The sequence below is a fragment of the Malus domestica genome, chromosome 06, assembly GCF_042453785.1.
Source record: "Malus domestica chromosome 06, GDT2T_hap1".
In the NCBI taxonomy this organism is placed as follows: Eukaryota; Viridiplantae; Streptophyta; class Magnoliopsida; order Rosales; family Rosaceae; genus Malus; species Malus domestica.
The window spans coordinates 26,740,262-26,799,220 of NC_091666.1; the positions used below are offsets into that span (position 1 = coordinate 26,740,262).

At 35.5% G+C, this 58,959-nt stretch overlaps 6 protein-coding genes and 1 long non-coding RNA gene across 7 annotated transcripts; 3 read left to right on the plus strand and 4 right to left on the minus strand.

Annotated features, from left to right (window-relative positions):
• Positions 1-2,996: 2,996 nt before the first annotated feature.
• On the minus strand, positions 2,997-10,005 carry LOC108171655 (uncharacterized). Its single transcript, XM_029103808.2, has 3 exons — positions 9,546-10,005; positions 8,352-8,562; positions 2,997-7,957 (listed from the first exon to the last, which is right to left on the minus strand). Exons 1-3 carry the CDS (start codon positions 9,705-9,707, stop codon positions 3,156-3,158), a joined length of 5,175 nt encoding a protein of 1,724 aa, XP_028959641.2. The 5' UTR covers positions 9,708-10,005; the 3' UTR covers positions 2,997-3,155.
• A 4,451-nt stretch (positions 10,006-14,456) lies between these two features.
• LOC114825353 (uncharacterized) lies at positions 14,457-19,306 on the minus strand. Its single transcript, XR_003774033.2, has 2 exons — positions 18,834-19,306; positions 14,457-15,774 (listed from the first exon to the last, which is right to left on the minus strand). It is a non-coding gene; the product is annotated as an uncharacterized lncRNA (long non-coding RNA).
• A 7,812-nt stretch (positions 19,307-27,118) lies between these two features.
• LOC103437502 (uncharacterized) lies at positions 27,119-35,296 on the plus strand. The gene is made up of 3 exons (XM_008375979.4): positions 27,119-27,515; positions 29,768-29,978; positions 30,363-35,296. Exons 1-3 carry the CDS (start codon positions 27,354-27,356, stop codon positions 35,102-35,104), a joined length of 5,115 nt encoding a protein of 1,704 aa, XP_008374201.1. The 5' UTR covers positions 27,119-27,353; the 3' UTR covers positions 35,105-35,296.
• A 118-nt stretch (positions 35,297-35,414) lies between these two features.
• On the plus strand, positions 35,415-39,828 carry LOC139187599 (uncharacterized). Its single transcript, XM_070823661.1, has 2 exons — positions 35,415-35,821; positions 35,875-39,828. Exon 2 carries the CDS (start codon positions 38,990-38,992, stop codon positions 39,665-39,667), a length of 678 nt encoding a protein of 225 aa, XP_070679762.1. The 5' UTR covers positions 35,415-35,821; positions 35,875-38,989; the 3' UTR covers positions 39,668-39,828.
• LOC103437578 (uncharacterized) lies at positions 35,660-38,782 on the plus strand. The gene is made up of 7 exons (XM_070823257.1): positions 35,660-35,821; positions 35,951-36,032; positions 36,271-36,362; positions 36,472-37,280; positions 37,338-37,487; positions 37,596-37,902; positions 38,378-38,782. The coding sequence occupies exons 1-7, from the start codon at positions 35,660-35,662 to the stop codon at positions 38,780-38,782; spliced, it is 2,007 nt and encodes a 668-aa protein (XP_070679358.1).
• Positions 39,829-40,980: 1,152 nt separating the features above from the next.
• Positions 40,981-42,586, minus strand: LOC103437503 (uncharacterized). Its single transcript, XM_008375980.4, has 3 exons — positions 41,915-42,586; positions 41,705-41,814; positions 40,981-41,619 (listed from the first exon to the last, which is right to left on the minus strand). The coding sequence occupies exons 1-3, from the start codon at positions 42,480-42,482 to the stop codon at positions 41,458-41,460; spliced, it is 840 nt and encodes a 279-aa protein (XP_008374202.1). The 5' UTR covers positions 42,483-42,586; the 3' UTR covers positions 40,981-41,457.
• Positions 42,587-46,822: 4,236 nt separating this feature from the next.
• LOC103437504 (NAC domain-containing protein 83-like) lies at positions 46,823-47,999 on the minus strand. The gene is made up of 3 exons (XM_008375981.4): positions 47,721-47,999; positions 47,338-47,609; positions 46,823-47,128 (listed from the first exon to the last, which is right to left on the minus strand). Exons 1-3 carry the CDS (start codon positions 47,899-47,901, stop codon positions 46,901-46,903), a joined length of 681 nt encoding a protein of 226 aa, XP_008374203.1. The 5' UTR covers positions 47,902-47,999; the 3' UTR covers positions 46,823-46,900.
• Positions 48,000-58,959: the final 10,960 nt, after the last annotated feature.

Genomic DNA, 58,959 nt, shown 5'->3' on the forward strand with positions numbered 1-58,959 from the left:
TCTACAAGAAAATTGGTGTTCGCACTATTTCAGAACCTGTGCGGAAGGAAGAAGTTTCTCTTGCAAATGATGCTGGACTACAAATAATCCCAAGGGAAAGATTGTTTGGAAAAGCGCTGCTGAGGCTGATTTGTGGATTTCTTGCTGGTCCTCCATTGAAATGGAAGTGGAGAAGAGGCGGAAAGCTGTCCAAGGTCTTGTAGACGTTGCTGTTGTGGAGACACCTGAACCAATCACTGTAATTTATGATATGCCACAATCTTTCTGGGGAAGTTTTAAATGTGAGGGGCACATGAAAGATATGGTGGGACAGGGAGAATTCCAAATTCTTCATCCAGAAGACAGACAAATCTAGTCGACAGAAGAGGACCATTGAGTTTGCTACGTAAATAGCTGAAGCAATATCCGAGTGTGTGCTGTGGGAGTTCACTGAACATATATCTGCACTTTCGGAGCTGATCAGGTTGGCATTTGTGCTATAATTCAATGAGGAAGATGTTGATTTCTTGAAGTCAAAGAATTTGCAGGTCTTCGTATGTTTCTATAAAAAATAATGGTCTCTCTCAGCAGATGACTTCAACTCTATGTTATGCTATTCTGGTTGTGTGGTTTTTTACCTTTGGATTCTCATGTTATTCTGAACAAGTGGATTTGCTTCTTTTATCATATGAATTTATGAACCATATTTTGTCATCTGTTTTTTTTAACCTTCTACGGTTAACTGATTGTACAGTTGTATGATCGCTGAATTATTTTCATAACATTGTTTTCTCTTTGTATTCTTCAGAAGTTATAGAAACGCCAAATAAATTACTAGTTAAAAAATGAATGGTTCTACTTAAGAATCTCTGTAATGACCATTTGTGCACTAAAAGAACTTAGATCACATACAAATTGAACCCCACTTTTATTTTCTTCAACCCCACTAAGCCAGACATCTTCAAGTTCTACTGCGAGTTGTTCTCAACCAAACCAACCACAAAGATGTTCGGCAGCAGATAGCCCAACAAGAAGGAATAAAATTGAAAAAAATTAAATTGTTCGGCCCTATACCACCGAACATTTATTGGCTCTCAGTCATCTAACAGTTCGTGACCAACATGGTTTGAGAAAGATTCTGACAAAAAACTTCCACGTTGATGTCGTCGACACAGTCATAAATTCTCATAATAGAAAATGCTAAGCAAACTATATTTTAAAATCATATTTTGTAGATCACATGTTGTGGCGGTTAATGGTTGAATTATTTTTTTAAATCATCAAAGAAAGAGGAAGGGTAAGAGTTGATTTATATTTGAGACAGATAGAAGTAGTTTGTTGATACTGATCATTAGTTTCAATTAATGCAAGGATTAGCTTTTATTTTTTTAATGGACCCATAGTCTTATTTCTAAATACAAATGAGGGGGATATAAAGGCAAACCTCGCTCGTTGATGGAAAAAATATAGCAAGTAATACAAGAGGGGAATAAAAAATTAACCCCACTTACAAAGAAAACATATGATAAGAATCATTTGAAACGATAGTTGGTAGAAGCAGAAAGATCATGAATATAAGCAGAAGTTGTACATGAAGAAATGTTAGACCACCAGTAATATGCATCGTGATTTGCACTAAAGTTAGTTAAGACATCGGCCACACAGTTTACCTCGCGAAAGATATGGGAAACAAAAACACACATATGCTTAATCTGCCATAGACAGTTGCTTCAATCAACACGCAAATACCAAGGAATAATAGAACTAGAGGGTTTAAGTAGTGAATCACAATAGTTGAGTCCGTCTCCAACCAAATGTGATGTCATTCAAGCACCCAAGCTACTTGAATAACCTCAATTACAGCAAGAACCTCAGCTGCAATTGGACTAGAAAAATTCGTGGACAACGCAAAAGCACCCAAAGTAATACTCGAGAATCACAAAATACACCACCATAACCTGCACAGCCTGTAAACTTGAATGAACCATCAGTATTCACCTTGATCCACTTCACCATTGGAGGTTTCCTTTGAATGAACCATCAGTCTTTTCGTCTTGCTTGAGAATCTGTGCCGTTTTGTTTTCTCCTTTTGATTAGTTTCCAATGGACCTGCTCCCTCTTCCTCTTCGCACTTATTATGAATGCGATATTTGTCGATTTTCTTCTCAAACCTGTAAGGCGCGCTATCAATTTGCCTCTAAACTGTAATTTTAACCGATTATTTCGTAAACATTTATAATTAGTCAACTTTCCCCTATCATTAAATTGTAGAATTTTTCATCCATCTTTGATCGCGTAGACATCAGACAAATGTACAAAACAAAAAAAGTAATTTTATCCCTCACCAAAACCTAATCTCTGCCAATAGAAGAGTTCTGAGCTTTGATGGATGGGTTGGTGAAACAACATAGAATTGAATATGTAAAACAAGTAGATGGATAGGGAGTTCTCGGACAGCAAGAAAATGGGAACATATTTGAATCAGTTTATGGAAAGCAGCTCAAGCATTGGTACCAAGAGAATCAGAACGTTGAATCTCATCGGCGTCTTCAACTTCTGAAGGTACTGATCAGAATCAATGAGATTCCAAGAGAGGCAGTAGGCCTACCCACGAGTGCCAAAGCTCCAATCGCACCGACACCGACCAACCAAGAGCATCGGAGACAGAGGAAGGTGAAGACGACGACATTTCCTTGTCCTCCGTCGTAAACCTACTATCGGAAGACTAAAAAATGAAAGCAACAGCGTCTTGGGTGTTGGTGAGGGGTTTCTGCCCTCCCATATTTCTCACTGCTGTCCATGTTACCAAGATGGATAGAATAAAAAAGATCGTACCCAGTGCACAAGGCTCCCGCTTTACGCAGGGTTTGGGAGAGATTAAATAAAAAATTTCAAAGTCCAACAAAGGAGGGAAAGTGACTAATTACAAAAGTTTAGGAATAATCGGTCAAAATTAGAATTCAAGAGGGAAATTGACAACAGTAACAAGTTTGAGGAGGAAACCGAGAAAAACCGGATGATGAGAAAACATGGTGCATAAAATCATATGGTAAAAAGAAGCACTCCCCTTGTTCAGAATAACATGAGAATCCAACGGTAGAAAACCACACAACTAAAACAGCATAAGAGTTCAAGTCATCTGCGGAGAGAGACTATTATTCTTGAAAGAAACATAACTAGATAGAAGGGTAGGCAGAATTCAGAAACTCTGCATCCTCGACGAAGATCTGCAGATTCTTCGACTTCATCAAGAAATCAACAGCTTCCTCATTGAATTCTAGCACAAACGCCCACTTGATCAGCTCCAAAAGTGCAGGTATATGTTCAGTGCACTCCCACAGCACACAATCGGATACTGCTTCGGCGAAATATGTAGCAAACTCAATGGTACTCTTTTGTCCGCCTGATTTGTCCATCTTCTGGATGAAGAATTTGGAATTCTTCCTGTCCCACCGTATCTTACGTGTGCCTCTAACATTCAAAATTCTCCCAGAAGATAAAGGCAGATCATAACTTACAATGATTGGTTCATGCGTCTCCAATACAGCAACATTGAAAAGACCTTGGACAGCTTTTTGTCTCTTCTCCACTTCCATTTCAATGGGAGGACCAGCAAGAAATCCAAGAATCAGCCTCAGAAGTGCTTTTGCGAACACTCTTTCCCTTGGGATTATTTGTAGTTCAGCATCGTTTGCAAGAGAAAGTTCTTCCTTGTGCACAGATTCAGAAATAACACGAACGCCAATTTTCTTGTACATTTCAAGCAGCTTAGTTCGAGGCAAGGAAGCCAAGCTTGGCTGAGGGTACCAAGCAAATATCAAGTGAGAAGACTGTTCGAAAAGACACTGTAACTGAAGGTCATCGGCAATGAAAACATCTTCCTTGTTGGACAACAAGATTTCACCGGAGCCTGAATAAACTGGTACTTTCAAAAGGGCATCAGCAAGACTTTTCTCCGTCTTTAAATTCCAGTGTTTCGAAACATAAAGCCAGAACTTACAGCACTGATCATGTGACAATCCTCTTTTAGAACTTTCCCAAACTTTCCAAAGCTTCAAGTAATCATCAACCAAAGGTTGGGATCGTACTCTAAATGCACAACAGAAGAAATTAAGCAATTTTCGCTCATAGTGTTTCTTCAAAACAGTTAACTGCAAACCAAACAGCTCATCCTTGTCGTCTATAACACATTCATCTGCACCAACCCACTCTCCATTTTTATTTCCTTTCGGAATCCAGATCTTTCGGCCAGCCTCACTATCTGGCTCCCACTTAAACTGGCTCAAGTAATTATATACTCGAACAAAGGTCGAAAATTCATCATGAAGATCAAGATGGTTAGCAATAACAGAACACCCTTGTTCCACTTCAATAGTCACCCCTATTTCAGCAAGCTCGTTCCTGTACATTAAAATTTTAGATCCATAAAATTCTTCATCAATGAAGGGTCCATCAGTCTGCTTTACGTACGAGCCAAACTTGGAATCAAACAACAAGCACATGTTGGGAGGCCTATAGCCAGCATAAGTCTTCAACCATGGTTGAGAAACTTTCTTTAAGAACACTTCAGGAAAGGAATAATCTTTCTCCTGCAATAAAATTTGCAAGCATTCCAGCAATGCTAGCGCATTTTCTGGAGAAATGTGGCTCAGATTCAAGGGAATATAAAAACAAGATTCCACAAACTTGACTCCATCCTTGAATTCCACAACCACCCCAAATCTCTTCAGTTCTTCCTTAAAATCATGAATGTTCTTGCCATAGAAACTGTCAGAATCATCAATGAATGGGAGAAGACACATCGGAGAGATAGATTCCCAACTGGAACCAAAGAGAATGCAATCTTTGGGAGATCTATAATCACCAAGGCGAGTGCGCAACCATTTTTCCTGGCGAATGCAGCTCTCAAGATCTTTAGGAAATTTAAAGGGAGTTCCCTTCAGCTTTCTGTAACACAACAGAAGTGAAGCAACATTTTCATTGGTAATGGAAGTCGATGATGCATACCGCTTGAAATATTGAGCAAATACTTTAGTGGCGTCCTCAAAATCAACCACCACCCCAGTTTTCTTCAACTCATTTCTGTAGGAAAATATCCTGTCTCCATAGAAAACGTGATCAATCAATGGAAGACCACTAAAGACCTGAAGAATGCAGCCCCAGTCGGAATTCTGGTCAAACAGGAGACATTCTTCTGGACGCTTGTAACCAATGTTTGTCTTCAGGCAATTCGATTCTTTCAACGCTCTGACAAGTTTCTCAGATGAACTGGAAATATGCATGCATTCAAGCATGAATAGAACAATCTCGGGTGTCCAAGAAGTCAAGCAAGAAGGTGACTTTAGGTTGTCAATGATTAGCTGGTAACTTTCACCGAACTTGACTACCGCACCAAGCAACTCAAGTTCTTTTTCGAACTGAAAAATTTCTTCACCATAAAATCTTCCATCAATGAAAGGAATGTTACTAATCTGTGATGCAACTATCCACTCTTTGTCCGACAAAACAGAACCCACCGGAGACCTGAAGCCAAGGGACGTTTTAAGCCATTGACCTTCTTTAATACTACAGATAAAATCAGTAGAAGAAAAACAGTTGTCCCTCAAATATTTGATGAAACGGAGTATAGAAAGTACATTGCCACAGGTTAAAGTGGATGAAGCAGCAAGAGACATCAAATGCTTCCCCAGATACTCGCATGCTTCTCCAAACTCAAATCTGACTCCAATTCTTTTTAGCTCCTTCTTGTACTCATTAATCCTCTCACCATAATAATTCTGATCAACCAATGGGATATCAACAAACACGGAGACATTCTGCAAAATGTTTCTTGATGATGACTCAAGTAGGAATGACTGCGAAGGTGGCCTAAAACCAGGAGAGCCATTCAAAGTAACCTTCAGCCAACCACCTTCTTCTATGCACTTCGCAAAATTCTGTGAGACGAAAACATATTTATGCGCCAGACGACGAATCCAGTCCAAAAGCAAGAATGCATTTTCCCTAGTAAGTGGTGCAGATAAAGATGATATACTATCACTGGGAGCAGGTATATAAGGAATGTCCGTAGCTGCAGTACGGACTTTAAGGAACCCTAGGAGGTTCTCCTGTATTGTACAGTTACCAGCAAAACAGTCTGCAGCCATATAATCTTCTCCTAACTCAACGTAGCCTTCTTTCCTCCACAAATTAGAATCAGTCAGTGTTGCCCATTTGCTTCCATTGGCAGGCACAATAACCCCCTTCCTGTTTTCAATGATGTTCCCATACTTATCCACAATCACCTTCTTCCTAGTTCTGATGATTTTCCCATACTTATCCACTAGCGGCATATCTCCACATAATTCATTAACTTTCTTCGTCGAGATATAATGTCTGCACCAGGAAAAATACATGAAGTGGGCAAATGCAATCACAAGCTTCCGCTCATTAAGTGAATTGTCAAGGAGATCCTTTGCATATTCATTTACACTAACGAAACGAACCTTAACTTGATCTAAAAACCATTTCTCCAATGCCCCTTTCCTAGAGCAAGACTGGATAGCTTCCTGTGTGGTTTTTGGCATAAAGAGAAGCCTTCCGGCAGGTAGAAACTCCTTATTCCAATCAATCAGCCATGAGACATGATCAGAATCACTGGATACGCAAACCTTACTTTCACCATTCTGGATTGCACTTATGCGGCACAAAGATTCGGTTCCATAACCTGAACATTTTATTAGTGGAACTTTCTTGATGCTGGTCTGGAAAATTTTATTCAGCCAGTTATCAGAAATAAATAGTAGAAGCTCCAAATAGACGTCTTCGGACACCCTAGTTACAAGACCGAAAGTCCCCTTGATGCATTTAGCATACCATTCGCTGTTTACAGGTTCAACACCAAGGAAACTCAGTATGTGATCATACTCCACCTGGTCAAATGCATAAGACAGAACATATTTTCCATGAGAAGAGAGATTAATCAAGCTTATCCCTTGATCCCTCGCCATCCTCAAAATATTCCAAAAATCCGGCCTTAACCTACCCACTTCACGAGGCTTGTGAAAGAATTTCTGCTCCTTGTGGGGCTCGCTAGGTACAATGTTTTCTTCAACAAGTTTTGCTTTAATTGACACCCTAACAACATTCAGTTCTTCAAAGGCAGAGCTATGGACAGGCAGGAACTGGAACATATAAGGCAAACTAGACACTGGAGCATCGTCTATCGATCTAACAAGCGCGATAAATGCATTGACAAATGTAGTTGATACACAGTCAAGAATCCCCATATTCCATTTGTTGTCGAGGAGTATTGTTTCCCTTGATGATGAAAGAAGAAAATCAGCTTGAATTATGAAGGGAAAGTTTGTCACCATCTCCGTTGGTAGGAAGGCGTAGACACCTGGACATGTGTTCATTCCTCTACGAAGGCGTTTCCCAATTGGAAATGCAAGCGTGATCACCCACTCTTCTACCTCATTTCTCTGTTCAACTCGGTATTCCTGCTTGACAGGAAACTTTTGCTTCCACATATAATAGCTGCACTCTTTTTCAACCTCATCACAATTTTCTTCTGCAGACAAATGGAGGGTGTAGGATTGGGCATCAATGTTCCTCCTCGTCACAAATTCAGTCTCACTTGCAATCTTAATTGCACTTACATTGTTTTTCCTTGGATCCTCATTGTCTTCGCGGATTGAGAGCCGCTTTATCTTTGAAAGAAACAATAGAACCTCAGGGTGAATGCTAGAGAGCTGCTGCTTCACAGCTTGGAACTTGTCTGCCTTCAAAGGTAAGATCAGTGTTGTGGTTGGAAGGGCAGAACCGGAACCATAAATCTTTTTTATGTCTAAAAGAGTAGGATTTGCATCAACCCATTCCGGAACTATGTAGCCAACATTGCAGTGTACACAGGGCTCTTCACTGAACCTTATTTGATAACCATTACTGAAAATGTAGGGGTGTGCAGTGATGAGAAACACACTTTTAAACCCTATACCTGTATGGTGTATAAACATAAATTTGGCCGAATTAGCAAAACGAAAAAATAGCAAGACATTCAAACAGCCAACAAAAACTTAATTCAGAACGCATAAGAAACATGAGATAGGCATGATATCAACGCGGTATTACTATTATATGACTCCAATAAAAGTAAATAATTCTTTGATATAAATTACATGTCAAGATTGAGAAGTCCTTTTTCTTTAGTTTCTTGTTGTTTATAAACAGCAATGGCAAGACTGTACTACTCTGAAGGGCTAATATCACCTAACCCTCTATTTTATTTATATAACAAAATATTGATACTTGGTTAGTAGTCATAAACTCAAAAGGAAAAGGACTGGCATGCAGATATATAGAAGCATCTCGCGTATATACTGCAAGCGTACCTTTCTCCCCAATGTAACCGCGCTTCCTGTTGCCTTTCTTGGTGGAACGTCCAACACTGCAAATGGACTCAATGTTCTTTGGTGAAAACCCCTTCTCATTGTTGAAAACAATTAAAGTAGCAGGAGCCCCCGCGGCTGTTATATCCCAGGAAGTTATGACAAACTCAAGTGATGGATCAACCCCTTCTGGGTACTCATTATCTTCTGCATTCTGCAAAATAAGTAGTATACTATTAACCATTGGTTCATATATTCAAATAGCTACTGTCTAAGGTAATACGCAAACACACAAGCATGTAGGAAATCACAGGATCAATCTCTTATGTCCTTAGACTATTGATTACTATGCGGTAGTGCCAAGAAAGAAATAACACACCAAAGGGAAGAAGAGAAAATATATTTCACGTTGGATTGATTTGACTGGAGGAATAAATACTCATTTTATAGACTTCATCGTACTTTATCCAGAGAGTTATGAGACTTCTCTTATTGGTCCCTTATAGAAAGGTATAATCCTAATGATAAGTCAGACTTCTTATTACCCCCTTTGGTTAAGTGCTATTAGACTGATACGACAATACGAAACAATACAACATGGCACTACGAAAAATCTCTAAATGTAACATACGATATGCTGAGATAGGCAATTAAAATTATACAATAATATATAATTTAGAACATATTTTGATAACACAGCAAATCGATTTCATCATCCAAATCGAATGATTTGTTGGAAAAGAAAAGTTAGAAATCTAATTCACTTGATATATATAGAACAAGTGTGAGAGTCGTATTCATAGTTTTAATTAGAGGCAAACTCTTCGTATTCATCAGATTTTATATAAACCTCCGTCTCCTATTAATTTTTACCTTCTTAATTTCTTATCTGAAAATGTAAACTTATCCTAAAAGTATGATACTTGTATCCCAAACGTGGGATGCGTGTATCTATTAAGTCAAAGTCGTATCCGTTGATCATGATGCGTACCATGAGTATTCGAGAGTATCCGACAATTATTGAATATGGAACACGCTACTGAAGTAAAGTATCCGTACATCATAGGTCAAGTGTATATCAGTACACCATTTCTATGGTGCACCTTCATACATTAAATACACACATAGTAAAGCGGAGATCATCATGATCGTATTCCAACGTACACATATATTTTATTTAAAAAAATGAATTGAAACCTGGATGAGTTCCATGAGGAAGTGAACATCCTTAGCGTAGAGTTCAGCAGAGAGATTCTTAACAGCCTGGTGAAAATCCTCATTCAAAGGGTTGAGTTTTTCTTCTCCGATGGAGAACTTTCCTTTGCGTATTTCTTCTATGTGCTCTCTCGGCGTCGCCATTTTCGGTACGGTCGACCGGCGATCACAAAGGCACAGCCACCTTTTCAGTTACAGAGAGAAAAACAGAATAAAGTCACAGAGAGAGCAAGCAGACAGAGTCTGACAGAGCAAGTAAACGAGAGTAAACAGAAAGAGGTGAGGTTGGAAAGGACATGATGTTTACGTATAAAGGTTGTTATTGTGCTTTGCTTGTAAATTAGGAGAGATTTTTCAATGTGACCGGTACACGAGTTGTACACCATGTGTCACTATATAAATGATGAGATTTGTGTGCTAAAAAGTTAGTAACTTAAAAAAGGAAAAATTAGTATCCGGTCCCTAGTTTTTATTGTTCATTGACTAAGACCTTATTAGTTCTCAAATTTTGATTCAAGTCCCTAGCATTAATGTGATAATGAATTTACTTGTTTATTATATAATTTTTTAATATAAAAATTAGTAATTAATTTAGGGTTTAATACTCACACCTCTATTAAACTTCTAATTAATTTTCAATTCAAACATTTCCAAAATAATAAAAAATTAAATTAAATTAAGTTTGTACCTATTTTTTTTTTTTATATATATAAAAAGATTCTCAATTTTTTAATCTTAAATGTACCCATTCATATAATTTTTCAATTTTTTTAATTTTAAATGTACCCATTCTCAAATATATCAATTTGTTATATGTAAAATGTACCCTTTTTTTAATATAAAATCCATTCAAATTTTTTAATCCATGTTTAAACTTATATGGGTACATTCTTTTTCGTTGATTTGAGAATGTATCCATGTTTTGGTACAATAACTTTTTTTGTTAATTTTGGTTAATGTACCCATACATATATATATATATATATACACACACACAATATAATAGAGAGTATAATTTATATTTTATTATTTTTAGTCCCTTAAATTATGGGTTTTATTTAAAATCTCATTAATATAAACAATTACAATTTTTAATTTTTAATTTTTAATTAAAAAAATATAGTAACTTACATTATTACATTAATATCAGGGACCTCAATCAAAAACTAAAAACTAACAAGGTTTCAATCAAAGAATATTGATAGCTAGGGACCGCATCCAAAGTGTCCCCTTAAAAAATAAAATTTCTCATCATTCCTATTAAAACACATGATACACCACTTATGTTCTCATCACAACTAAAATTTCTCGTAAATTAGATCTAAAAAGTTAGTCAGCCTAGTATTACTATTTTGGTACCAGTTAATGAAATTTTAATAATGCACTCTAAATTTTTTTTTTTTATTTAAAATAGATACTCTTATAAAACCATCTCCAACCCTGGGCTAAAAGCCAAATTACCCCCCCCCCAAACACTCTCCAACCCATGCAAAAATTTTAGGCTAAATGTCAAATGCTATTTCTGGGCCAAATACCCCCAGCTTTTCCCCCGGGCTAAATGCGAAATGTTTATCGGAATTTAAATTTTTTAAGATTAAAATGTTCATAAAATTAATTTACAATAATCTACATATTTGTTTTTTTTAAATTGATTTAAGAAAAAAAATTTAGGCTAATTTCATTCTTTAATAATTCCGAGCTAAAATTTTAGGGTAGAAGGGTTGGAGCAGAAAAGATGTTTCTGGGCTAAAAGCTAAATTTTCCGGGATAAAAAATTTGGCTTTTAGCCCAAGAGTTGGAGATGGTCTAAAGAGTGTACAATTAATTTAACAAAAAAAATGAATGCACAATTAATTTCGGGAACTATTATTAAAACTCTTAAAATCTTATTTTGCACTTAACAAATGTATATTTCTTTCTAAATATAAAAAGTTCATAATACAAATAAGAATTTTGGAATAACAATTCCTTTAATTTTTTTTCAGTTCTAATAATAATTCCTTTATTTTTAAGGATTTTTTTAATTATTTTGAAATAAGGATGCACTTATTTTTTTGTGAGAATTAGAACATAACACTATTTCAAAACATCTCCAAATGAGATGTCCAATCCTAAAGAGAATGTCATATAATCAAATTTGAAAGTAGAAATAAACTCTAACTGATAGGATTGACATATGAGAAAATATGATGTCAAATCATTTTTTAATTATTTTAGGGAACTATTATTAATACTTCAAAAATCTCATTCTACACTCCTCACGAGTTTATTTTTCTTTCTAATTATAGAAAATTTGGAGTGCTAAATGAGATTTTTTTAGTGCTAATAACAATTTCCTTATCTTATTGTATAGGTTCTATTAATACATCAATTATAGATCTTGAAAATTTATTTTAATTTATTTCTTTTTAAAATGGGTCTTACAAATATTATTTATAACAAAAAAAACATATGAGTTAGAGAAAGAAAAAAATATGACATTGCCTCGTCAGCCATCAAATTAACATTTGACATCTCCATTAGAGATGCTCTATTAACAGAGAACTGGTTGAGGAAGATCAATGATTCAATGCAAAGTGCAAACGGATGAAAGGTAAAACTATTCAATGAAGGAAAGAAGAAGTGAACAGTAGTTTAGTTACACTGCAATTTCAATTGTGAATTTCATTTTAAAGAAAATGTAACGTTAAAGAAACTAAATTTTGTAAACTAAGTGACATGGCAATTGATGATTGGATTATTACTTAAGAGTTGATAAACATGCTCATTCTTATTGATGACACATCATTTAGTTTGCAAATTTAGTCTATAAATTTAATCTTTCTAGCATTACCCTTAAAGAAAAAGTGAACATTGAGTCTAAACTCATGACTACTTCTACCAATTTCAAATCTGAGGAATTAAAATGAAGAGTTGTGCAAATCTTACGAATTATTTTGCCTAAAATGCTTAATAATTTTATTTTCATTCGTTATTTTATTTATGTTTTTGTGAGGATGATAATATAACAATATTTTATTTACTAACATACGCAATTGAACCTGCTTTAGGAAGATCAATAATTCAATGCAAACAAAAAAATGATAAAACGAAGACTTTAAAAAGACGCTAAGCAATGCAATTGACTGATCAAATTGTGTTTCTTTTTCTTTCAAACTTTCGTAAAATAAGAAAGTGAAAAGGAAAGGAAACATGTAGGTGTAAATATTTAGTGGTGGGATTTGTACGAAAAGCATGGCTGATTGCATCAGCTTGGAAGCTGATTCGACCACTTAGTCTCCATAGACTTTAGTCTTTGAGGAACCTAGACGCCTTTCCACAACTTTTCTTTATTCAAAGAACTTTTATCATAATGGTTTTTGAAATTGATTTATTTTATCAAGATAATTATTAAAATTAAAAATCAACGTAGTTTTTAAAAATAAATGTTACAAATTAATGTGATCATTCTGTTAAAAATTTGTCAAAAATTCTGTTATGTATTGACATATCACATAACTGGGTCATACAAATTTAATTAAATATTATTATAAGAATTAAAAATATTTAATTAATAAAAAACAAGTTTTTTTGTATAATTAAAAACTAAAAACAAAGGAAAAAAGAATAACGAAGATGAATTGTAGGCATTTGAATGTTCTCCGCCGCCGCGGAGTCTCTGAGCTCAGTGGCGTTTGACAGGTCGATCTCCACCAGATTCTTGCAATTGGCAGCCAAACTCAGTAACCCAGTTCCGAAAAAGCAATTCGACCGCGAAAGATCTATCGAAAGGAGGCTGGACTTGCAGGCATTTGAACGGTGGCGAGGGAGGCGTCCGGGACTCCTGGGCAGAGCGTGAGATCGACGTGGGAGGCAATTGGGTACCAGCGAAGGACTCTCGGGAGGGAGTTGGAGCGCAAAGGCTTGAGCTTCTTGCAGTATTTGGACGGCTAAATGTCATTCATTAGGAACTTTATAGTTTATACAAGGAATGGCATCCCTCCTTCATGTGCGACAGCTGGGGTGGGAAGAAGAAGAAGAAGAGCTGTTCATCTTCTTCCTTTTTTTTTTTCTTTTTTTTTTTTGTAAGTTTTTAATTATATAAAATAAAAATTTTATTATTTAAACATTTTTAATTCAAATAAAAATATTTAATTAGACTTATGGAATCAGGTTATATGCCACATCAGTACATAACAAAATTCTTAATAGATTTTTAACGAAATGACCAAATTGATTTGTGACATGTATTTTTAAGAACTACATTGATTAATTTTTAAATTTAAGAATCATCTTGATGAGATAGTCAATTTCAAATATCATTTATGACAACAAACCTTGACAAAATTGGAAGCTGAAGACTATTCGAAGACTCGCTTTATCCTTTTGGCCTTGTTGACGACTTGCAGTTGTCTTTATTTATTGAAAAAGATTTCAAGTTCGAGAAAATTAAATTAAAGTTGGGGCTGAATTGCAAGTTAACTATAAAACAAATTTGGTTTAAATATGATTTCATATTTAGGCCATATGAGCTTGAATTCGAATAAAGTATCCATTCATATTAGGTTTTGCGTCAAAACGCAACCCAACCACAACCCAACCATGCACAATATCCTTAGTAACCACCCCGCCCGCGGCGCCCCGGGGGGGTTGTTGCTTGAGTATCAAATATGTAATAATATAATTTATATAATGACACGTAGTTTATCATTTCGTGTTCCGGTCACATTGAAAAATCCCTCAAGAAGTTGCTCATGCACATGTAATTCTTAATAAAGTCGTATTTTTTATTCTTAGAAAACTTTGATAGAAGGAGAGAAAATTACACTTATTAGTTAGGGAGGATATAAACTTTAGGAAAAATTACACTTTACCCCCTTAGGTTTGAATGCAATTACAATTTCTTACAACATCTTTAAAACATTTCAATCTTATACATTATTTATTATTTCATTTCAATTTCATACAACCGTTAGTTAATCTGCTAAAGTTTCTGTTAAGTGATAATGTGGCCACATGTTTTGCTGACCTAGCATACAAGTGGGGGCCATTGCTCCGGTAACAACATGGAATATACAAAATTAAAAAAATTAAAAAAAAATTTCTTAAAAACTATTTTAAGAACACCCATTTTTCTCCACTTCCTCATCTTTCTTCTTCCTCCCTTTCAATTTGCGCTGCTACCATCCCAAGTCTCCACCTTGCTAGCATTAAGCCCTAAAACAAAAAATTCATTGCAACCCACCCATCTACAAAACACCCAAAAATGCTTTGAAATCTATGAATTTCAAAGAATTGAAGCAAATATTGAAAAGTGGTTCAAAGTTCAAACCACATAAATCCATCGCAACCCACCAAACTGTACGAACCCAGATCCACACTACCCAAGAAAAACCCACAACTTCTGCAAGAACCCATAAGATGGGAAGGACAGACATCAGAGGCGAAGAGGGAGGCTTCGACGGTGAATTTGATCAAGACTTGTTGTTTCTCTTTGGGGCGGCTCTGAATTTCTTGCAAATCCGCTTCGATTTACTGTATAAGCTGATGAAATCGACAAGGAAGAGCCGATACGAAAAGGTTGGGCGACGGGGGAGTGGCTATTGCTGGAACAGTGAAGGAGCTGCAGAATCGACGTCAGCAGCACCATCGTTGGAAGTCACAGACTATGCAGAGAGAGAAAGAGATAGGGGGTTGAGTTTTAGAGAGAGAAAAAGTAGGATGAGAGAGAAGGAAAAGTGTGTGGCAATTGAGCTAAGAGCGGCAAAATGGAGTGTGTGGCAATTGAAATGGGGGAGGGAAGGGGGGTTCGAGGAAGAAGAGACCCATAACTTTTATTTTTGGGGAAGAAGACTTCCCAAGAAATTTTATTTGAAAATTATTATTTATTTTTTATTCATGTGGCACAAATTTGTGGGATCCACGACGGCCACGTAGGCATATTACAGAAAAATTGATAGAACTTTTAACAAATGTATGAAATTGTAATAAAATAATAAATAATGTATGCTATTGAAAATTTTAAAGATATTGTATGAGATTGTAATTGCACTCAAACCTGATGGGTTAAAGTGTAATTTACCCTAAACTTTATGCCACATAGAAAAGAAAAAAAAAATGCATGAAGGAAAAGAGGACATAAACTTTACCCTCTTGAAACCAAAACAAGAAAGATTCAAAGAAAATAGGGGGGACATGAAACCCTCTAAAGTCAAACCTAAAACATCTAAACCTGTAAAACAAGTCAAACAACACCAAAAGGTTAGAAAAACGCAAGAAAGTGAGACAAACATGTATGTCAAGATGAACATTAATTTGAGAAGCGGTAGCCAGACAAACCAACGTAGTAAAAAAACAATGCAACATGAGCCGCCGATTGAGGGTAGTCATGCCGTATTAAAGTTGGAGAAGGCAAGCCTATGTTAGCAAAAGTGTTCGTAACAAGATTTTCTTCACAAATATATGTGAAATGCGTAGAAAGTCATTTTTCAAATGTGAACAGCCAAACAGACTATTATGTACGAAGAGGCCAAGGAGGATAAAAAAATTCGATTGGGGAGCAGAAATAACACTAAAAAGGTTATTTGCCAACTAAAGACAATGTCAATCCCGCTGATATGCAAACTCTACACAAATAATAACTACTAATAATTATGCAAACTTTACACCAAGATCCATTTCCCTCTCTCACTTCTTCTCCCCCAATTGGCATGCTAGATCCCCATCGAGGCCAAATGTTTGGTATTTTACACACCCCTTAGCCTCGTTTTCTATCCATAAGATGCTTTGTTATATATATATATATATATATATATTGTAAGGGTTCGTGAATGAGACCTGGATCTAGTGTCTACTCTCTTGGTTCGGAGTTTGGCTTTCTTCGAGGATGTGACGGCGGCGGCGGTGGTCTGGTTTATGCTACTTGAGTTTAGGGTTTTTTGTTGTTTGTTTTTGCAGCCTTCAGGCCTAAGCTTATGTGGGCCTCTCATTGTATCCTGGGTTGTAACTCTCATTTTGCTTGTGCCTTTTACTTTATATATTGTTGTTTACCTGGCTCTTTTTGTGCCTTGTACTAGTTTTTATTGTAATGGAAGTTCTCTTGCTTGACCAAAAAAGGGGACGTTGTGGCATAGGGTTACCATAACAAAGGATTGCTTTTCCAGTTCCTTCTACTTGTGTTTTCATCCACTCCATCTCCACCTATATATTGTACGCATGCAAGAAAGTAGTAATTTCTTCAAATTAAGGGGGGTGTATTCAATTCGGATTTTAAGAGAGTTTCAGGGAATTAATAATTCCAGGGGTATTCAATTGAGAATTTGAAAGATTTTATAAAAGTCTTGGTATATTCAATTGAGATTCTTAAAGACTTCTTACAATTCCCTATAAATTTAAGTACCATATTGGAAAATCGAACATAATGATTAAACAAAGTGAAAGTAATTAACTAGATACTAAATTGTGCTTCAATTTGGTATTGAACTTGCTAATCTTGCACGAAATCATGTCTGGTCATTGTCACATCCCGGCCTGGACCCCAACCACATCTCAGGCTCGACTCCGTCGTAGCACGATATTGTCCGCTTTGGGCCCCGACCACGCCATCACGGTTTTGTTTCTGAGAACTCACACGAGAACTTCCCAATAGGTCATCCATCATGGGATTGCTCTCGCTCGAACTCACTTAACTTCGAGTTCCTAAGGAATTCAAAGCCAATGAGCTACCAAAAGACCTCATGCTAGGTAGAGATGAGAATATACATATAAGGCTTATAAGATCCACTCCCTTGGGCGATGTGGGATGTTACAATCCACCCCCCTAGGGGCCTGACGTCTTTGTCGGCACACTTCCGCCCAAGGATTAGCTCTGATACCAAATTGTCACATCCCGGCCGGGGCCCCCACCACTTCTCGGGCTCGACTCCGCCGTAGCACGATATTGTCCGCTTTAGGCCCCGACCACGCCTTCACGGTTTTGTTTCTAGGAACTCACACAAGAACTTCCCAGTGGGTCACTTATCCTGGGAATGCTTTCGCTCGAACTCGCTTAACTTCGAAATTCCTAAGGAATCTGAAGCCAGTGAGCTCCCAAAATGCCTCGTGCTAGGTAGAGATGGGAATATGCATATAAGGCTTACATTACAGGATCCACTCCCCTGGGCAATGTGGGATGTTACAGTCATAATAATTAATAATCTATTCTATTAAGAGAAGAGGGCTTGTCAACTTTTTGCCCCATTTTCTTCCAATTTTGCCCTCACTTTGAATACACAATGCTGACATGAGGAGGGTAAAATAGTAATTTTGTATCTTTTGAACTTTTCCCCTTTTTTTTCCTATTTTGCCTCACTTTTGATACACAATATTTACATAAGGAGGGCAAAATAATAATTTTATATCGAAATATTTACATAAGATAAAAAATATGCATTTATTAAGAGAAATTATTCCATCATCATTTTTTCATACACGTAAGTGAAATCATGATATTTTTTTGGATAGTTTGAATGAACTGAAGCGGTTGCGCTTGAGAAGAACGTGGAAGGAGGTGGACGGTTGTTCACACATACAAGGTGTGTGCTCTCTACTAGTATGCAAGCATCCAATTCAGTACCAATTGGCAACATATAAGAGATCCTCATATATTTTAAACATTGCATTAGGACTTTCATCTCCAACTTGACATACTCTTAATATCAATGAGATAACCTTAATATCCTAAATTCTATTTTGAACTTTGAAGGGTCATCAAAACTTTAGATATTTTTGAAATTTGACAAAAAATATATAAAGTTTTGATGATTCCTTAAATTTCAAAAATAGAACTAGGAGGTCAAGGTTATCTCATAAAAATATATAAAGTTTGGATTATATACTATATAACTTCTCGTCTCCACCATTTTTTTTTGTAAGACTACCAATTTCTTTCAATTGAGAAAATTCATTGCGGACGCATATAAAGACTACAACACCCAAGTTGATCTTGAAGTGCCAAGAGTTGACATGTAGAAAATATTGTAACATAACTGTATAATTTAAATAAAGTCCACACCAATTTTGTTAGGAATTACTCAAATTTGATAAACTTACACAGACCAACACCTCACACAAAACTCAACTCAACTCATTCAACAATCTATATAAAAACTTTCACCAGTTTATCTACACAAATACAAAAAGTCTAAAACACATAGAATGAATCTAAATAAAAACTATATATGATTCACATCAATAATCAAATCTAATTATTCATAAAAGAAATTTAATTTGGACAAGTTATGAAGAACTTACTTTGGAATTTGAAAGATGAAATTTAGGTGGTCGTTAGAATGATCGCCAAAGTGGGGTGGTAGGAGTTTGGACGTTAAGAATTGAGTTTGGTGGGATTGGATTTAAAGTTCTAGCGTATCCTCTCTTTTTTTATATAAAGTAACATGACCCACAACAACATCGTTTTGGCCACGTAATATTTTTAAAAAGAAATAATAAGAAGTGCAACTTTTCTTTGAGGCATTGTATCAAACAATTCGAAAGCATATATGAAGGTCAACTTCAAACTTTAAAAAGACAGCACCCAAGTTATCCATGACGAATCGCCAAAGTTTGGATGGTCATCTAACCTTCTTTCCCCCTTAATGCGTACACCTCTGAATATTTGAGCAACCACGTAAATACTTTACCTATACCCACTCATAGTTACTATGGACATTGGGCATGGGGTTGTGTTTTGATACAAAACCTAATATGAGTGCATACTTTCGAGTCCAAGCTCAAATAGCCTAAACACGAAATCATATTTAAACTAAATTTGTTTTATAGTTACTTGATACGATTCAGACCCAACTTTTGCAATAAATGAAGACAGCCACAAGTCTGCAGCTAGACCATAAGGTAAAGTTAGTCTCTTCCATTGTTGTTCTTTGGGAAAAAGAAAAGTTGTGGAAAGGTGTTTAGATTCCTCAAAGACTAGGACTATGGTGGGTAAGGTCATCTCTAATTGCAAATGACTAAACATAATTATGTTTAGAATTATATTCTTATAAAAAGTCATTTTTAAATGAATAATGTTATACTATGTTCATATATCGTCTTCAATTAAAAATGAACAAAATACCCGCGAGTATGGATAACCATGATAACTGGCCCATTTAAAACTCACGATTACAATTATGGGTAACTGTTTAAACAAATAAATAGTTATGTGTATAACATGTTTACCCGTAAAATTTAAATAGATGATTATGGTTATTACTTGCAGCTATAATGAGTACCCATTTAATAGTTTATTTTAATATATGTAAAATTGAAAACAAGCTATAAAAAACTCTAAAAATTGTTCGACCTCTCCCATACTCCCGCCGCTCATCTCTCCTTGGTGCCCTCTCTCATCTCCGGCGAAACAGTGGATTTGTTGCCCATTTTTAGTCGTCGATGATTGCAGCACCTCATTCCGACTTCCATCAACCACAAAATCCACTTCTCTTCTCTTTTTATTTGTATTCAAAATTAGTTCAAGGATTTATATTTTGGATTAATTGGATTGGAGGTTTGGATTAGTCTGACATGTGGTAAATAATTGGGGAAGGGAAGCAATTGTTTGTGGTGCTGCTGCCTGCTCACTAATCTCCAAGCGAGAGTCCCAGATTGCTTCCTAATTTATTTTCATGAACACACAGAGTTCTATTTTGATGCCCAGTATTTGTTTTATTTTCTCTATTTCTTATGATATTAATTGACTGCCAACCACACAAGTATCGTAACAAGAACGACTTGCATGACATGAGCATGCGGCAATCAAAACATTTTTCATCAATGATACAATAATTTGTATAAATTTTTTGAGGACTTAAAATATTAAATACGAAAATGCATGTTAAATGTACCTACAACGGTGTTTAATTGTAAAAAAAATAGACAAATTTCTACTTTAATTTTCAAGTTTTTTTTTTTAATCGAATCTAAGAACTCTCACTTATGGGTGAGAAAGAATATCAATAGATCGTAGTACTAAGTTGCAATTTTCACGTTGTTTAAAAAACATGACAGGTAAAAAAAGGGGCAAAATGAGTAAAAAACGGGTAAACGGTTACAGTGAAATGGTTACGCCGTTATAAGTATGGTTAACCATTTATAAACGGTTATGTGTAAGAGTATAATCGTTTATGCAATTACCCAACAGTTAAACGATTATGGCCATATAACCGCAATTACCCGTCCGTCATAACCGTTGCCCATTCCTATCTCCAACTAAATGGGCCAAACATAACCCTCAATAATTTATTAGTTTTCTGTTTGTACTTAAAATTTATTAGTAATTTAATTAAATTACTGTTGAATGTTTTCAAATCTAGCCATTGAATTTGAATCAATTATTACAAATGAGGAGCTGGACCAAAAAAACAGGTTAGGACTATATTTGGCCAACCTCATGCCTTTTTAGCCAAATTTTGATACAGTGGGCTTCATAGAATTATAGCATAACCTTTGATTGAAGGAATTTGTGAACAAATCAAATCATTTTAACTTTTTAACTTATTAACTTTTAACCTTCTCCACTAAAAATGGCCTAAGTTGTCGAAGCGTCGTCCAAGCTGATGCAATCAGTCTTGCTTTTCGTACAAATCCCACCACTACATCTACCTGTTTCCTTCCACTTTCTTATTTTACAAAATAAGAACACATTTTTCAGTAAGATAACGCAGCATAACTATTTTTCTTGAAGATATTATCTCCGCAGAATCACACTAGCGAGCATCTTCGGTAATAGGAACCCAACCCTTTCGTTTCTTTTTGTACCAAAATTCGGTTGTGACTTTATTGTAGCCAAGATGCTCTGCCAAGTCGTTTTAGTCAAACATGGAGATAAAGTCTCTGTCACACTTGTCTTCCCATTGCACAATTCCACCCATGTAAAATTCATGCACAAAGTACCACCATGGTGGATTTTGAGTGTGAACTCATTTAGATCAGTAAACTAAAGGGGTGTGCTATCCACACACCCTTTTTCACTTCTCACACACCCTTGTTAATTTCTATCCGTTAGATCTTCTTCATTTCATCTGATCCGACGGCCGAAAATTAAAAGGGTGTGTGAGAAGTAAAAATGGGTGTGTGGATATCACACCCCTAAACTAAATAGACAGTAAACTAAGTAATACAAAATTTAATCAAATTTACCAAATTTTACATACAGAAATCGACACAAATAGACATAATACCAAATAGACAGTAAACTAAGTAATACAAAATTTAATCAAATTTACCAAATTTTACATACAGAAATTGACACAAATAAGACCACTTTAACAACAATCAAAACCCAATGTGCATTTCCTCCAATATGTCTCCTTTAACAACCGCACAAAAAGAAAATGAACAACCACCAGAACTCAATTTACACGCATTTCCTCAAATCTCTCCAAATACTACCATAAATTACTATTTGCTCGACGAAAGTTTGCCCAACAAACAAAATTTCGTCGGGCCAAGTAACTTTATTCGACAAAAAAAATTTAGTCGAGCAAACGTGGTCAACGTTTTGGTTCTTTTTAGATACTTAGATCATCTCTAACCCTTGCGCTAAAATCTAACATTTTTAATTGAGAAAATTTAGGTATTAACTTATAAACAGTTTTTTTGCTCCAATAGTCTTGGGTTAAAATTTTAGCACGAGATTATTAAATAATGAATTTAGGCTCAATTTTTTTTTTCCAGTAACTTTTTCAAAAAGTTTGCAAAGCTGCTTATACTTTTTGCTGTTTTAGATCCAAGATTTTGAAAATAAAAATTAAAAAAAAACTTTTTTATTTACCCAACATAATTAAGACACCACCTTTTTAAGAAGTTGCTTTTAAAAAAATTTAAGCAACCCCCAATCAATCCTACAAACTTTGTAAAATAAGAAAGTGAAATTTGATCAAAAATAATAAATAATAAATAAGAAAGTGAAATTTGTTCAAAAAAAAAAAAATAAGAAAGTGAAGGGAAACGTGTCGGATTGATTAGGGGTTACTTAAATTTTCAGGAAAACTAATGAAAATGGTTTTAATCTTTAAGTTTTAACAATAAGGACAAAATAAAGGGTAAAGTGAATAGTACCAGGTTTGACTTTTTAATGTAAAAATATGATTTTTCGTTAAAGTAAATAGTACCGCGGACTTTTCGTTAAAACTCCCTAAATTTTTTTGTGATTTAGAGCAAAGCATGTTCATCAATTAAAATTACAGGGACGACAATAAAGTGGAATAAACGAGTGTGATCTAACTAACTTCCAATTTTTCTGATTTAGAGCATTCTTAATGGCAATGCAAGACATTTATAATTTTAGAGCTATATTTTTGTACTTTTAAATTAAAAGAAGTGGCCGGTTTGAGGTTTTTGATTTGGATAGTGCCATCACATATCTTTTTTTACTTTTTACACACGTTCTTGTTAATTTTTATTTACTCATATTCTTCAATTCGTTTAATCTGATGATCGAATTTTAAAATACGTGTGTGAGAGGTAAAAACAAATGTGTAGTTAGCACCGTTATTTGGTTCTCTCTCAATCTCAATGCAAAAATTATTATATGTTTATGTTAAAAATGAGTGTCTAATAATGCAATATTATGTAGAGCTAAAAAAGCTTACTTGTGACAGCGTATTAGTGGACGGGCCTCCACGTGCTGATAAAATTGTTCTATGTGGATAAATTTTTCTTTGTGATGGAAATACGGATGATACATCATGTGTTTTTATATAAGTAATTGAAAGTTTTATTTTTTTAGTTATTAACTTTTTAACATACATATCTTACTATTTGTATAATGACACATGATGTATCATCCTGTGTACCGGTCACACTGAAAAATCTCTCATGTGTAAGATGCCTTGCTACCGTTCTTGGTTACACAATGACACGTGGCATAGATTCGAAGGCATCAGGGCAATCGCAATCCGTCCACAGTTTCAATAATATTTTGTTTTGTTGTTATTCTTTTGTTTTTGTTGTTAATGCTAACGTTTTTCTTTCCTTCATCGAGGGGTTTCACCTTTCCTCTGTTTGCATCGAATCATTGATCTTCCTCAAGAAGGTTCATTTGTCTATATTAGACCGTAAATAAAATATCTGCTTGATCAAGTCTCTTCTGCCTGATAAAAGTCAAGTGGATGAGGAATGGTAATTTCAATCACCGGCCTTTTGGTTTTCTCGCACTAATTAGTAACACCATCCTAATCAGTGATGGATCTAGAAAATATTAAATGTGAAGTTAATAAGAATAGTACACGTAGCGCGTACAAAATTTTTTAGATCGTATAGCATGAAAATTGACATTTTATCAAATCTTTGTATGCCTAAAATTATTTGTCAAGTCATATTACATGTCTGTTGACACATGTCAATAGGAGCATGTTGACTGATGTCGATAGATTTTGGGCGACCATGTCGATAGATGTTGAGTGATCTTATTGAAAATGCCCATAGAAAAACATACAAAGGCATGAGGCTAGCAGCTACTTTATTCAGTGCCCCTAGTTCATTGAACAGTTAGAAGACAGCTTTCAAGGGCAATCTCAAATTTTCAATAGGCAGCATCCAATTATTTCATGGAAAATTTCTGAGTTTGTGGTTAGCTGACCCACCTTATCCAAGGTGGATCCGCCTCTGATCCTAATTGAATTTCCATTATCATTTTTATCATTGTCATCATGTCATTATGTCATCAAATTAATACGATTCTACTAAATTTTACATGCGTATAGGCGACTTATGATCCTAACATTATTGCTGATTGATACCATTCGAGCAACCACGTAAATACGTATCCCACGCATGGTAACCTAGGATAGTGTGCATGGTGGGGTTGTGTTTTGACGCAATGCATGTATACTTTATTCGGATTCAAGCTTAGATAGCCTAAAACGAAATCATATTTTAAACTAAATTTGTTTTATAGTTAACTTGATACGATTAACAAGAATTTTACCGAACTTGAAACCTTTCTGAATAAACGAAGACAACTACAAGTCTTCAGCTAGACCATAAGATACAGTGAGTCTTCCATTATATATTGTCCTTTGGAAAAACAAAAGTTGTGGAAAGGTGTTCAGATTCCTCAAAAGATTAAGACTCTGGAGAGTGGTGACTGAGCGGTCGAATCAGCGTCCAAGGTGATGCGATCAGTCTTGCTTTTCGGATACAATTCCCACCACTACATGTTTCCTTTCACTTTCTTCTTTCACAAAAAATTCAAAAGAAAAAGAAACACAATTTAATAAGCAATTGAAATCATGCAAAGAGTTTGCTTTTCGTACAAACTCATAAATTAAAATTACAGATACGACAACAAACTAAAATAAAGGGAACAAGAATTCTCTCCTTTTTTTTTTTTTTTTTTTTTTTTCCTCCTCTTTCTCACTCATGTTTGAATCAGTGGCAGAGCTAACATGAGATCATTAGTTATCTTTGACTCCAACAACTTAAAAAATCTCATTATATTTATTAATGTATTGTATTTGACCCCTATAAACAATTAAGGCAAACTAAATTATAATCTTCTCTTTCTATTTCTTCTATTTTCTGCTATCATATTTGTCTTCATTTTCTCTCTTCTTGTTTGCGACTCTGTTTTGCTTATCATGTGCTCGATGAAATACTTTAGTTGAAAAACCTTGGTAGACTTCAACATTACTCCACAATATCTTACATCTACACTCGACAAGCCTCTACAAATAATATTAGTTGACGACATATATGACATGAACTTTCGGCATATGTTAACAAGAATTGACACATGCCTCCTAGGTGCTCGACCCAATGAAACTTATTTTGTTGATATTATGACCCTATTATTTAAAAATCATAGCTACACCACTAGTTTGAACACTCAACATTTCATCTTTGTAGAGAGAGAAAGAAGAAAAAAGTAGAAAGAGGAAAAAGAAAAAAAATTGTGAGAGGAGAAAAAAATGGAGGGGAGAGAATCCCAATCTGAATAAACCAATGTGACCTGACATCCAATTTTTGTGAAGAGCATTCTCCATGCAAGATTTATAATTTTAGACATATTTTTGTATTTGACTTATATGTTACATCTAAAATCTAAGTCTTTGTATTGTAAGAGAAAATATTTGAGTCAAACTTGAGTTTTTCACGATTTAAGTATGTGCATTGAAGATGATTGTAGTAAAAAAATCAAAGCTTAATGTTTTCGGTTGAATAACATTTTTTCTTGTTAGTATAAGCTCTACCTCAAACTTAAATATTATACTAAAATTCAAATTTGGTCTTACTTTGACAGAAAACTTGTAAGAGTTTTGAGTATCTGGTGCATTAGATTATCCTTATATTTAAGAAGTCCAAATTTTTTTGGTGCATTAGAAATGATATTAAACCTTAATTAAGAGTTTAAAATGACGTGCTCTAAATTAGGCTAATTATTGTGTGATTTACCTGAACTTTCTATCCTCTATGTGTAAAATACCGATGTACTAAAAAAAAAAATTTGACGGGCTCTATACTTGCAAGAAGAAGAGCTCTTACACAAAGGACCACTCTCATATACAAGGAGTTCTTTGTTCAACGTCAATTATTATTGTACAACAAAACTCTTTAATTGGAGAATAACTTACACAGAATGAGTTTACTGTCACATGTTTCAATCTAAGAAATATGTAAAACTTGCTTGTGACAGTATTAATAGACTGGAACATCCCATAATGATGGAATATTTGTATATAAATTGTGGTCCTTCCGTTCTTCGTTAGAATGACAAGTGGCTTAGATTCGAAAGCAACTCACAATTTCAATAATATATTTTTTTTTCTTTTGTTCTTTCGCGTTTGTTGATGTTTTTTTTTTTTTTTTTTTTTTTGGTAAAAGTTCGCTTTTCCTTTGCTTTCCTTCATCGAGCGGTTTTACCTTTCCTGTGTTTGCATTGAATCATTCAACTTCCTCAAGAAGGTTCATTTGTCTATTTTAGTAAATTAAATATTTTTATATTCTCATTTTCACAAAAAAAAAAGAGTAAAAAATTGCATCTCATATCAAAATAAATAAATAAAAATTAGAGAACTATTATTAATATTAAACAATTAATGTGCGTTTTCTTGACAAACTAATTATTCACTTCTGATAAAAGTATTTTTCCTAATCAGACCCTTTATAAGAAGATATCTGTTTTTTTTTTTAAATATGAATTAATTGTGGGATCGACTTCACATTGAATTTCAATAATTCGAATCGTTTATTTTGTAAGTCTTGATTTATAGATAATTCTTATAAAAATTCAATTCAATTCAATTCGAAACCATTTACTTATTTAATTATCACCATGAAATTTTAATGTTTCTTAGAGAATAAAATGTCGTTAATTTCTTTGAACTCAATTAGTTGTCTTAAATATTTTTAATTTGGCTAATATTTTGTAAAGATGATCTATGAGGTGCAACTTAAAAAATAGATAATTCGAATCGTTAAAACTCAATGTGGTGTGAGAGCCATATTTCCAATTTTTTTTTTATAAAAATGGAGATTTTTTCCTTTAAAGGCATTTTTTTCTTAATATGTATAAAAAATAATTAAATGCATACTTCAAATTTTTTTGGGTTCCATTAACCATTCCGAAAAATAATTTTGGCCTTTATATATAAACACCCTATTCCTTTGCAACATGGAAAAGGAGTTATTAGTGTCCCACCTTCGCTCTTGACTCTCTGTTTACTTTCGTTTACTTGCCCTCCCTGCTTGCTCTCTCTCTGACTTTGTTTAATCTCTCTGTAACTGAAAAGCCGGCTGTGGCTTTGTGATCGCCCGTCGACCGTACCGAAAATGGCAACGCCAAGAGAGCACATTGAAGAAATACGCAAGAAAAAGTTCTCCATCGGTGAAGAAAAACTCAACCCTTTAACTGAAGATCTTCATCAGGCGGTTAAAAATCTTTCTCTTGAACTCTATACCAAATCTGTCCACTTTGTCATGGAACTCATTCAGGTAATTTGCATTCCCATTCCTATAACACACACACACACACATATATATTATACATATACACACACACATATTTATATATATTATACATATATATACATACACACACACACTCCTTGTGAAAACACTCAGTTGTTGAAGGATAGGATCTTTCATATGACAAAATAATATATGAGAGTTTTCACTCTTAATACCACAAAAGGCCTCAACAATTTTGATCATATATTAATTGTATATTATTTTGTATCTATGATCCTATTTTTCAATATGCTCTCTTGTGAGTAACCCCACATGGTCTCAAGAAAAATCAATTCCAACCCCACATGGTCACAAGAAAAATCAATTCCCACATGGAAAACTGGTCAAGTCATTGTAGTGCCGTACCGATTATTTATCATCTATAGTCAAAATTACCCTCCAATTTCATAAATGTTATTTTTTATAAAAAATTTCATTATAACCAAAAATACACCTAAATAGACCTAAATGCCTTAAAAATTAAAACCCAGTTACACTAGACCTAAAATCCTCGGAGTTCCTTTCGATTCCAACTCATGTAATACATACAAAAGGACTACTGGCTTATTTCTGGAAAATACTAATTTTGACTGCCGGAAAGTAGATTTCGCAGTCGTTTCATCACCATATAAATGTGAAGGACACTACCAATAACAGTCACTACCTCAAGTTCCTAAATGGAGGATTGGAAGAATTGTGTACTTTGACCCAAATCTCTGTAATCCAAAGAAATTAACCTTTCTTAGATCAATACATGTCCGACAGCATGTGAAGATTTTTCGCTATCAATACATGTTGTTAGGCATAAGAGTTGATTGGAGCTTTTTCGCTTGTTTTTACCGGTATTGTATCAAAGGGAGTTTTGTTCTTTTTCCTAGTATGAAAACGAAACTATATATGACTTGTATAATTTGCAGTTTCCTAAAGGTTGATATATTCGAACAACAGTTTTCTTCCCAGTGAATCCAAGTTTATTGTAGGCCTATGAAATTTTGCGTACTTGCTGCTCATTCATTAAGAGGAAAAGCTGGCACACGTTACAGAAAAAAAGGTTTAATTGTGGGTATTTGGGTCTATTCAAAAGTGATTTTGACTATGTATGAAATTTGTTCCAAAAGTTGATATTTATGAAAGCTGGGGCTAAAATTTGGCCATATATGATAAAAACTCCATTGTACCAGAGTTAACACAATTTTTTCATAGCCCAGTCATCATTCAGGGATTAGAGCTATTGTAACTTTTTGAGGCCCAATTAACTCAATATCCTAAAGTTGGAGTTAGCGTAACTTTTTGAAAGCTCAACTTAAAGATGCAAATTCAAGCCCAGTAAATCGAGTCCAGGACGTATCGAAAGAATAGTACGCTTTGATTTTATTTCAGATTTTCAGAAAGATGGGTCACTGGTTCACTCCAAACCATACTTATAAAACTCAACACCTAGTAATACAGTAGTTGAGTTGAGACAATTTTGTGTGGTTAAGAGTAGGCTAGTGATCCGTCTCTCTAAATATTTGACATCAATATGCATGATGAATTTTGTTTTTGGTGTTAATGTGGTTAGGTCAGTTTTTTATTTTTTATTTTTTTGTCAAAGTGGTTAGGTCAGTTGACTAGGAATTCTTTCTCAGAATAAGATTTTTTTTTCTTTCATTCATTCACTTCAAATGTCATAAATAAATATGGAGTGTCATAGGAAAAGGGTGTGCCGAAATCACTTTAATTTAGAATATCACCTTGCTAAATGCGGAAATCAATTTCCTTTATAATATACCCTTGCCGAGAAAAGAGAAGTAAATGCTTTTGCAAGAAGCTTGTAGCTCAAGTGGCAAAGAGCAATCCCGAGTCACGTGTTCAATTCCCCCTCTCCCCAATATTTTTTTTGTATCACAAGAACTAAATGCGTTTTGAACAAAGATTATGGACTTTATGTAGGTTTGTTACGTTTGTATGCGCATGCATGTAGGTATTAGTGTGCTGGATAATGCATTTGAAGGTTTTTAATTTCGTTTAATACATTCAGTAAAGTTAAACTGTTAAAGCTTACATTGGATGAGATGCTATTCGATTTCTCAATGTTTTAATCGAATGGAAATGGGAAATAATTTAGTTTTGTAAAGATATATGCTTGTGAATCTTAATCTTAATCGATATGCCACTATGAACAATTTAAAGATTTAACTTTTGTTTCTTATATGGTTTGATTGAAATAACAAAACATGTTGTATTTTACTTCACAGAATGCAGAAGACAATGAGTACGCAGACGGCGTTGATCCGTCACTTGAATTTGTCGTAACGTCCAGGGATATAACCGGCACAGGGGCTCCTGCCACATTGCTGATTTTCAACAATGAGAAGGGATTTTCACGTAAGAACATAGAATCCATTTGCAGCATTGGACGGTCCACCAAGAAAGGCAACCGGAAGCGCGGCTACATTGGAGAGAAAGGTATGTGCATTATCAGTACATTACTTCCCCTAACTTTATGGAAGCCACGCAATGTTTCATTTGATACAATGTGGCACATGTTTGTTATAGAAATGTTCCAAGATTTAATAATTCTCTGCGAGTTCACATTTCAGTCGTCCATCGCGAACTATATGCTATACTATGGTATGCTTGATACAGAAAAAATTAGTACTTTGATTGGAATTATTCTGCAGATATCAAAATTTAGGTGATATTTTACATGATGACTGTTATATATTAATCGGTGAAGTACGCAACTGAAGTTTGGAATGCCTATAAGCTTATATGTGTTTTCTTTCTTATTTGGTAGTTATGATTTTTCATTGTTGTGCTAATTCAATCATGTTTCTGGTTAATCTACAGGAATTGGCTTCAAGAGTGTGTTTCTGATCACAGATCGGCCTTACATCTTTAGTAATGGCTATCAGATAAGGTTCAGTAAAGAGCCTTGTCTGCATTGCAATCTCGGGTACATTGTTCCTGAATGGGTTGAGGAAAACCCTACTCTATGTGACATAAAACAGATATATGGTTATGGTTCTGCCCTTCCAACCACAACGCTGATCTTACCTCTAAAGCCTGACGAGGTCCATCCTGTGAAGCAGCAGCTCTCAAGAATGCATCCGGAAGTTCTCTTGTTTCTTTCAAAGATTAAGCGGCTCTCGGTTAGGGAACATAATGAGGATCCAAGGCTCAACACTGTGAGCGCGATATCAATATCAAGTGAGATTGATCTTGTGGCGCAGAAGAACATTGATGCTCAGTCCTACACACTCCACCTCTCTGCAGAAGAAAATGGTGATGACGACAAAAACTGTATCTATTATATGTGGAAGCAGAAGTTTCCTGTCAGGCAAGAGTTCAGAGAGGAGAGGAGAATGGAGGTCGATGAGTGGGTGATCACGCTAGCATTTCCATATGGGGAGCGCCTTCATAGAGGAACAAGCTCACCCGGGGTCTATGCATTCCTTCCAACTCAGATGTTTACAAATTTGCCTTTCATAATTCAGGCAGATTTTCTGTTACAATCATCAAGAGAAGGTATTGTCTTGGACAGCAAGTGGAATCGAGGAATTCTTAGTTGTGTGCCTGTTGCATTCCTCAAAGCATTTACCTCGCTCGTGAAAACTATAGGAGACGCACCAGATTCTAGTTTGCCTCCTTACTTTAGGTTCTTACCTGTCCAGAACACCCCCTATGATGAATTGAATGTTGTGAGGGAGTCAATCAAAGCACTGCTTATTGAGGAAGACATTGTACCAACCAAGTCACACAAGCAGAGGTTCTTCCATAAACCTCGCGAAGTGGGTAGGTTGTTGCCTGCTTTCTGGAATATTTTGAGAAAGGCGAGCGATGAAAGGGTTAGCTTGGGGAACATCTCTTCCCATGGAAGATATGTTTTGTGTGATTCATTTGACAAAGAGGAGTATGATCACATTCTGAATTTCCTTGGAGTTGAACCAGTTCACGATGAGTGGTATGCTAAATGCATTCAGAGTTCCGATATTGTTGCCGGAGTGTCTGAAGATGTCTATTTGGAGCTTCTATTGTTTGTTTCTGATAACTGGAGGCGGACATTCCACTGTACCAACATCAAGAACATTCCACTGATAAAATATGTGGATTTTGACGGGAGTGTAGCATTCTGCAGCTTAAGTGCAATGCGGATTGGTGAAAAGAAGATTTGCCTATCCCGTCTTTCTTGTCATGTCTCATGGTTGATTGATTGGAACAAGGAATTTATATCCACAGCAAAACTTCTTTTTATGCCAGAAATAACCCAGGAAGCTCTCCAGTCATGTTCTAAGCAGGAGGAGTTGCTGAAATGGTTCGCAGAAGAAATGAAGGTTGCTGCTGTAAGTGTTTACGAGTATGCAGTTTGCCTCGATCATTCTCTTGGCAATGAGCGGAAACCTGTCGTTGCATATGCCCACTTTTTGTATCATTCATTGTGCAATAAGTATATCCCTGCTTACGAAGTTGATGATTTATGTAGTAAAATGCCACTTGTGAATAACTACGGCTACGTTAATAGACAAAGGAGAGGGCTTATTGTCCCTGCCTATGAAAGCAAATGGGCTGATTTGACTGATTCAAATCTGTGGATGGAAGAAGGCTACGTCGAGTTAGGAGAAGATTACATAAAACCAGGTCACTTTGCAGGTAAAGTTACAAAAGAGAAGCGGCTCCTTGAGTTCCTCAAAGATCATGCCGCAGCTTCGGATGTCCCTTCTATTTCTGCTCCCAATGCATGTATTCCAACTGTGTCTTCAACTCTGACGAAGCAAAATGCATTCTTGCTTTTGGACTGGATTCGTCACCTGAAACACGAGAGGGTTCACATTCCAGAGAAGTTTTTGAAAAGCATAGCGAACGGTTACTGGCTGAAAGTTTATTTGAATGGATATTCGGGTGCCATTAGGCCACCTTCGCAGTCATTCATACTCACATCATCATGTGGAAACATTCTGCAGAGTGGATCTAATTTTGTTGATATCCCATTGGTTGACATGAGTTATTATGGGGAGAAAATTAATGATTACAAGGAGGAGCTAAAAGCAGTTGGAGTCATGTTTGAGTACGCAGAAGCATGCAAGTTTATTGGGGACCGTCTTATGTCTCTCGCAGATTCATCCACTTTAACTATAGACAGTGTACTTTCAATCCTGAAATTTATCAAGTTTTTGAGGGACAACTATTTTTCAGCAGAAGAATTCGTATCCAGTATTAAAAGGGGGAGTTGGCTTAAAACGTCCCATGGCTACAGGTCTCCAGTTGGATCTGTCTTGTTCAACCAAGGGTGGCAAATTGCATCCAAAATTAGTGACATTCCATTCATTGATCAGGAGCTTTACGGTGAAGAAATTCTTCATTTCAGAGAAGAACTCGAGTTGCTTGGTGTGGTTGTTTCCTTCCGCACAAATTACCAACTCATGATCGACCACCTAAAGCCACCGTCATGCTTAGCTTCTCTAACATCGGATGCTATTCTACTATTGCTGATAATTATGCAGATCTCAAATTCATCTGATAAGATTGTCGAAACATTGAGTAGAACAAGGTGCCTGAAAGCAAACAATGTTTACAAGTTTCCACATGAATGTCTCTTGGTTCATAAGGAATGGGGTTGCCTTCTTCAGGTGTTTAGTGGTCTCCCATTGATCGATCACAATTTCTATGGAGACAACATATTTTCCTACAGAAATGAGTTGAAGAAAATAGGGGTGGTTGTTGATTATGAGGAGGCTGCAAAAGTATTTGCTCGTTATTTCAAGCATTACGCATCTTCGACTTCCATCACCAAGGAAAATGTTGCATCATTTCTGTTGTGTTGTAGAAAGCTGAAGGGAACTCCTTTTAAATTTCCTGAAGATCTGAAAAGCTGCATTCGGGAGGAAAAGTGGCTGCGCACTCGTCGGGGTGATTATAGATCTCCAAGAGAGTGCATTCTCTTTAGTCCTGATTGGGAATACATCTCTCCAATATCTCGTCTCCCTTTTATCGACGATTCTGAAAATTATTATGGCAAGAATATTCATGAATATAAGAAGGAGCTCAAGAGCATGGGGGTCGCTGTGGAATTCAAGGATGGTGTCAAGTTTGTGCCTCCTAATGTTTGTCTTACCCAGAATCCAAGGAGCATTTCCCCAGAAAATGTGCTAGCATTGCTGGAATGCATGCATATTTTATTGGAGGTGAAAGATTACTCCTTTTCAGATGCATTTATAAAGAGAGTTTCTCAACCATGGTTGAAGACTTATGCTGGTTATAGGCCTCCGAGCGAGTGCTTGTTGTTCGACTCTAAATTTGATTTGTTTCTGAAAAAGACTGACGGGCCTTTCATTGACGAAGAATTTTATGGTTCTAAAATTACAACTTACAGAAAAGAGCTCTCTGAAATAGGGGTGATCGTTGAAGTGGAACAAGGATGTCCATTGATTGCCAGCCACCTTGATTTTCATGATGAACGTTCTACTTTCGTTCGAGTATATGAGTACTTGAATGTGTTTATGTGGAAGCCGGATTGCGAGGCTGACAGAAGGATCTGGATTCCGAATAGAAATCAGAATGGAGCGTGGGCTAGTCCTGATCAATGCGTAATCAATGACAAAGACGGGCTATTTGGTTTGCAGCTGACTGTCCTGGAGACCTACTTTGAGCATAACCTGCTAGCGTTCTTTTCGTATGCTTTTGGGGTAAAATCTCGTCCTTCTATTGAGGACTACTGCAAGCTCTGGAAGGTTTGGGAAAGCTCCAAAATAACATTGTCGCATGTGCACTGTTGCAAGTTCTGGGGTTATATTGCAAAGAGCTGGAATTCGAAAACAGAGAAAGTTCTTACTGAGGCCTTGGTGAAACTGCCTGTTAATTCCAGCTCAGATGAAATCTTGTTGCTAAACAAGTCGGATGTGTTTCTTGCTGATGACTTGCTACTCAAGGATCTTTTTGAGCAGTCTTCTCCTCATCCCTTATTTGTTTGGTACCCTCAGCCAAGCTTGCCTGCATTGCCTCGGACTACATTGCTTGATATTTACAAGAAAATTGGTGTTCGTACTATTTCCGAATCTGTACAGAAGGAAGAACTGCCCCTAGAATATGGCATTGAGCAACAACGGGTAATTCCAAGGGATGGTTTGATTGGGAAACCGCTGTTGAAGCTCATTCTCGGTTTTCTAGCTGATCCCGCCTTCAAAATGGAAGCAGAAAGGAGGCATGAAGCTGTGCAAGGCCTTCTCAGTCTTACTGTTGTGGAGACAACCGAAGCAATCAATGTAAGCTATAACTTACCATTGTCTTCCGGAGAGGTTTTGAACGTAAGGGCAAGCCGAATGATACGGTGGGACAAAGAAATGTGTGCATTTTTCACACAGAAAATGGACAGGTCTGGAGGGCAGAAAAGTGTCATTGAGTTTGCCACATATTTCTCTGAAGTAATAACCTCTGGTGTCCTGTGGGAGAACACTGATCATATACCTGCACTTTCAGAGATGATCAAGTTGGCATTCGTGATGGATTTCGATGAGGAAGCAGTTGAGTTCTATATGAAGTCCAAGAATTTGGGAATCTTCGTCGAGGATGAGGAGTTTCTAAACTCTGCCTTCTGACTAGATATGTTATAAACTTCCCTTTGCTGTTGTTTAAGGTTTAGTTTGTGTCCTTAATTTAAGCACTGTCTTACTGATATAATGTGTGGTTTCAATGTAAATAATTAGTGTGATTTTCCGATAATCTGTCAATATATAAATGCTGTGAACTTTAATCTGTATTAGTTAATGTGATTCTCTTGTGATTGTGGACGGTTGATCGTTGATAGCTTATTTTGTTAACTTGTCACCCTATCTATTCAACGTATTCATAAATATTCTTTTGTTCACCACCTTTAATCACAACCTACATACATGGATTTATCGCTGTAGTTGACAGAGTCATAAATTTTCATGAAGATAAAACGTCCCAGATTCTCATGGGAAGTTGAAAAGACAAAATTAATTAAGCTAATCCATGCATTAATTGAAGTTTATCAATATAATTAACTTCTACTTTCTCTCTCGTTCTCATATATAAACAACTCATTGATCATTCTCAATTTCTCTCAAGTCACAACTTCTGATTGTCCGTGAAGTACTGAAGCTTAACTGAAAGAGGCAATTGATTCGTCAATGGGTACTCCGAAAGTGCACGTGGAAGAGATAAGGAAGACAAAGTTCTCCATTGGAAGGGAAGAGGCCAACCCTTTGACTGAGGATCTTCACCAGGCTGTTAAGAATCTCTCTGCTGAACTCTACGCTAAGGATGTTCACTTCCTCATGGAACTCATCCAGGTTTCAATTGAATATATGAATCAATGGTTCACAGTGTACTACTTATTTTGCAGAATGCAGAAGATAATGAGTACCCAGAAGGGGTTAATCCATCACTTGAGTTTGTCATAACTTCCCGGGATATAACAGCCGTGGGGGCGTTCCACCATTTGCAGTGTTGGGCGTTCCCCCAAGAAAGGCAACAGGAACTGCGGCTACATTGGGGAGAAAGGTATGTGTATATACACGAGATGCTTCTATATATTCTGCATGCCAGTCCTTTTTATTACGAGTTTATGACCACTAAGTATCAATATTTCCATCTTGAAATGTCATTTGTTTCAAAGAATTATGTACTCTTATCGGAGTCATGTAATAGTAATACTGCTTTGATAATGGTATCATGCCTATCTCATGTTTATTATGCGTTCTGAATTAAGTTTTTGTTCTCTGTTTGAATGTCTTGTTAGTTTTCCGTTTTGCTAATTCAACTGCATTTCTGGTTAATCTAACATTGGGTTCAAAAGCGTGTTTCTCATTACCGCGCAACCTTACATTTTCAGTAACGGATATCAAATAAGGTTCAGTGAAGAGCCCTGTGTGCACTGCAATGTTGGCTACATAGTCCCGGAATGGGTTGATGCAACCCTACTCTTTCAGAAATAAAACAGATATATGGTTCTGGTTCTGCCCTTCCAACCTCAACACTGATCTTACCTCTGAAGGCGGACAAGGTTGAAGCCGTTAAGCAACAACTCTCTAGCATGCATCCGGAAATTCTCTTGTTCTTATCAAGGATTAAGCGACTCTCGGTTAGGGAAGACAATGTGGATCCAAGGCACAACACTGTAAGTGCGATAGCAATATCAAGTGAGACTAATTTTGTCACCAGGAAGAACATAGATGCTGAATCCTACACACTCCACCTTTCTGCGAAAGAAAATGGCTACAAATTTGATGCAGAATGCGGCTATTATATGTGGAAGCAGAAGTTTCCTGTCAGGCGGGAGTGCAGAGTAGATAAGATAAATGATGTAGATGAATGGATGATCACACTTGCATTTCCAATTGGAGAGCACTTTTGTAGAGGAACAAACACATCTCCTGGAGTCTATGCATTCCTTCCCACCGAGATGGTGACAAACTTTCCCTTTATAATTGAAGCCGATTTTCTTCTTGCCTCATCAAGGGAAACAATTCTTCTGGACAGCAAATGGAATAAGGGGATTCTCGATTGCATTCCAACTGCATTTTTGAATGCATTTATCTCGCTTGTCAGATCTAAAGAAGATGCTCCAGTTTCTAGCTTGACTCGTATGGTCAAGTTTCTGCCCGTTCAGAGCTCTTATGAAGGATTGAATGTTGTCAGCGATGGTATATCATCTTTATCTGCACCACTCAATAAGCAAAATGTATTCTTTCTTTTGGACTGGATTCGCCAGCTCATGCGTAAAGCTAGCATCCCTCAGAAGTTCTTGATGTGTGTATAAGAAGGTAGCTGGCAGAAAGTTACTTTGAATGGTTCTCCTGGTTTCAGACCACCATCGCAGTCATTTCTTCTCAAGTCATCATCGGGAAACCTTTTGCAGAATAGCTCTGTTTTTGTTGATATACCGTTGATTGATCAAAGTCATTATGATGGAAAGATTAACGATTACAAGGAGGAGCTGAAAAAAATTGGAGTCAGGTTTGAGTTTGGAGAAGCGTGTGAATATATGGGGAAGCATCTCATGTCTCTTGCTGCTGCTTCCTCTTTAACCCGTGGCAATGTATTTTCTGTACTACGTTTCATCAGATTTTTGAGAGAGAAACTTCTTCCACCAGACGATTTTATCAGCAGTATTAAAGATGGTCAGTGGCTTAAAACTTCCCTTGGCTTCAGGTCTCTGGTTGGATCTGTCCTGTCGGATGATGAGTGGACAGTTGCTTCGCAAATTAGTGACATTCCCTTCATAGATGAGGCATTCTATGGTAAAGAAGAAATCTGTCAGTTCAAAACAGAACTTGAGTTGCTTGGGGTGGCGGTCTCATTCAGCAAATGCTACCAACTGATAATTGACAACCTCAAGTCACATTCTTGCTTGACTTCCTGGACACCTGAGGTTCTTCTATTGATGCTTAAATGCATGTGCCTTTCGAGCTCATTATTTCAAGCAGCATGCATGCATCTTCGACTTCCATTTCAAAAGAAAATGTTGCATCAATTCTCGTGTTACAGAACACTGAATGTAACTCCATTTAAATTTCCTGCAGATTTTAAGAGCTGCATTCGCGAGGTGAAGTGGCTGCGTTCTCGCCTTGGTGATTATAGATCTCCCAAACAGTGCATTCTCTCTGGTCCCGAGTGGGATTCCATCTCTTCCATGTCTTCTCCCATTCATTGATGATTCTGAAAATCATTATGGAAAGAACATTCATGCATTTAAGAACGAACTGAAGAGCTTGGGGGTGGTTGTGGAATTCAAGGACGGAGTCAAGTTCGTGGAATCTTGTCTGTATCTTCCTCAGGATCCAACCTGCATTTCTCGAGAAAGTGCACTAGCATTGCTTGAATGCCTACAGATTTTATTGCACTAGAATGCCTACTCCCTTCCGGAGGCTTTCAGGGGAAAACTTTCTCGAGCATGGTTGAAGACTCATGTTGGTTACCATTCTCCTGACCAGTGCTTGTTGTTTGATTCGAAATCGCGTTTAAAGCAAACTGATGGGCCTTTCATTGATGAAGAATTCTATGGTTCTAAAATTACAACCTACAGAAAGGAGCTCGCTGCAATTGGGGTGATTGTCGAAGTGAAAAAGGGAGGTGCCTTGATTGCAAGGCACCTTGATCTACATGATGAGTTTTCGACATTTGTTCGAGTATATAGTTACTTGAGTGACTCTAAGTGGGTGCCACTGGCAGATGGAGAGGCTCCTGGAAGGATCTGGGTTCTGAAAGAAAATAAAAGTTGTTTGGTTTGTTCTCTTCTGCTGTTGGAATAAGATCCCACCCTTCTATTGATGATTACTTGAATCTCTGGAAAGTTTGGGAAAGTTCTGAAAGCGGATTGTCTCATGATCAATGCTGCATGTTCTGGCTTTATGTTTCGAAGCACTGGAATTTGAAGATGGAGAAAAGTCTTGCTGATGCCGTGGTGAAAGTACCGGTTTATTCTGGCTCAGGTGGAATTTTGCTGTGCAACAAGGAGGATGTTTTCATTGCAGATGACCTTCATCTGCAGTATCTTTACAAACAGGTACCCTCAGCCAAACTTGGCTTCCTTGCCTCGGACTAGGGTGCTTGAAATCTACAAGAAAATTGGTGTTCGCACTATTTCAGAATCTGTGCAGAAGGTAGAATCATCCCTCGCAGATGATGTTGAACTACTGATGATTCCCACGAAGAAATTGATGGGGAAAACGCTGTTGAGGCTGATTCTTGGGTTTCTAGCTGGTCCTCCCATTGAGATGGAAGTAGAGAAGAGGCAGAAAGCTGTCCAAGGTCTTGTAGACATTGCTGTTGTGGAGACACCTGAACCAATCATTGTGAGCTATGATCTGCCACTATCTTCTGGTGAAGTTTTGAATGTGAAAGGCACACGAAAGATACGGTGGGACAGGGAGAATTCCAAATTCTTCATCCAGAAGATGGACAAATCTGGCGGACAGAAGAGTACCATTGAGTTTGCTACCTATTTTGCTGAAGCAATATCTGAGTGTGTGCTGTGGGAGTGCACTGAACATATACCTGCACTTTCTGAACTCATCAAGTTGGCATTTGTGCTAGAATTCAATGAGGAAGCTGTTGATTTCTTGATGAAGTTGAAGAATCTGCAGATCTTCGTTGAGGATGGGGAGTTTCTGAATTCTGCCTACCCTTCTATCTAGTTATGTTTCTTTTCAATAATAATAGTCTCTCTCTGCAGATGAAGTGAACTCTATGTTATGCTGTTTTGGTTGTGTGGTTTTTTACCGTTGGATTCTCATGTTATTTTGAACAACTGGATTTGCTTCTACTATCATATGAACTTATGAACCATGTTTTCTCATCTGGTTTTTTTACAACCTTGTGCAGTTTACTAATTGGTCCGTTTTATGATTGCTGAATTAGTTTCCTAAGTTTTAGCTTTGTATTCTTCAGAAGCTGCTAACTAATTAAAAAAGATTCAGTTTCGAATTCGTAGAAATGATAGATTAAAGAAAATGTACAACGAAAATTTCATAAATTGAAATGTGAGCAGAGGAAGCAGCTGGTTTTCCACTTACTCCTTGGAAACTGATGAAAAGGGGGGAAATTAGTGAACAGATTCTCAAGGAAGAAGAAAGGCTAAATTAATTGAAAATTTATCAAATATAATCAACTCATGTAGCCAGCCCTTTGGTCGAGTATCTTCACCGACCTGTTTAAGGCAAAACACTTGAAAGTCCAATAGGGATAAAGGTCAGTGAGCACAGAAAATTATGCAGTTATTATATTCGGAAGTTTCCTGTCAAGGATGAATTCAGAGTGGATAGGAGAACGGGTTTGGATGAGTGGATGATAACGCTCGTACTTCCCATTGGTGAACGCCTAGGCGGAGGACCAAACTCGTCACCCGGGATCTATGCATTCTATCAGACAGAGATGGTGACAAACTTTCCCTTTATAGTTCAGGCATTATTTCTTCTTGATCAAGGGAAACAATTCTCCTTCTCAAGAAGTGGACTCGGGATTCTTGATTTCATTCCCGCTGCATTTGTTAATGCATTTCTCTTTCTTGGTAATCATTACAGTTCTCGTAAGTCCAGGTTCTTGCCTGTCAATCCGTCTTGCTAGGAAGAACTGAATGCCGTGAGGAAGTCGAAAAGAAAAGCTTCTTGACGCACATTTTACCTTTTATTAGGAATTAAAGAGTATGATAGAGTTTTGCAACTTTCTGAGCTGATCAAGCTGGCCTTTGTGCTAGAACATTGTTATGGTTTGAACTTTATTTTGCTTTGGTTTCGTGCTTTTTGTATGTTGAGCAAATGATTGATCTTTCATTACGTTAATTACCGTTTACTATAATGTTTCATTGCACTCACTGGTTTTAAATATTCGCTAAAAGGTAGCTTAATCAACTAATGTCTTCAGCTTCTGAAGAGCAATTTTATCCTATTTGTGATCACTTAGGTTAAGTACTTCTCATTTTTGTTTGTTTGATCTTTCTTGTTGTATATAATTAAGAACAACGTCCTGATGCATATATATCAGGCAAGAGAGCTTTGTCCACTGTAATCACAATGTACATCTCTACTGATTTACATTGGGACACAAATTTTGGTCTGAAGGACATGAGTTAGAGAGTCATGGCCCAGAAGTGCAGGAAAATGAAAGTCTCATGGCCAAGAACAAGAAAGAGACCGAAGGAAAAGTACGAAAATAATGACCATCACTCTTCGTGTTCATTCCTCGCAGAAAATCACTCAAGCCAACACGTTCTCTTACATGCAGCTTCATCCTGCACGACTGTATAGGTGCAACCCCGACCCTGCAGGTTAATTAACTTGACAAGTGATTAGGTGTGGTGGCTTGGAGATTTTGAACCGTAGGCCTCTTGGAACCGCAGCTCTGATATCATGTTAGAGAAACAGTAGACCCCAACCGCTGTCAAGGAATGGATCAACAATGTATATCAAGCTCACAGTTCCTTGCGTGATCAAGTGGCTGCAGATTTCTCGGCCAGATAGGTGGCTCTGTCGTGGCCACCACTGCAACCTAGGTAGTAGCATCCTTTAATGTGCAATAGATTCTTTACTCCGAATCCATTTCGTACTCTTCTCCTTCTCCTTCCTTTCTTCTTTGTCTTTGTTACCTGGCCCTGGAACATGACATGAAACATTTCAGAACAAGATCACAAACTTTATCTGCTTAATTAGTATATTTTTTTCTCATAAGATATTTACATCGTGGTGATCAGTCGTTGACGCTAGGCTATCAACACTGCAGTCTACAGAAGCAGCACTTGGCGATTTCTTGTGCTTGATATCCTCGTCCGTTGTGCTGTCGTACTTGCCTGCATTTGTATGCATCAATTCCAAAAATGTTCATATCTTTTTCTCAAATACAAAGTGCTACAAAAAAAGTTGCATCCAATTTTACGTGTAAAAACTTACTGCTATCATTTTCAATTTCCAGAGCTTCCATGCAATAAATTTTAAAACTTGGTGACGCGGGACACATGAAAAATTCTCTGTTTCTCTGCGTACCATCTTCATTATCTTCGTCCTCTTCCTCTCCCTCTGTGGTGTCCTCCATTGCAAAAACCCCTCCTATATACACATTCACACCCTTTGGCTCTTTATGATCTTCAACACTACACTCCGTCCCATCTCTCTTACTTTGCTCCTTCTTTTGGTCCTCATCGTCAACCTGTTTTGTACCTTTGTCACACTCCTGCGAGATTGGTGCAACCTTGGACTTGTTCTCCAAAGTTGGTGGTATCTTCGGAAACGTTATTTTGTCAGACTCTGGTGAACACTGCGGCGAATGAAGGAGAGAGTTATCAACCTCCTCCTGTGCACAGTCCTTAAGTAGCTGTTTCTTGGAGAGAGTACTAGCGGCTTTTAGCTTTCGTGCCTTGGACCGGCTCTTCATCTCCTCGAAGCGTCTCTGCAAGAGGGAAAGGATTCTAGGAGGCACAGCCTCGGCTTCTGGGGTGAGCTTTGAATTTTGGTCACCCATTGGAGAGGACAACAATGGGGGATTGCGGCCACAAGCGGTAGGAAGAAGAGACGTAGAAGATAATTAGATTTGGAAAATTATGAGCTAGAAGGGAGAATATGAAAGAGATAGGTCAAAGGCAGTTAATTAGTTATATAGGATAAAACTTCATGTTCCTTGACAGTTAGGCAACCGAAAAATAATAATAATGCAAATATTTGGTTTGATTAACTATAAAAATATGGTTTGAGATTTGGTTTGGTTAATTATAGAAAAATATTGGGTTTTGCAAACAAACTTACTATATTTGTAATTTTGTGGTTGTGGAATTTTTTTTGTCTTGGGGCCATGTATTTCGAATGTTGAAAGAGTCATCCGCAGTGCTTGGCAACAATGTGTATGTCAGCTCATGTTTATCGCTGCCAACAGTGTGTTGCCAGCTTCAACAAAATCTCAATTATAAACCATAATTAGGGCAAAGCATTCTGTTAGAGACGAATTTTACGTTCAGATACATTTTGATTGGAAATGTAATGTCATATAATTAGTCAATAGTGGAGTTAGAAATTATATTCTTTCAGCTTCGAAACTTCAAATCTTTTCTTGATATATCAAGCTAGTTTTTTTTGCCATGTTACAAAATCTCCTTATTTTTTTCACTCTCTTTTCTAAGTTTTTATTTTGTATAAATAAGGATCTATTACTCATTCAAAGTAACGGAACATATACAACTCAACTAAGTTTTAGACATTAGAGTGAATGAAAAAAACAACGAAGATTAAGAACTCAAGGAACTTTGCAACTATTTTAATAAGAATATTGTTTTTCTAGAGAGTAGTTTCAACATATATGTCTTACAACTCTCCTCTAAAAAATTAGAACTCGACAGGACTAGCTTCCACTCTTTCAATCTCGTCCGTCCCAGCCAGCAATTGGGCGAACGAAAACGGAAAACCATTTGGTCATTAGATACCCATCTAGCTAAAATGGTGCATATCCAACGGCCAAGAATTCATGGGCTGATGGTGCAAATCCGATTTAACCAAATTCCCACCCAAATATAACTATTTAGAGAAGAAATCTCAAGTTTGGAATTTTTTTGTTTGGAATAAAAACTATAGGTATTGTTCTTGATTAGACAATGAAGAGACTTATTATATGTACCTGAAATTGAATTTTTTATATATTAAGCAAAGAATCCAAACAAAGTCTTCATAGGTAATAATTTTAGAGAGAACTAATAAAAAGTTTCCCGTCAAAATTTTTTTTATTGAAAAACACTTAGACAATTATTAAGGATGTTATTTGTTATATTACAAGGACAAAAAACAAAGAGAGTCTCATTTCATGAGGCTTTGATTTAAAAGAAATGTCCTTAATAATAAGAAAGTGTTCTTAATAATAAAAGAAACGTGCCTTTAATGATAAAGAAAGCTGTTTAAGAGTTAAATAAAAAAAAGTTTTACGAGGGGTTTTTTTTATTAATTTTCTAATAAATTTTTTTTCTTCTTTTTGTGTGTAAATGTTTATATCTTATTTTCAACTTTTAGAACTAGGAAAGAAGCTTAAATGAAAGTCATATGATTCTAGCTGCTGGCATGGCTTTCATTTTGGACCTGGTGCTCTCCAAAAAAGGATTTCTTTATGCAAAGTTGATATATATGCTTTGCTTCTTTTTTAGCCCTCTCTATCTTATCATCCTGACCGAAAAATCAATTACCTCTTGAAATGAAAAGCTAGAGATTCCTGTAGCAATAAGCCCTTCCCCTTATCTTTTTACGAGAATGCCTCGTAAAATTGGCGAGACCCCACATTTAATTATTTCTAGTTTATTATAAGGCTAAACTTATCCCCCACCTATTTAGTGTAGATAATATTGTTTGTTAAAAAAAATAATAATTTGACAACTAATTTAATCACATTATTATCCACGTGCGAAAGACCTTTTTTATAACCAGCATTACACGCATCATAAGATGTTTTGAACGTGTTTAAAAATAGAGAAAATAATGTTGAATGAACAGCTGATCGAATCACATTATTGCTAGCCTATTATGAGGTACTAATTAAAAAAAGTACAAAAAAATTAATTATTTAAAAAACACTGTCAAATATTTGAAGTAAATGAATAATTTTAGATATGCTAGAAGAAACCCCTCATAAACCAATTTAAACAACTGAATTCACATAATAAAATCGGTCTCTATAGAATTTACATTAAGAATAGAGAAAATAATATTTAATAAACAATTGATTGAATCATATTATTGCTAGCCCATTGTGAGGCTAAGCTCATCCCCTTTTGTGTAGATAATATCGTTTGTTAAAAAAAAAATCATTTGACAATTAATTTAATCACATTATTATCCGCGTGCGAAATACCTTTTTTTTATAACCAGCATTACACACATCTTAAGATGTTTTGAACATGTTTAAAAATAGAGAAAATAATATTTAATAAACAGCGGATTAAATCACATTATTGCTAACCCATTATGAGGTTAAGCCCACCCCCTCCCCTTTAGTGTAAATAATATCGTTTGTTAAAAAAAAACAAGGGTAAATTACACAGTAGCCCCTCAAGTTTTGAGGTTTATTACAACTTCATACAACAACTTTAAAACATTTCACTTTCATACCTCAAGTACTATTTTATTTCAATATAATACATCTGTTAGATTTTCCATCCATTAATCTGTTAAATGCTGACGTGGCTGCCACATTTGTGCCACGTGGCTGCCAATGTCTGCCACGTGGCAAAAAAACATTTTAATTTTTTTTTTCTTTTCTTCCTCCCTCTTCTTCTTCTTCTTCTTCCTCTTCTTTTTCTTCTTCTTCCTCTTCTTCTTCTTCTTTGTCGTTGGGGTTGGGGGGGGGGGTTAGGGACAAATTTTTTTTTCTTTTCTTCCTCCCTCTTCTTCTTATTCTTCCTCTTCTTCTACTTTTCTTTTGTGTCGCTGGGGTTGGGGAGGGGGGTTAGGGACAAATTTTTTTTTTCCTTTCTTCCTCCCTCTTCTTCTTCTGGGTCACTGGGTTCGGGGGGGGGGGGGGGGAGGGCAAATTTTTTTTTCTTTTCTTTTCTTCCTCCCTCTTCTTCTTCCTCTTCTTCTTCTTCTTCTTCTGGGTCGCTGGGGGGTGGGGGAGGACAATTTTGTTTTTCTTTTTCTTTCTTCCTCCCTATTCTTCTTCTTCTTGCAGATCTGGTTTTTTTTTTTTTTTTTTGAGAAAATTCAGGTTTAAAAAAAAAAAAAAATTATTTGCCACGTGGCAGACATTTGGTAGCCACGTGGCACAAATGTGGCAGCCATATCAGCATTTAACGGATTAATGGATGGAAAATCTAACGGATGTAAATAGTACTTGAGGTATGAAAGTGAAATGTTTTAAAGTTGTTGTATGAGGTTGAAAGGGACCCCAAACCTGAGGTATGAAAGTGTAATTTACCCAAAAAACAATCATTTGACAATTTATTTAATCATATTATTATCCACGTGCGAAAGATATTTTTTATAACTGGCATTACAAGCCTCTGAAAATGTTTTGAACGTGTTTAAAAATAGAGAAATTGAATCACATTATTGCTAACCTATTGTGAGGTACTAATTAAAAAAAACTACCAAAAAATTTATTATTAAAAAAATACTATTAAAATGACGAAAACACCCCTATCTTATTTGATGCATTTGAAATTTTTTGTCTCAAGAGTATTTTTGTCCAAATATTTTTGTTGAAACTTGATACACCAAAATCACTATTCATATTTTTAATTTACTTTATCTATAGAAGATTACCATGCATGTTATACTGTCAAAGAAGAGAGAAAAAACTTGTGTGAGGGTATCTGAAGCAATTCATTAATTGTTAGGGCAGCTTTCACAAGAATATTAGACGCTCGGTATTGTGGTCCCACGCCCGGTATAAAAGATGCCCTAATTGGGTAGCCCAAGCTATATTAATTTTTTCTCCAAAGGAGGATGCTGAGAATTGGGTTCAGTATTCTAAACGTTACCAACTTTTACATCCACCAATCTCTCAGAGCACTAAAGTTTCTGGAAGTACTTTAATATCTGAGTAATGTTATTCTTATCATGTTTTTATACTATATTGCTATACCACCTATTTGATGTGGTCAACCACATTATTTGAAAAATTTGCAAAACTTAAGGAAAGAAAGAAGAAAGACTCCTCGTATACCACAATCATTATTTAATTAATGAGTTTTTCTCAATTATTATTTTATTAAATAATGAACTAAATTTAAAAATATGATTAATTCAAATGATGTGGTTGTCCACATTAAATGCCACCTAAAATGGTATGAAAATGTGGTACAAAAACATAGTATGAATACTCTTAATATCTTCCAAGAAAAAAAGATTCATTTCCTATCATGATCGAACACGACACACGAAGAACGATGCTACATTTAATTAATATGATCAAAATTTAGGGCAGCTACTGATTTCTTCACCACATTCTTCACTTGGGGAAGTTACTTCTGTGATCCCACTTGAACTTGAACAAGAGGAGGAAGAAGATGCAGGATTCGCATTATTGTTAACTTTGATGCTGTTGTAATTCACCACAATCTCCTCATTCATCTTGCCACTTCTTTTCTTAGAAAAAACCCGACACAAAACCCAATTTCCTTTTGGCGTTAAAGCATTCTGCATAAAATTAGTTAAGAGTGTCAACTGATGTTTTTTTTCCTTTAATAAGACGGTATATATTCTAATCTACAAGTAGGGGGTGGGATTCGAACAGTTAAGTGCAAAGAGTCGGGCATACTGCCTTAACCATTTGGCTTAACCCACGTGTTCATGTCAAATATCCTCTTGAATTATTGAGTTTGTGACAAACCTCGTTCTAAACTCACCTCAGTTGCGTGAATGGAAGCTGTAGTTTCTGCATTCACAAGGCAATATTCATGCATGACCCAATCAGTCTTAGAAACATGTGGAGACTTCCCTCTGTAAAATACTAGAGTCTTTTTCTTTCCCACAATATGATTCCTCCTTGAAGATACAATCTTTTTATCTGCGCCGGTTGCTTTCCAGTAACCGGAACTTGTCACCCTGTTGGCTCGGTTTCCATTCCGGTATTTTGACTCCTTGTTGCTGAAGAAATACCTCTCTTGTTCCAAATTACCTGGAAACATACCGCACATAAACTGTCAGTTTTTATAAGTGAAAAAATGACCAAAAAAATTCAGAACTAAGCGAAGTGATTAGTGATAATGTATATGTATTGTGTGCTGACCTGGCAAATCCCAAGGATCATACATGCAAACGTTGATCTCGGGAATAATGGAAGCAGGAAGTGGGCATGAGAAGACTTTGCATCTCAGGTACTGAAAAACTAGCTCTTCATCTGTTGGTTGGAATCGGAAACCAGGAGGCAATCTGATCATCCCATTTCTAACAAATTTGAACTTGTCCATTATTTTGAAAAATGAAAAATGCAAAGGCCTTTATTTCTTGGAACTTATTGGACTCTGTCAAGGATGAGCAAAATGTGAAGCAACCATGTTGAGTATTTATAGATAGAACAAGAGAAGAATTTGGAGATGGTATCTTTTTGAGTGGTTGTACAAGAAAAAGAAAAGAAAAATGATTCCTAACGGTGTGAATATAGAAAGGGACAACAGTACTATTACAGTATTACTGGATGAATACTTTTGATGTTTGACAATTAAAAAATAGTTAATTTGTTTATTCTCAAACAACTGGTGCTGCTAGCAGTGAATCACGACACACTTGTGCTATGTTTGGATGAGGAACTTTAAAATTTTATGACATTTTAATTAGACTCAATCGTTACAAATGCACTATAAAAACACTAGCAACATAAACTACTCAAGCACTAGAAATTTACTATAAAAACATTACACATGTATGTGTTACCAAAAACGCTAAATAAAAGATTTTTCAAATTGACACCTTGAAATATGTCATTTCAAAATTTTGTATTTAGTCACTTTCAAGTTGTTCTATCTAAATTTTATAGGTGCATCGGTAATAAATTTGTTATAAGTTTATGAAACTTTTAAATTTATCATCCAAACGCATCATTATAAAACTAAGACTTGAAAAAACACTAAATTTATTGTGCAATAATAGTCGAGTATAAGAAAAGTTGGTACAATAACATTTAAGTTTATGAGTTTTTTGCTTTAAAACGGGACTTTAAGCGTTTTTAATTATAAAATGAAGTTTTTGTGAAGCTTTATATCGATATAGCAACCCTTTAAAAAACTTTGACTTACTTACAGATCATTTAATTTCTTGTTTTGTAATGTCTATAATTTGTGATGAAAAAAGCAAATTCTTACATCTCGATGTCCTTGTTATAAAGAGCATCTCATGTGAAAGATATGTTAACAAGCAATTAATCAAAGAGCATTGAGCTAACCAGTGAGTCTTTTTTATCTTTGGAAAAGTGGACTACCATGGTGAAGTTACTAACAATTTATTTTTTTATTTTTTTTTTGAAAAAAAAAAACATCATTGAGCTAATCAGTTATATTATATTGGAGTTATGAGGCTTCGGTGAATTTTTTTCAGGTAAGGACACATATTACTCATTATTAATCGAAATGGACAGGTGATGTATTTCTCATTCATATGAAGTCATCCGATGGCATGCTTAACTCATTACCTAGATGGAAAAACACATAAACTGTTAGTAAACTATATGTGGAAGAATTAGTAAGTAAAACTATGTGAAAGTAACATATGAAAAAACACACAAAATTATTTACCTCAAGTGATGTTAGAAAAAACATAAATAAAGAAAATTATTAGGGAATTGAGGAATTTATATTTTTGTACTATACACGATGTAGCAAGTGATATATGTTTTGTCAATTCCTTGAATGTAATCTCTCTAACATTAATCATATATAAAAGGGACCAATATCACTTGAACTATAGGTTTTACTGCAAATTGCATCAATGTGTGCCACCTCAGTTGAAATGTTATTGTAGTGTGCCACTCATATGCAAACAAGACTATCTCGTTTTGCCGCATTTTTTATTATATTAAAGGAAACGAATTACAACCACCATGGAGTGGTTGAATGATTGGGAACGAATTTCAAATCCTTATTCTACATGGTATGTCATGTGTTCGACTTCTGGTACGGGTGGACTGCTATGAGTCCCCACCCCCAAAAGGGTGGACTGCTATGACGAAGTCACCGGTTGGTTCCATTTTTTTTTTAAACAAAACGAATTACAAACAGAAAATATACAATTGTAATTTGATAGTATATAATAAATATAAAGCAATGGTTCAAAAAAAAAAAAAATATATATATATATATATATATATAATACATAGCCTAATTTCGTTTAAAAAGTTGCACGTTATTTATGCATGTCTATTTGGAAAAGTGTTTTAATGTTTGAAATATCGATAGTACATACTTGCTTTAAAAGGATATTGTCTCAAGTACATGAAACGTCCGAAAAAGAAACTATGCCAAGTAAAACCTAAAGTTCATGATAACTTGGTAAATCAAACATCGATAGTACATACTTGCTTTAAAAGGATATTGTCTCAAGTACATGAAACGTCCGAGAAAGAAACTAAGCCAAGTAAAACCTAAAGTTCATGATAACTTGGTAAATCAATAATCCCTATACAAAAATTTGGTTATGTTGAGTAACTGTCTCTCTAAAAGCAAAATTCCGTGGACCACTTAAAATAATGCAGCAATAAAAGTAAAACCATATATGCATGCAATAACCGAGCTACGTTCATTACGATACAGTTAATCCCAAATCATTCACAGTAGGCAATATCTTGATTCGTCATCAGATCACTCATCGATTTCATTTTCTTTTGGTTGTTCTTCAAATTAAATTTTTCTTTCTAGTGGTTTGGACTAATTAGTTTACTACTAGCTACTGTTAGGAGTATTAAGATTTTATGGTTATGGAATTGACATGTGTCAAGAGATTAAAAAGTTAGCTAAATTTGTTGTGATTGTAGCTCAAAGTGCAAGCTACTATAGCTATTACTAGATATTTATACCCGCGCGTTGCTGCGGGTTTTAAAGTAGAGTGAAATGCTATATTAAAGACTTGAAAAATGAATTTGCAAAGCAATAACAACATTAATAACAAAGAAAATGGAAAAGTTGGAGAAAAGCTTGAATTGTGAGAAGATATGGATAAACATGAAAGTTTATGATTGGATCACATCACTTATAACTGTTTTTGGATTAGGATGATCATATTTACAAACAAAAAATTAGCAAATACTTTGTTACAGGGATACAAAAAATATTAGAGCTATATATTCTAATTTAGCTATTCTTTGTGCTCTAAAAACTAAACCAGCTTCTGTACACAAAAAATTAACAAATGCTGGTATACGAAGGTGCAAAAAATATTGTCTAGTTTTGTGCAGAAAGTGGTATTTACAAACCACCAAAGATATCAGACAAAGTTTAATACAGAGTATGAAACAGAGTAGATGCAAAATATATTGTAGCAGAGGAGGAAACGTCTTGTAGCAGGAGCATTATCAGTGTTGACATTGAGAAACCAACCTGTACAGAGAAAAATAATGCAAGGCATTTAGAAAGTGATTAAGTTCACAGCTAAGCAGTTTTGAAGCAAAGAATTTAGCAAAATGAAACCATATTTACCTATTTAATTTTTGGATGGACCATCTGTTTTTGCATAAGCTTTTTTTCAGCAATTTGATAGGCATTTCATCAAATTCTTTTGGATAACTTCTGAAATTTCTTCTGCTTCACTGTTTTAAATGACCATGACTGATGAGCACATTTTATTGGATAAAACATAAAAAAATGTTGTCCAACTATAATTTGTATCTCTTTACTCAAATTTTGTCTTAAAAAAAAAAGATTCTTGACATGTATATATTAAGCAAAGCAGAAGATATGAATATTTGAACACAGGGAAGTAAAATAAAACTATCAGATTTTATGATACTATGGAGTTTGAATCTATACCTCTGTTCACTGCCAGTAAACAGAGCTTTCCTCACAGGCTCCCTCTTTCATTTATGTGATTCTCCACTTGTTTCAGGTGGTGAGGTCGAAGATGATACAGTAGTGGAAGATACTATGACTGCTCTTGGTAAGATTTGTGGAGTTATTGGTTCTATAGCTGTATCATCAGACACATTGTAAACCAGCACATCACTTGAGTTGAAACTATTTTTTCTATTTCCGAATCGCAAGTGGAAAATCTTATTTTGCCCAATTAGTCGCAAAAACTCATTAGGCAGTTGTTGTTGGTCAATCAATCTCTGATTCATGACCAAATCTTTGCAGGGCATACAAAAGAGTTTTTCTCCAGCTTTGCCAATTATCAAAGCACTAATTTCATTAGTGCTGTCTTCAAGAATCAAATTAACTTTGTACCTATATTTAAAAACTAAATTCCATGAGTTTTTTTAATGGCTTATAACTCATTGTTAACAATCAGAGCAAAGAAGTTTAAAGAACAGAGGTTATAGATTTGAAGTCATTTTTTAGTTGGAAAGAAACAACATGGAATTGAAAATCATAGAAAAAGTAAAAAAAAAAGACAGAATAACAAACTTGCATATTGAATGTTACCACGGTGTTGGAATTTGGTTAGGGTGTTTCTGACAGATGAGTTGTCCGGTCGATGGGTCCTTATGCATTTGTTTGACACAGCTAGGGCAAGCATTATACCACCAATCATAACGTGTGTCAAAATGTTTGACAAATGCTTTACATAGGAATGTATCATTCTGTCAAATGTTTTATGACACGTGTAAGAGCAACAACAAAATTAGTTTTTGTTCAATATATAAAAATGCAGGTAAATGTTAAAAAAAAAAAACAAAGATAGAAAAGCATAAATCGTTTGTATACCTTATACAAATCAGGATCCAAAAAGGCCAGCTCATCTATTGTTACTCTTCTTGCTGTACACAAAATTTCAGCCTCATTTGCCTGCCTTGAAGAAGAAGGCAGTATTTTTACAAGGACTTTATAGGTTGAGAACCTGCAAGTTTAAAAAGAAAATAAGAAATTTTGAAAAATCAGCATGTTTAGAGGTTTTAACAGGAATGACGATTTTAGAAGTGCACTGACATTGATTTATGAGTTAACCTCCGGGATGTCTGGGTCGATGAAAAAAAGGGAGGAGCCAGTACTATTCAAGATGATGTTCTCTGTTGATGGCAAAAAATAATAACAGAATTGTAAAACAAATATTAGCAAATATCATAGATGAGTAAATGTTTTTAATTGGATGGTAGATGTTTAAATGTGAGGAAAAAATTGTAATGGATACATATAAAAATGTGGTAAAATAATTTGAACATGCAATGCTAGAAACGAAATACAAACTGTAACAAATAGGTTCTAACAGTGTATAAATAAGAAATAAAAAAGAAAAAAAATAAGATATAGCAAGAAATGTAAGAACATATCCAAATACAGATAGAATAAATGGGTTTTAGTTAAATGAGTTACCTAGGTAAATCTTGACTTTTAAACTTGTAAATACAACAATAATCGGCAAAGACAACTTCTGGATCGATAAAGACAAAAAGCTTCTGCAATATCTGCCCACAATGTAACAGACAATTCTTCTTTTCTGTGCACAAAACAAATGAGAAACAAACACTAAATTTTCTTCCCAGCCTAACAGAGAAAATGATATTAACAAATTGGAATTGCAACAGTTAAGGAAAAGAACAACATGATATTCTCAATGTGTATATCACACTTCTGCGCTAGTCTTTGATTAATCTGTTTTGATTCCAATTGCTGGACCGCAGTTATATGGCCAATCACATCTTATGATTTAAAAAGTTAATACAAAAATAAAGTCAAAACTCATTTCATTGAAAAAATAACATAAATGTTTTTAATTGATTGACATGTAGATACAGACATATATATATATAGACAAATATACACGTATTGATGTTACCTGTAAGAATATCATCTCTGTTCAGACGGGGATAGAGTATGTTGAAATCTAGTAGGAAAAACCGATGTCGAGGGATGGGTGGAAAGACGGTAGATAGTTTTTTAAATACTGTTGTACCAGTGAATATAACCTGGGTTTCATGCGGCACCACTTTATACTGTCTTCTGATTTTGACCGTGCAAAATTTCATGATTTCGTAACAACTACCAGCGTCAATCTTTGAGACTACCAGTTCACAATCGATGTCTGACGCAGATGCTTCAACCGCATTGTTCTTCGTAATTGATCATATGCCATATTAAGAAAAGAAAAAACAAAAAAAAAATAATAACAGAATTAAAAAACTTATGAGCAAGTAAATAGCAAAAAACATTATATTTTGGTACATAGAGATTGAATGAGCACAATGGATAAAATAAACTAACTGAAAATATGTCAACTATCACAACCAAGATTTAAAAAACACTTTAGACATGTTAAAAAATCAAACTGTTGAAAAAAAAAAGAAATATAAAAACATAAATATAAATTAACAAACTAACAAATGAAAAAAAAAACTTATGACATAACTATAACTGTTAAAATACTTAATTTAAATTATGGGACAATGATGGCTTACCGTTTCATCAACCAAGATACAGTGTAGTGTTACGTATTTGTGAACAATTGCATAAATGCTAGATTTCCATATCCTACATACACGAATCTTTATTTTGTTTGCTTTAATGTAAGGACACAATTCTGCAATAGGGGGTGACCTTAACTGTTTCCATTGAATCTGTTAAAAGAGAAATAAATTTTATAAAGATAAGAATCAGCATAACACAAATCTACAAACAAATATGAAAGAAAGGATTGATTTCTTTCATTCCTAATTAAATAAATGGTTAAAATAATTTGTGGGTAAATGACTACAAACATTACAAAAGGTGTTGTTCTTTTCGCCAATAAATTGCGGGATTCATCAACATCCGTCAAACTCCTACTTCAATTTTACAAAAGCAGCACAGAAAAAATAAAAAATTGAAAACAAAGTTTGACAAAGGGTCACATTGACAGCAAAGTTGCAACAGATTAAGGAAAAATGTTGAATCAAACAATTGGATAACATTTTCTCATGCACCCAAAAAAACCCACAAACTCAAAACCACAAAAATCCAGTCTAAACATTGAATCATATACTTGGATGCACAAAAGATAAACTAACAAATTCAAAATGAAATAAAAATAATTAACAATAAGCAAGCACACTATCCTTCGAATTAAAAGCACATAATTTCAAAACTCTTCACCTTAAACACAGATGTCTTCGCAGGGTGCAAATAAAAACCTTACATTGATTTTGTATTTTCCGAGCAACCGCAGGCTGCAGAATTGCACAAAACACCGACTGAAAGCAACAACACGAAAATTTGCAACGACCCGAAGCAAGAATGACCGCGAAACAAAGATGGAAATGAGAGAAAACAAAATGGGTTAAAGCGACAATGAAGCAAAGTTGAAAATGAGAGGAAACAAAATGGAACAAAATAAAACCCAAACAAAGCACCACACGATGACCAACACGTGGGCCTAACAAAACTGTGCTGCATCATATTTTTGTGTCAGGAGAGGCACTGTTAAATTTACTGTGCATCATATTTTTTAATATTTTTCGGTCCATCCACCAGCTATACATGGATTTAAAAAATTAAGAATGTATAAATTTTTATTGTTAGTTGTGCCACAAACCACGTGATCCTGTTTTAATCACATTTTTAAAATATTTTTTTTGTTTTGCCAACAGCTATACATGGGTATGCTAAAAGGAGAAAATATTAAAAAACAAAAACCAAACACACCAAACCAGCTTTTCACATTTTTTAATCAATTTTTTACTCTCTAACCAATTTTTTTTATAATTTTTTATTCTTTTTTGTGCTACAAATCATCTGCTTGGGCTTAACTCCTGACATTTTTTAATTTTTTGTCCAACAACCCATTACTTTATCATTTTTATTTGTTTTTGTGCCATAAATCTTGCGTGCAACGTTAGAAAACTAAGAACAGGGTCAAAGAGCACAACTACCAACCAAAAGCAAGTCAGAAAGACAGACATGCAGAATAAAAAAAGTAAATTATCTTCCCTAGAAAATACAAAACCCACGCACGGAAACAAAGTCCAAGCCATGCATAACCGGCAAATAGCACAAAATGAGGTCAAATTCGGGATTTTACTGTACAAAAAAGACAAAACGGAATGCCTGAAACCAACTTGAGGGGCATTTTGGTCCGCACACTGCCCTAGAACAGTAACCACCCGTTTGAGTGTTAGTATATATAGAATGTATGGCTCGTAATAAACAGTTGTAGCTAACAAGAAAGATTAATACATTTCCAAAGATTCCTTATCTCTCTAAACCCTCTCAATCTTCTTCTTTCTGCATAACAATTCTTACCAAATTCTTCAATGATTTACATGGTATCATCGTTGGAACAAGCATAGAAGCTTGACGGTTCTTTGATCTTGGTTTCATCTGCTTCCACTACATTTCAAGTTTCCTCTGCAATACTGTGATTCTTTCTGGTAAATTTGGGTGCTTTGTCTTCACCCTTTCTTTTGATTCTACGTTCTACAAAGTGTACACACCAAGTGTTTATGGTTTGTTGTTCTCTGTCAAGATTACTTCAAGATTTCGTCACAATCTGCAACAATGGTGACAGCTTCTTAATTACAGATTCTCCAATCTCCAATCATTTCATTGATTTCATCTGTTTCCAGCTTGGTAAACATGAAATTGGATGATACGAATTATTTGGCCTGGCATTTCCAGATGTAGTCACTTCTTGAAAGTCATAGCATCATTGGGTTTGTTGATGACTCAACAGCATGTCCTGCCCAGTTTAGTCAAGAATCTTTTGATAACTCTGCAGTCTTATCTGGTGATTCCTTCACAAGGGTACCATCAGATGAATATAAAATTTGGAAGATGCATGATAAAGCATTAATGTAGTTAATCACTGCAACTTTGTCTCTTACTGCAATTTCTTGTGCAATTGGCAATACCAGTTCCAAAGATTTATAGACTTGGCTTAAAGAGCAGTTCTCTACAATCACAATAACAAGCATCTTTCAATTCAAATCCGAGCTTCAGACTATAAACAAGGGTAATGATTCCATCACACTATATTTGCAAAAAATTAAAGAAGCAAGAGATTTCTTGACTGCTGCTGGTGTATTTTTTGAGGATGATGATATTGTGATTCTTACACTAAATGGTTTGCCTGCTGAATTCAATACAATAAGATCTATGATTAGGGGTCGTGAAACTGTGATATCATTGAAAGATCTTCAATCTTAACTACTTGCTGAAGAAACTTTGCTTGAAAATGTATCTACATCACCTGTGTTATCTGCACTCATGGCACAAAACAATAGTTTTACTTCTAAGAATCAATCTTTTTCCAACTCTGGTGGCAACCATGTTAGTCCTAACTCTAATGCATACAAGTCTTTCAACAACAACAACAAAGGCAAAAATTGGTTCAATTCCAACTTCAATTCGAAGTTTGGCAACAACAAGAATTTTCATTCAAGTCATGCTCCTGGAATTCTTGGTACATCACCACCAAGATCACAAAACTATGGCTTTTAGGCTTAAACTTGCCAAATTTGTGGGAAAAACAATCATCTGGCCTTTACTCGTCGATTCAGGAATACAAATTCGTCACAGGGATGTTAAATTTGTGTCAAGAACAACCATCTTGCTGATACTTGCAAATATAGAAATACAAATGTTTTTTTAGGTTGTCAAATATGTGGGAATCCCTATCATAGTGCAGAAATATGTTTTCAGAAGACTTCTACTTCCCCAATGAATGTCATGCATGCTACCACACCTAATGGTCATTACTCTCAATTCTCAGTGCCATCTGCACCATCACAACAACAAGTTTGGCTTATTGATTCAGGTGCCAATAATCACATGACTTTAGAATTGAGTAATCTCATTGGCAACCCCATATCCATCAAATGAAACAATCCAGACAGTTAATGGTGACAGTTTAACTATCTCTCACATTGGTTCAACTCTCCTCACAACTCCAATGAAGCCTTTTAAGCTTAATTCTATTCTTTATGTCCTAAAACTGTCTAAAAACCTATTGTTTGTGCATAGGATATGTTTGGATAATAATTGTTGGTTGATTTTCAATGCATTTTCATTTTGGATTCAAGACAAAGCCATAGGGATGATACTCTATAAAGGGCTGTGTAATAATGGATTGTAACCTATCATCTCACCAAGTTCTCATGCAGTCATTAATAAAGGGTAATCTGTAGCTTTTCTTGGACAACAAGTTACAATCAGTATTTGGCATAAGAGACTAGGTCATCCTTCTAATTCCCTAGTCTCTTAAGTTTTAAGAACTTCAAATGCCTTATGTGTTGATATATACTTTCATTGTGTCAAACATGTTTAGAGGGTAAATTTAGTAAACTACCATTTTCTCCTTCAGTTGCAAAGTGTGTAAAACCTTTTGATATTGTACATAGTGATGTGTGGGGCCCTGCTCATTGTGTGTCTTTAGAAGGATTCAAATACATGTGACCTTCATTGATCATTGTACCAAGTATTGTTGGATTTTCTCCATATCAATAAAAGTGATGTTTCTGCAACATTTGTTTCCTTTTACAAATTCATTTTAAACCAGTTTCATACATCCATAAAAACTCTCCAAAGTGATGGTGGTGGTGAATATATAAGTAAAGCATTTCAAAAGTTTCTTTCTGATAAAAGAGTGAGTCATCAAATGTCATGTCCTTTTACACCAGAACAGAATGAGATAGCAAGGAGAAAACATAGACATATTATTGAAACATCCATCACTTTGTTACGATCTGCTTCATTACTATCCTTGTTTTGGTCTTTTGCTTGTCAAACCTTAGTATACTTAATCAACAGAATGTCATCCCCTACATTAGACAATAAATCACCATTTGAATTGTTGCATAATTCAATACCTAAGATCCAACATTTGAAAATATTTGTTTGTTTTTATTACCCTTGGTTAAGACCATACAACAACACCAAATTAAACCCAGAACAACAAAGTGTGTCTTTTTGGGGTATGCATCCAAGTATAAAGGGTATTTGCTATGATGTATTTAGAACGAAAATTTATATCTCTAGACATGTGATATTTGATGAGATAGGTTTCCTTACCAATCTTTGGTTCCCAAACATCACTCTGTCACTATTACACCACTACCATCACTCATACAAGCACCAATTCCAATACCAGATCACAATAATGTCTTTGTTTTGACAGAACCACAAAATCACTTCACATTGAGTTCCTCACCAAGTTCCACACAATTAGGCTCAACACCTATACCTAGTTCCATGTCAAATATTGTTATCAATCAAGCTTAAGAAGACTCCACTACATTTCCAGTTACAGTTTCAAGTTCAAATTCAGAAGATTCAAGCTCCAGTCAATCCATTGCTGCACTAACAACACAACCCTTGTCTCCTACACTCTCTGTGGTACCTGAATTCCAACCTGAA

Excerpts from the sequence above, each read along its gene's own strand:
- LOC103437502 (XM_008375979.4), top strand. The coding sequence starts at position 27,354 with ATGGCAACGCCAAGAGAGCACATTGAAGAAATACGCAAGAAAAAGTTC. Across the intron at positions 27,516-29,767 it reads TTGTCATGGAACTCATTCAG|AATGCAGAAGACAATGAGTA; the intron begins GTAATTTGCATT and ends TTTACTTCACAG. Across the intron at positions 29,979-30,362 it reads CGGCTACATTGGAGAGAAAG|GAATTGGCTTCAAGAGTGTG; the intron begins GTATGTGCATTA and ends GTTAATCTACAG.
- LOC139187599 (XM_070823661.1), top strand. The coding sequence starts at position 38,990 with ATGTTTTCATTGCAGATGACCTTCATCTGCAGTATCTTTACAAACAGG.
- LOC103437503 (XM_008375980.4), bottom strand. The coding sequence starts at position 42,482 with ATGGGTGACCAAAATTCAAAGCTCACCCCAGAAGCCGAGGCTGTGCCT. Across the intron at positions 41,815-41,914 it reads GGAAATTGAAAATGATAGCA|GCAAGTACGACAGCACAACG; the intron begins GTAAGTTTTTAC and ends ATACAAATGCAG. Across the intron at positions 41,620-41,704 it reads CAACGACTGATCACCACGAT|GGCCAGGTAACAAAGACAAA; the intron begins GTAAATATCTTA and ends GTCATGTTCCAG.
- LOC103437578 (XM_070823257.1), top strand. The coding sequence starts at position 35,660 with ATGGGTACTCCGAAAGTGCACGTGGAAGAGATAAGGAAGACAAAGTTC. Across the intron at positions 36,363-36,471 it reads CGCGCAACCTTACATTTTCA|ATATATGGTTCTGGTTCTGC; the intron begins GTAACGGATATC and ends GAAATAAAACAG. Across the intron at positions 37,281-37,337 it reads ATCCCTCAGAAGTTCTTGAT|ACCACCATCGCAGTCATTTC; the intron begins GTGTGTATAAGA and ends TCCTGGTTTCAG.
- LOC108171655 (XM_029103808.2), bottom strand. The coding sequence starts at position 9,707 with ATGGCGACGCCGAGAGAGCACATAGAAGAAATACGCAAAGGAAAGTTC. Across the intron at positions 8,563-9,545 it reads TCCTCATGGAACTCATCCAG|AATGCAGAAGATAATGAGTA; the intron begins GTTTCAATTCAT and ends CTTATTTTGCAG. Across the intron at positions 7,958-8,351 it reads CGGTTACATTGGGGAGAAAG|GTATAGGGTTTAAAAGTGTG; the intron begins GTACGCTTGCAG and ends TACACCATACAG.
- LOC103437504 (XM_008375981.4), bottom strand. The coding sequence starts at position 47,901 with ATGGACAAGTTCAAATTTGTTAGAAATGGGATGATCAGATTGCCTCCT. Across the intron at positions 47,610-47,720 it reads TGATCCTTGGGATTTGCCAG|GTAATTTGGAACAAGAGAGG; the intron begins GTCAGCACACAA and ends GTATGTTTCCAG. Across the intron at positions 47,129-47,337 it reads CTTCCATTCACGCAACTGAG|AATGCTTTAACGCCAAAAGG; the intron begins GTGAGTTTAGAA and ends AATTTTATGCAG.